The 72,089-nt window shown below is 39.6% G+C and overlaps 1 protein-coding gene and 1 long non-coding RNA gene across 3 annotated transcripts; both read left to right on the forward strand.

Moving 5' to 3' along the window:
- The first annotated feature begins 29,958 nt into the window (after positions 1-29,958).
- Positions 29,959-30,435, forward strand: LOC143593819 (putative mitochondrial protein AtMg01250). The gene has a single exon (XM_077073316.1). The coding sequence runs from the start codon at positions 29,959-29,961 to the stop codon at positions 30,433-30,435; it is 477 nt and encodes a 158-aa protein (XP_076929431.1).
- A 16,549-nt stretch (positions 30,436-46,984) lies between these two features.
- On the forward strand, positions 46,985-48,058 carry LOC143593820 (uncharacterized). 2 transcript variants are annotated; one of them, XR_013146202.1, is made up of 2 exons: positions 46,985-47,816; positions 47,939-48,058. It is a non-coding gene; the product is annotated as an uncharacterized LOC143593820 (long non-coding RNA). The 2 variants fall into 2 exon arrangements; XR_013146201.1 differs by having other exon boundaries at positions 46,985-47,783.
- Positions 48,059-72,089: the final 24,031 nt, after the last annotated feature.

Raw genomic sequence — 72,089 nt, forward strand, 5'->3', positions numbered from 1 at the left:
CATCTTCAACTTCTTTTTATTCGAGGTTAAATCATTGTCTTCGACTTTAATAATATGAATAATGTGTAATGAAGGATGATTGGGATAATATGAAACTATCTCCAATTTGGATTCTTCAGCGGGTGATATCTCTTCGGCTGAGTCTAGGCATTTAACTCTATGCTCCAACAGCTCTGAATCCTCTCCTACATCATCATCATTATCATCAAACAAAACATGGGTTACTTTCATCACCAGTTCTTTAAAGATTGACATGTCTTCAACGGGCTCTAAACTTACAATTCCATGCCCTAAAAGATCTGAACTTTGTCCCTCAGTATTACTATCTTCAACCACGACCGTAACATTCTTTGGCTAATCAGTAATTGACGGAGTTAGTGTGGTATTATTCTCCACAACCTCCTCCTCAACTTCGTACTCTGAAAGATCAAGATCTTTTTTTATTGCTTCATCATCAACCACAACATCACTAGCCAGCTTTTCCCTATCTCTTTTAATTTGAGCCACATCTTCAAATAGTTGACTTATCATCTTATCTTGGGCTGCAATTGATCTTTCTTGGCTTTCCTATACTCTTTTCTCTCCTCCATCACTTCTTTCATTAGCATCATCAATGCATTTAATTTAGTGCTTACATCATCATGATTATACGCTTCTTGATCCTCACATGATGGTTGAGAGTATTTATGGTGATAATAATCCTCTTGATAACCTACAAATATTGGTGTCTCAGGCCCGTCACTATCATACTCATCAGCTGACTCATAATAACCATGATCATCAGATGGAGGCGGTGAGTAATTTTGGTACTGCCTGTTGCGACCCTGTTGGTTGAAGTTCCTTTGGTTATCAAACTCGTAATAGCTTTGAGGTTTGTATGAAGGTGGTTCATGATATGAATGTGGATGGTACGAGTCATCATCCTTCACGACCTTATATCCTTCATGTGGGTCAAAACCCAACTCCAAGTTATCTTTAGTTACCTGCACACATGAGACACACAAATACCAAGCGTAAAACTGAAAAAAAAAAACTAAACTAAACTAGCACTTTGCGTGTTGATCCCCGGGAAACGGCGCCATTTTGATTTAGATGTCGTGCTCTAATTAAAAACAAGTATTTATGAGGCTTAAATACTTATAACAAACGATTCTTTAACCGAATTGCTGACACAACTGAACCCGGCTTACCCAATTACCAGTTTAATATATAAAAATCAATTATAAGCAATGACTAGCGATTATTGATTCAATGACATAAGAGCTAACCCTAAATGTTAATGAACACAACCAGAAAAGTGATGCAAAGTTTAATAGTCAAAATCATAAACAGTTTAAACAATCAACTTATAATGTAAAACAAGATTAAAGAAAATTTATTCAAGTTTATAAGAATTCAAAACATAGAATCTGATCAAAGTTGGATACACAAAACTCTAGCCTAAACTGAATGCAATGGTTTTAGTCTGACATCGGCATCACGAAAGATTATCTAATTTGATGAAAGGATGAAAGCATGCGATGAACTGACGAACCGTAGGCTTTAGAGTGGTGCAAAATCTTCCAAGGGATTCACTTTTTTTGTTGGAATGAAGGATAAGTCGAAATAGGTGCTCAAAACTAATTATCTCAAGTTAGGGTTCTTTTTCCTGTTTTTAAGCCCCTTCGCGTAGTGCGAAGGGTTCTTCACCATCACGTGCGAACTAACATAACCGTATATTCAGATTTATCTCGTTGAGAAACTGGAATTCATTTATTAAGGATTTCGTAACTCATTTTCTAGGCCGAGATATGCCCGTTTCACTAAAAGACACTTTCATGGTAACCCGTCTTGTTCAATTTTTGCTTCGGCTTCGAGGTACTCGTCCAAACCATTCCCGGATCCTTCTTAACCATCCATATATGTTTCCCTATTCTTCCGTCTTCTCGGACTCGCTTAATCTTCATTTGGGTGGCTCTGAATTAGCTCGTTTAAGCTCCGAACACCTGCAATCATAAAAGAATTCAAAGTACTCGCGTTCTCTATATATAAACAATTAAAATACATGAAATAACACATACATACAAATTATTTATAGCCGACCATCGACAACACATCATAATCCAAAACAATGTGTAATATTCAAGAAATCAAGCTTGTTTATATTTTTGTGATATGTTTGATCATAGTGATTGGATTTGTGTTGTAGATGGACTTGTGTATTGACATTAATTTAGTTAAGACATCAATTGTGATTTGTAAATTTTCGGTGGACTTGGGATTTTGGAAACAATCCTTATTAATATAAATACTACTCGTGCAAGATAATCAAGTTAACCTGATACCCGATTATTTCTATAAGACTGATCGTACTAATTATTCAGGTTAACCAAAATTACCCCGGTTAATACTTTTTGATTCGTTAATCGAACCCGAACTTAATTAGCTTATTTGGGTTGGGTTAATGTCGGGTTAATCGACTTCGGGAATTTTGGACACCCCAAATTACATGGGTGAATAAAAAAAATATTAAATTTATGAATTATAATTAAATTAATTAGGTTTTTTTAAAGACCGATAAAGAAATTATATTAAAGCTAGAAAGACTCTAGGAATTAACACAAACACCAAAGCTAAAACACCCAACTACGAGCTTTACACTCTAAACCGACATCAATCATCGCAAGTTAAAATCCTCATCCTTCCCCTATTTTTAACCCAAAAGAAGCCAATACTTTTATTTCTTCAACAAAGCCTAGGAGTTGAATCCGCACCCTACTATGAACAGGAGTGTTCCTCTTTTTCCACAAGCACCACGTTGCAATTAAATAAATCTCCTAAAAAACGTTGGCTTTGTCTCTTGAAAATGTCGACAACTTATTAATTTCCAACAAATTTCGAATACTAAAAAACAAAAATGTGGGCATTTTACACCATAGTGAAATCACACTCTATGATGATTGTGCAAGGCCACATGGAATAAAAATGTGCTCCACTTACTCCTCTATTTCACTACAAATCAGACGAAGACTCGGGCGTATCGGGATTTTCCTTTTTGCCAAAGCCACAAAAGTAGGTAACCGGCTAAAGGAAGCCCACACCAGTCGATTCCAATCAAACACAAATTCCGGATCTATATGGTTCCCAAGTAGAGGTGCACAAACCGGTTTTTTTAAAAAAACCGGTTCGGTTATTAACCGGACCGGTTTTTTTTTGGACCGGAAAAAAACCGGTTCGGTTAATAACCGGACCGGTTAATAACCGGTTTTTTTCTGTCAAAACCCTAACCGGTCTAACCGGTTAGGACCGGTTTAGAAACCGGTTAGAACCGGTTAATAAACCGGTTTTTTTATTAACCGGTTTTTTTTTTTTTTTTTTTTTTTTAAATTTCGCGGTTTCAAATACGAATATTTGTTTTTTATATTTTGTACTTAATGAAGACCATTATTTTTTCACAGTATAAACAAATCGGTAACTACAAGGCAAACCAGTAACTACAAGGCAAAACGGACTGACCGAAGCCATTCTTTGCTTTTGTTGTTAGGGTTCTTTGCTTGGAAGATGAGTATGAGTGTGTGTTGGTGAATGTGTTTTCAATAAACCAAAGATTAAAAACACATAACTTTCATTTATAGTTTTTACATTAAAAATACAAACATTAAATCGTTATCGCATATTCGTAACTCAAAAATACAAACATTAAATCATTAACACTGAAGAAATCTCTGCCAAGAACTGTTGTTCATGATTTAACTCAAAAATACAAACATTAAATCGTGAACAAGCAGATGCTCCTGTTGTTCCCAATCGCAGTTTGTTCATGATTTGTCTCCATGTTTGCTGTTTCTTTAACTAAATTAGAAAAATCCAAATCAACAAGTAAATAAGAGCACATATTAGGAAAAAGAATGCTTAGACACGATTACATGAACAACTTGCTGTTTCTTACTCATGATTTGCCTCCATGTTTACTGTTTCTTTAACTAATTTTCTTCGCTACCCGATCCCGAGCTATTTCTTAGGTAATCGTCGTACGCGGCTTCTTCATCGGTCATTGGTTGAGTGTGTCCTTCATTGACCTCGTCTTCATACAAGCCCGCTTCATACTCCATTTCCCCCTCGAGTGAGCGTTGATGTTGTGCCCTATCTAAAGAGTCCAAGTAATCCTTGTAGCAAATCGACATCTCTATAGCTGGTGCAGTGAGTCGAGTCCTCCTAATCGATATAACCCTGCTAGAAACCGAAAAAGCAGACTCCGAAGCTACCGTGGAAGCTTGGACCGTTAGTAAATCTTTGGCCATAGCGGCGAGGATCGGAAACTCATCCTCCTTACCTCTCCACCAAGCCAGCAAATCAAGACTTCTAAATTCATCCGGAGTCATGTGTTTCACAAAGTTGGTACCACCATACCTTCCAAGTTCACTGCCTGGGGTGTTTACCCTTTGACGTTTACCGGCGTCTTCCCAAATCATGTAGTACATCCCCATTTCAAGGTCGGTTTGGGATTGGGATTGGGCAACAGCTCTTAACGAGTCATGAATTTGGGAAGACGACCCGTATTTTGTAAGGTAGACATCATACATGTTTGACAAGGTGGTGTTGAAAGCATTCTTTAAAGTTTGGCTATAATAGGGGTTTTGATCGTCGTTTAACGCAAGCTCATCACAAATTTTTTCTATTAAAGCTTCAACACCACCAACATTGATGCAAGGGTTTAACGCAGCAGCACATGTCAAAACAGCGGGTAGTTGTTGAAAATATTTTCTAAATTTTTCTTTCATTTTTACACCCATATCAAAATAAGGTGCACCCCTACAATCAAGTTCACTCAACTTTGTGCACATGACAGCAATTTTTGGTAAAGCAATGGGGCTTGTTGGATAGTAAACCCCGGATAAACTAGTTGTGCAAGATTTAAAAATTTGAAGGACACCTCCGTAACGATCTCAATCAATAACCAGTTTCTAGGATCATATGGTGCACATTTACCCCTACTTGACAAAATTTGATGAAACGCAATTAATGATTCTTTTTGTTGGATGGCTTTCTCAAACATATTACAAGTCGAGTTCCATCTTGTTGGACAATCCCAATTTGGCCCCAACCATTGACAATTAGCTTCTACACAAAATTTTTTGTATCTTGAAAATGTTTTATTGTTGCTAAAAACATCTCGTAACATTCTTTTAAAACTGTTTCTTTGCGTTTCGATCACGTTTAACCCATCTTGCACGGCCAAGTTGATAATATGTGCAATGCATCGGCTATGAAAAAACGCTCCATCACAAATAGGTTTATACTTTAATTTTAAATGGCCAACCGCGGCCGTATTGTTGGACGCGTTATCAAACGAAATTGAAAAGATTTTATCTTCAATTTTGTATTGTCGAATGACTTTATCCAAGATTTGAAAAATATTTCTACCCGTGTGCGGGTAATCAAACAATTGAAACGCAACGGTTCGTTTCATCATTTGCCACGACTCGGGGTCAACCCAATGAGCCGTCACACAAATGTATGAGTCGGGCGAACCATGAGGTACCGACCAAACATCCGTTGTTAAGTTTACACCAGTTTGTAAGTTTGAAAAGTATGAAATTAGTTCGGATTTAGCGTTTTTCCATGCTTTAAGACAATCTCTTCTAAGGGTCGAACGACTTACGTGTTGGTAGCGTGGTTGAACATAGTTTTGCATCATCTCCGTGAATTGAGGGTTGTCGAAGTGGTTGAAAGGAAGTGTTTGTTGAATCACAAAGTTTGAAAACTGTTGACGTACCGCTTCAACGTCGTACGTAAACACCCCTCCTTGATTCGTCATCTCCGGCTGCGAACTACTTCCCGCTTCGTCCTTCAAGGCCTTGCAAAAGCGCTGTTGTATATGCGCTTTTAAAGTGGAGTTTGCATCTTTGGCATAGAACTTCAAACAGTGCTTGCATCGAGCTTTTTGGCGACCGTTAGACAGTTCGCATAGGTCGAAATGTTGCCACACATCTTGGTTTCGTTTCGTGGGGATGATCCGAACGACCGTTATGTCTGTGTTCGAGGCACCCATGTTGACGGATGAAGCAGCACTTTGGGAGGCCATGATAATAAGAGCGTATAATCGAGTATGAAATAAACGAGTACGAGTATGAAATAAACGACTACGAAATAAGAGTGTATGGAGTGGTAATGTGGTATAATTGAGTGTGAGATAACAAAATAATCGCGTATGAAATAAACGTTTAGAGCTAGTAGAGTTGTATAATCGAGTGTGAGCTAACCTACCCAACCTAAACTATATATAGTTGTTTGTGGGGGTAAAATGTTAAAAAAAACGGCTAAAAATCAAGAAAAAACGGGCAAAAAAGGACCCAAACGGTCATATGGCCGTTTTATAACGGTCAAAAACCGGTTAACCTAAAAACCGGTTAACCGGTTTTTAGGTTAACCGGTTTTTGACCGTTAACCGGTTTTTAGGTTAACCGGTTTTTTAATAACCGGTTTTTAAATTTAACCGGTTTTTTTACTAACCGGTTCAATAACCGGTTTTTGTCCACGAATGAGTAACCGAAGTACTAACCGGCGGTTCAATAACCGGTCTAACCGGTTTTTTAATAACCGGTTTTTCTATTAACCGGTTTTCGGTTAAACCGACCAAACCGGTTCTATAACCGGTTTTTTTGAACACCTCTACCCACAAGGAGCTTTTCTTTGATATTCCCTACTGAGAAGCAATCCACTACATCATCCAACCAAACCACTCTATTACCCCTGGCCTTGTAATAATTCCTTACCATAATTGAATAAATCTACACATCTCTTCAGTCTATACTCCTATCCGGCTTGCGAGACCAATTCCATTGCCCACAAATGAATCCGTCTATCATGAACAATTGAATAGCCACAGCACAATCCTTAGTCTTTTCTATTTAAAATAGCCTAGGAAAACATATAGTGGAGTCGGACCCAACCACCAATCCAACCAAAACCCCTACCATCTTTAACCTCATCCCGGAAGCAGTTCTTCAAATCAACTCCCATTTCCCCTAAGATAGAATGAATCTTAACAATACAGTTCCAAGGACACATGCTCGAAAGCTTAGCTAGAATGGCGGACCATGACCTCGACAAATTATGAGCAGCCCAAATAACCTTCCACCACAACCTACCTTTTTAATTTTCAAACCGCCACCAACTTTTAGCTAGTGGTGACACGTTTATATCTTGCAAACGACCGAGTCTGAGGCCACTATGTTCAATAGGAGCCATAACCTTATCCCACGCCACCCATCTTATTTTTTCCTTTTCCATCGACCTTCCCCAAATGAATAAACATCTCAATCTTTCGAGTTTATCCACGAAACCTTCGGGGGTCTTCAATAGCAAAAAGTAGTAGGTTGGCAAAGAGTTAAGAACCAAACTTGATAACCATGACTCATCCCCCAAAATAGAGTTGTTTTGTGGTGCATGGGCGGACATAGTGTAATACCATTGGTAGCTTTTTCTACCCCTCAACTTTTTATCGGTAGTGTATAAAATGTATTTTGGTCGGTTTTCATGTTTCGCTACCCCATAAAAATAATAATGTTACCCCTATGTATTTTAAGCACAACCAATTTGTCACACCCCAAAATCATTAACTTGGCAACGGAAGACTTAATTTAGTTAATGTGGGCGTTGACAGACGCTGTTCAGCCAATCATATTCAAAAATAATGAACCATAAGTTGGATTTTATTAAAAATCAGAGTTTTACACGTGTCATACATGCACGGTTCTATTTTAAATTACAAGTCCAACTATTATTCATTCAAACGTACAACACCATTTTCCCAAATCCTTCACGAAGCATCCATTTTCTTCATTCACCTGAAAAGTATGTTAAAATAATTTTGTCAACACGAATGTTGGTGAGTTTCTCAATTAATAAAAGAAAACCGGGAATGTAACAGTTCTCGACTTTTCTCCCATTTATTCATCATTCTTATCAATGATAAAAAAAAATCATTATTCACCATTCTCATCAATGGTAATATTAATTATTCATCATTCTTTTCAATGGGAATTTAATTTCCACTTTTCCAAACATAGTGATATATTTCTTAAACAAAACGTGTTAGTTGTAAACGAGCAAAGAGTACAACACATGTATGACTATCAATATGATAAACCTGATACATACCAAAATCAAAATATTCCCACCTTTTTAACCAGAGCGACTGGAAAAGTGAGGGGTGTCGCCCCGATAGATCTACCAATATTTTTAGGCCCTTTCTCTCTAGATTAACGGTTTTTCCTTTCATAATGACTCATCCCATTTAACACAATTTATAAAATATATATCCCTTTCTTTACATACTTTTCCCTAAAAAAACATTTATAAATCATTAAAACATTTAAAAGTGGGGATTCACGAGAAAACTCACCTTTGCCTCAGCCCAAATAACAATCAAGTGTGATAATATGCCAATCAACGTCAAGATCTTATTAATAGAATCCAAATGATAACCGGATTCCTATGTATAATACCAAGTATATTAACACATAAACATATATACAAATGGAATCCTATCATAACTTAATTTATTTATCCTCACGTGTCGTATTTATTATAATTTTAATAATTAAATTACAAACTTTTATTGTTTAGGAAAAATAATAACTGAATCGAATGTTTTAAAATATCTTATGAATATATTGGAACACCGTACTTTCAAATAATCGTTGTAAAACTAATATATGATTTCGAAACTACAGTTGGACATTATTTAAAAAAAGTATATAAATTTATTTCAAAATACAATTTTCTTTTATTAATAGACGCGTGTTTGAATTCTGACAAATATATTATATACCACTTTCTTAACAAAACATAACATAATCGTTATTATTATTTATACCGAAACATGTTATATTAATATTCTTAATATAAAAATTTTGTTTTCATATTGTATATAAAAGTTTACATTTTCTAAAAGTATATATTTATTTGTAATATTAATTGTGGTCACTATCCGGATAAACTATTTCAGTCCAAATATCGTGTGTATATTCTTATATCATAAATTTACACGAAATCGTCCAAGTCTCGATTGTACCGTATTTAACACTCGATATTAACTAACGGTTTTCTATTAATTATTAACAAGATTTTTATTGTCCAAGTTATTTCCGATAACAATTTTTATATCAATCTCTAGTTAGCTATCTTTTCCAACACTTAAATATATAAAAGATATACCTCCTCGTGTACGGTTCGAGTCTAGAAATCTACTCAAAACCCGCATGCAATGCGATCCGAATATATCAACGCGTTCGTTTTTGCGTCACGTATGTTTCTCCGGTCTCGGATCGTCCATACGACACCTCAAAACCTACATGCAACTCGTTTTAAGAAACTATTTTCGTTCTATAATCTGACCAGTAACTTACGAATCTTATAACTCACCATCTAACAATCTGATCATCTATCCCTTTGGTGGAATCAAAGATATATATGTTATAAAGGTTCACCAAAAATTTCACCTCGATCCGATGGTCAGATCTCCGGAAATCTACATTTCTTTATATCTGCGTTTTCAAAATCCGCCCAGCGAGCTGAACACTAAAACGGTTTTAGAAACCTAGCTTAAGCAACTCCGATCCTCATCTCCACTGTTCAAAATGATTATTTATGGTTTATGAGCCCTCTGTAAAAATATCAAGATGATTGGACCATTAGATATTTAGTTATAGACCGATCTTTGCGGATATGCTAAACTATTACAATCTGTCCAAATTTTAAAACGAGTTTTTAACGAACTTAAGCTAAAATTTAGGACAAATAGAGCTTACCATCGTGTTCGGGACGTTGAAAAATGGTTCCGGGTAGAAGACGGGCTTCGGCCGCCACCAGACCACCGCGTCAGACCACCACCGGCCACCGCGAACCACCACCGCCGGCCGCCGGCCACCTTGCCGGAATCCTCTAGCCTCTCTCTACTCTCTCTCTCTCTCTCTCTAATAATTCAGAATTTTTTTGTTAATAATGAGTGGATGTTGGGTAACCCGCCTTATATAGGTGCCGGTTTTAAACGAGTTTTTCGATCGCGTTTCGGTTTCTCTCTCTAACGATCCTGCTACTTCGAGTGACGTTGTATTTTCCCAATACATTTCGTCTAAATACTTAATCTTATTCCGTTCTCGACTTAAATTTGTCTCGTTAACTTATTATTTCCGTTAATAAGTTATTGACGATTGTTACCCAATGTCAGTTCAGTGTTATTCCGAACTTAGTAAAACTAGTGTTGTTTTTCCCAAAAACAACTCATCCAAACTTATGGTGTCTATTTGATTTATTTTATCTAAATGCTAAAACCTCAAATATGGAGACAATATAAACTTTTATAAGTTCATCGGTACATGTGCTTTAACGATCGTGTTCGAAAATATTAATTTGCGTTTCCCGTTTCGTTGTAACTCAGAATTGAGCCATGTTTTCGCATGCGTTCTCATTTTACGATCCTCTAAAATATTCAAATGGATTCACCCCTGGAAACTTTCTCGAATGTCGGGTTGGATTTTCACACGTTTAACCGAATACATTCGTTTCTCCGTCATTTATCACTGGAATATCTTTATTCCGTCTCACTTCTCACATGATTTACAATGTATATATTCCCTTCATTCTTAACTTAAAATACTATATTTAACTTATGGGTCTTAGTTTTCACTTAATCCAGCCTAAACATGTCTTAATCTCGTTTATGGAATATAATAATACCTTTTTATTTTACCGGGTATCACACAATTTATAAGTTCAACCCAACTAAAGCCTAAATAAATTAAACTCATTAACCCTTATAAAAAATAAGCTCATTTATTGTTAAGCAAATAAACAACGGCATACGGGAGTCACTCAACAACGGCACCACCAACCACGGCACTAGTCTAGCACTCCATTGGTCACCATCACCAGTTAATCTATTCCGTGAAGTCTGCCCTCATGCTCCTCTGGTCACCAGAACTCTAGTCACCACTCACCACCACGGTTCGATTTCTTACTTTCTTAATTTAGGTATTCTATTTTTAATAAAAATTATAATTGTTTGTATAAATTGTTAATGTGAAATTGTTTATGGAAAATTGAATGATTGATTATGGTTATTGGATTTTTGGATAATATAGAGTTGAAAATGGAATTGATTAGAATATAGGGCTTATGTCTATATCGGAATTGATTAAGGATTTAGGGTTAATGTGTAAATTGAAATTGAGTTATGGTTTAAATTTTGTTTAGCAAACTTGGAAAATGAGAAAATAAAGTCTTATTAGAAATATTTTTAAACAAAAAAGAAAAGAAAATGATGATATTTGTCTAACACCAAATATTCATACTTTAAGTTCAAATATTGTGGATGATATGTAAGAAAATGAAGATATCGGTCCAACTTCAAATTATAATATGCAAGTAAATGATAATGTTGTTCCAAATATTCCTTCGGCTTCAATTCCTTCAATACATTGAACAATCGATTTGAATATCTTTATTCGGATCCCTCTGATAGACCATCTATTGGCTATGGCTAATTATCATCCTAGCCAAATAAATGACATAAGAAGAGCGTATGTTGTTAAAAATGATTTTCAACCACGAGGTCATAACTTTAAATGGACAAATTATTCTCGTGGTCGGAGATGTTTTAATGTAAAATGGTTTGTTGAGTATTTTACTTATCAAGGCGAATTTGCGCAATAGAATGGGTGATGTGTATTTGGATAATGCTTTAAAGTGTGCGGTCGAAATTGAAGCTCTAGATAAAGTAAAAGAAGAGGATGTAATGTTTCGATTTCGAGCTTTCAAAAATCAAAGAGGAGAAATATGCAACCCATGTATTTAAATGTAATTATTATCGTGCTTCTATTTTTGTTTAGTTTACAATGTATGAAATACGGTAAATAATTTTTTTTGAACATTATCCCTAATATTTTGGTCTAGATCCGCCACTGTTGTGGTTCATGTGAAATGCATAAATAAATATCAATCTCAATTACAAGCTAAGATTGAAAATTTTGGAATCACGAATGTACGCTTTGCAGAACATCGGAAAGTGTACTGATTGAATAATAGCAAGGTATAGTAAGCCTGAATATAGAACTCAAGGACACACATTAACAGTTTAAACGAAATAAACCTAAAACAAAAATTCTAACTTAAATATATATTTTGTTTGTTTTTATAAACAATTTTAAATTTACAAATAAACTTAATTGACAAGGAGTTGTAAATAATAATAGCAAAGAGATTCACCTAGGTTGACAACTAATGGAGAAACGGATTAACAAGTTGCAAAACCGGTTTCAAAAAATAAATCAATTATAAGCAACTAGGGTTCACTAAATCACTTGATCAGTCTCAAACAAACACAATCCGACAAATAATTGATTATAAACAAACGAAAAAATTTATATGGTTCCTGAATGAGGAATATGATCAGTCTCACTAGCAAATTACCTTAAGGTCATGATCAACAATAAAGGCAATGGGGTAATAATTTGAATAAGATTTAATAGCTTGTTTTATAAGACAAAATAGCATGACAATGCTATGTGATCTCATATCAATTGCTAAAAAAAACTAAGCAAAGAGATAAACCAACTCCTACCATCATAACCCGACTAGCAAGAAATGTACTACTAATATGACATGAATCGATGTATAAATCCTTTGTGACATCTACTTTAATATGACAAGACACACAAAATATATGGCAAACATGAAATCATAACATCATAACACAAAGAGTGAAATCAAGATCACACGGGATGCATACACATGAAATCAACATTAAACCAATAGTTTAAATAAAAAAATCAATCCATTAACATGACAATAAAAACCATAGAAATCAAATACAACTCATATAAAACCTGAAAACTACCTTACGTAAACATTATTCAACCCACCCTAGGCAAATCCAAGTGTTTAGGCTCTCATGCTGGATATTTTTAGTCTTAACAGAAGAAGAAGAAGAAGATGTGGATGTATTTAACACTCGCATAAATTCTTCGTTCTTTGCTCGGATCAATCTTCTCTGCAACAAACTGCTCCTCCTCCTTCTTTAGGTTCCACTGTTGGGTTTCAACAGTGGTTCGGAGAAAAACGGTTAATCAAAACTAACCCGTTTTAACATATTCAATCGTTTAAGTAAATATTAATCAATATATATAAAAACGAACCGAATAAACGCAGCAGATATAATGAGTAAAAACGAATCCGAAACCCAAAACGAGTAACCGATTACAACTAATACGAGTACGATATATAAAACCAAACAATCAACCATAGATTAAAGTTAGTTTTATACCTTGGTTATGAAAACCGGGAAGAACACCGAGATCTAACCAACCGAGCTAGTGAAATGACACAATCAACAACCAACAACTAACAGTAATTCCGGTGATGGCAGCGGGTCCTGTCGGTTGTGATGCGACGGAGATAAACAGCGGCGCGGAAGATGCAGATAGCTGTGGTGACGGGATCCGGTGGCGGCGGCGGCAGCTGCTGGCGACGGCGCTGGAGCAGGTGGCGGCGGATGGAAGAGGTGGTGGTTGTCGGACGGCAACAAAAGGCGTCGGACAACAGCAACTCGTGTAGTACAGCAGATAAGCAACGGCAGCAGGGGGTAGCCGGAAAATGGCCGACGGCCTGAAAAACAAGTCACCGGAAAACCGCATCACCGGAAAACGGCGCCGGAAAAGTGGCTGGTAGTGTTGAGGATAGTTAGGGTTTTGGATATCTTAGGTTATTATAATATAATATCATTATACTATATATAAAATAATATCTAGGGTTTAACCAATTTAAACTCATTGGGCTTTAAACCCAATTACCAAACCAAAGCCTAATCCATCATCCAATCTTTCTAATTGATCGTGTCGGCCCAGTTCACGATTAAGTGAGCTTAAGGTTCGTTATTCTCGTTGTAACTCATACCGGGTCACAATTGGGTTGGCCCACGTTGACTTAACCCGAACCGACCATAAAATCCAACAGTCTCCCACTTGGACGGTTTAGGATCAAGTAGCACAACGCTGACAACTAGAGGCGTTCTAGTTACACATAGCTGTCCCCAACTAATTATGATTTTAAATCCATAACCAAAATATCTTGGAATACCTTACTACAAGATAATGAATTTATAGTAATCGTTGTTATCTATCCTTTCTGTATAAGACATCAATTGAACGATGAGACATGGATCAAATCAATCTATATAGTGTTCAATTATTGTAGTTCTCGATATAGAGTCAAAGTGGTCCAATCAAACACACAGTAAGTTTGGGTGAGGCCTCACACTTTACCAGTTTGAGTCAACGAGGGCGCCAAGATGTCTAACTGTTACATTTTCATGTAAGAGTACAAAATCCCATCTTGACTACATACAACTCCCACTGAACTTCAGAACATTCCCAATCAACACCTTTATGTATCAAAGAATATGATCAAAGAATATTCCTCAGTAAACGAAAGTTCCAATATGTATCTCAGGTCTAAGGATACTAAATGAGCATACTATTATCAAAACGTCTTATGATCAAGATCCATGAAGATGATTTGATGCGAGTTACATCCAACGTCATTCATAATGAGGTCTGTGAGTTTGGAAGTCAACTCCTTGAGTCCAAAGTCATAATAGTCTTAATTCAGAATCTTTCCCACGAATCTGACCGACTACGGATAATTTAGAATATAATATTCACGGATTAAACGTATTAAAAGAACACAGTTGTATCATTCAACGTTTGCATTTAATCATTAAATCAAAAGTGAATTTAAAAGTACAACTGTTTAAATGTTCATACATCCAAATACTAAATCAAAATAAATTACTCGCAAGTCTAAGCCCGATAGCATCTCTATGCTAATCATGTTTGTCCTGAGTCATCGTCTTAGTGAACGAGTAAGCTAGATTTTGATCTGTGTCTACTTTGCTTATTATAATGTCACCTCGTTCCGGTATTTCTCGTACATAGTGGAACAAAAAATGTGTTTGGCCATGTGATGATAATTTGGCTCTTTGGCTTGAGCAATAGCACCTGTGTTATCACATATTACATCGATTCTTTTCCTAAACTTGGAACCAGATCGAGGTTGGCTATGAATTTCTTCATCCAAGCAGATTTTGAGCGAGAAACATCTCGGTCATTGTGGAAGTTAGTGTCTGTGTAACACCTTACAGTAAGCTCCTCTTCCAATCCTCCAAACACGCATACGAGACCTTAGGTCTAGTGCATAATATAGAGTACATGATAGAGCAAATTGCAGAAGCATATGGAACTGCTTACATGTGTTTGTCTCAATGTCCGTTGCCGGAGATTGCAATTTGCTCAACACGGTTCCTTTAGCAATGAGAACATCTCCTTTCTTGGAGTTAATCATTGAGAAGCGTGCCATGACCTTGTCTATGTATGTACTTTGCCTAAGCCCTAGAAGCTGCACAGACCTATCTTGGTAAATCTTGATTCCTAGAATATAAGCAGCTTTTCCAAGATCTTTCATTGCAAAACAGGATTCCAACCAGTGCTTAACTCCCTTAAGCATAGAAATGTTGTTTCCAATTATCAGTATATCATCCACATATAAGATGAGAAATGATATAGTTCTCCCACTAGCCTTTCTATAAACACAGGGCTCATCTTCATTTTGGATAAAACCAAAATCTTTGATTTCCTTATCAAAATGTAGATTCCAGCTGCGAGATGCTTGTTTGAAAATCCAATTGCTCCCTATTGCCCGACCTTCAGGGGATAGCTTAATCAAGTTCTAGACTTTATTGTCATGAATCGATTGAATCTTGGCGTTCATAGCATCTCGCCATTTCTCAGATTCCAGATCCAAGATTGCAGATTTGTAGTTAGTAGGTTCGTCGCCAGACTCGGCTACTAATAAGACTTCGGGACCATCTAAATGCAATAGGTATTTAGAATTTTGTACGGAAGTCCTACTACTTCTGCAAACGCTCGTGTTCACGTCTGATGTATTAGCAACAACAACTTGTTGATCAGACGCTCCTGCTTCATCAGCGGTTGTTTGTTGTTCATGAATTTCTTCAAGATCGACAATGTAATATCCAGTTCCTCGATCGAGAAATTAATTCTCGAGGAAGTGGCATTTCCTCTTGATAGAAATCATATTTGTATCAGGATGAAAGAAGTAATAACCGCTTTGGTTGTAGTATTTGACGAATGCAGGAGGCGGTCATAAGGGCGAAACTCCAAAAGGAGTGAGGCAAGTTAGTTCTACACATCATCGTTCAAACCATGTTTAGCAAAGTTCGATTCCTCCTCTCAGTCACACAATTATGTTGGGGTGTGCCAAGTGGAGTGAGCTGTGAAACAATTCCACACTCTTTTAGATGACTGATGATCTGAGCTGAGATACTTTCCACCTCGATCTGATTGAAGTATCTTAATGGTTCCACCAAGTTGGTTTTCCACTTCGTTTTGAAACTCTTTGAACTTTTCAAAAGTTTCATGCTTGTGTTTCATAAGATACACATAAGCGTATCAACTATAATCGTCGATAAAAGAAACGAAGTATCTTTCATGGTTTCTAGACATGGTTCTAAAATGTCCACACACATCAGTATGAATGAGTCCTAACAGATCTCTTGCCCGTTCACTTTTATGAGTGAAGGAGTCCTTGGCGAGTTTTCCATCAGTATCCTTGGTTTCATATTCAGGAGTATAATAAGTCTAAGCAATATTCACAATCGTCAAAAGAGTCTGGTCCTGTGGATTCAAGAATCCCTTCGAATTGAATTCTTTTAACTCTTGCCTTGCTTATGTGGCCAAGTCGGCAATGCCATATAAATGTATCATTGATGCCAGATCGGATACGCTTTGAAAGATTATATATGTTATTGTTAGTTTGAACATCAATCTCATAAATACCATTTCGATGTTTAGCCTCAAAATAAAAGATATCATTCAAGAAAGCAGAAATAGCCATGCCATTAAAACATACTTAAAACATTGTTCAAACAACAATGGAACTGAAATGATATTTCTGGTCAAACCAGGAGCATACAAACAATTATTCAAAGGAAAACCTAGGCCAGATGGACAAGTAAAATGAAAAACTCCAGTTGCCAGAACTGGTACTCTCTTCTCATCTCTAACGATGAGTTCCATGCTGCCTTTATTCAGTTTCCTCCACTTCTCATGCTCCTGCAAGACATTAATGACGTGGAAACCACCTCCAGTATCAAACACCCATGTGTTGCTAGAGACAGTGAAAAGTTCAATAATGTAGATGGAAATACCTCGAGAAGAACCTTCACCATTCGCTCTCTTCATCTTGATCTCAGCAAGGAATTCGGGACAGTTTCGCATCCAGTGTCCCATTTGGCTGCGTTGGTAGCACTGGCGCTCCTTAGGGGGGCGGCAGTGGTATCTTTGGAACCCATTTGTTAGCATTGGTGGCACGAGGGGCAGCAATGGTAACATTCTTCTTGCCTTTACCCTTATAACCCCGGTTCTTGGGATTATCCTTCTTGACACCAGCAAATCGGATCATCAGAACTTGATTGGTCCTAGAAGGATTGTTCATCTCAGCCGTTTTGAGCATGTTGTGAAGCACCGACACTGTCTTCACCCAGGCATTCATGTTGAAATTCATTACGAACTGGTCGTAAGAGCTGGGGAGAGAGTTGAGGATGAAATCAGCTGCCATCTCATCGGGCAGGGGATAATCAAGTTTCTTGAGTTGATCGATGTGCCCCTTCATATTAAGAACATGCGCACAGATGGGAGACCCTTCTGCCATCTTGCAACTAATGATTTGTTTCATGGTGTTGAAACGCTCTTGACGGGCTTGTTTCTGAAACATGCCCTTGAGTTGCTCAAGCATCTCATAGGCACCAAAGTCTTCCAAGCCTTTAGCAAGCTCAGAAGTCATGGTGGCTAGCATAACGCAGGAGACATCAGCCGGTCATCCTTATGCTTCTCAAGAAATTTTCGAGCAGCGGCTGTATTGTTTTTAGGCTCGATCGGAACAGGTCCATCGAGAATATACAGGCGCTTTTCCATGGTGAGAACAAGTCTCAAGTTGCAGTGCCATTCGATGAAGTTTGTGCCGTTTAGTTTATCCTTCTCAAGGATAGACTTAAGGGCGTAGAGTGAGTTTTTGTTTGACGACATCTGATTAATTAAGCAAAAGTAAATTTAATTAGTATTTTCGACGTTGTAGTCCTATCATTAATGACCCAATAACATTAATAAAATAGGAGCATGAGAATCTGGCTTCCAGTTATTAAAGGCAGCTGTAGCACACAACATTAATAAGTGGTCAGGCAGACTGACAACGATTGCTAATTGTGAATAGAGCACAACTCTCGGTTATGAGGCCTATTGAAACAACAATTGTCTGAATAGATACGTTTAGCCTCATCTTTGTCCACTTTCAGTCTCCAGACAGCTGTAGCACGTAACAGGAGAGTAAAGTAATGGTTGTCCTAGTACAGTGATGTGTGAAAGGGTCGGATGTGTCAACGAAATGTTTTCACCTTGATGGAATAGGCTAGAAAACAAGTGCGGTGCTGTAGCTCCAACACTTGAAATTCGCAGTATGCCTCAAGTGTGACTTGTAGTAGGATTGGCATAAACTATTGGTTTTAAATTGGAATTAATTTTATAATTACCAAATAGAGTAAAAAGTCTAATTTTACTGTATTTATTATTGGGACAAATTGATGAACCTTTTCATCTCTCAGGACAATTAGTTTTAAATAACCTATTAAAAACTAAGTTTGTCGCGATACGCCTAACCAGTTTTAAGTTAATAGAAAATCTATTAAGTTATTACTTATGGAAATCAAAACGCTTTTAGTTTGCAAAACATAATTGGTCAATAAAAATGTTTATTTTCTAAATTTATTTGGTATTAGGTCGGTGATATTATAATTCTATTATAGACATCCAAGCAACCACAATAGCAAATAATAATATGTAAATCCTTATGGCCAAAAAGGTGATCGGTCTCGCTAGAGCCAATTAGTAAGACCGATTGGGTCAAGGGGTTCACAACACAAAAAAACCACAAGGATGGACTTCATGGTGCATCCCGTCATCTTGTCCGAACTCCTACTAACTCCAAGAAATCCTTGAGCTCATCCTCGGTTATCTTCGGGTCTTCTTTATTACAAATTTATAATACTAACATTAATTTCCCTATTACAAATTTGAACCATCCACATGGCCAAAAGAAAACCGAAAAATAAATATATAACCGTTTACAACTTGAACCATCCATATGGCCAAATAACAAGCTTAACAACCAAACAAACATAGGTCGGGGCCGAATTTACATATTCAAAATAAATAATATTTAGGTCGTTTTGACTTGGTCAAATAAAATAAACAAAACTTTGACCGAATCCAAAATTACCCGAAATTAAATCTAGATCAAGAAACTTTAAACGATTTAAAGTTTGTGATGTAGATCCGGTTAAACGAACCGATATCGACTCGTACGTTGTAACCGCGGCTCTGATACCACTGTTGGGTTTCAACGGTGGTTCGAAGAAATACGGTTAAATCAAAACTAACCCGTTTTAACATATTCAATCGTTTAAGTAAATATTAATAAATAAATATATAAAAACGAACTGAATAAACACAGCGGATATAACGAGTAAAAACGAACCCAAAACCCAAAACGAGAAACCGAGTACAACTAATACGAGTACGATATATAAAACCAAACAATCAACCAGAGATTAAAATAAGTTTTATACCTCGGTTATGAAAATCAGGAAGAACACCAAGATCTAAGGAACCGAGCTAGTGAAACGACACAATCAACAACCAACGGTAATTCCGGTGATGGCAGCGGGTCAGGACGGTGGTGACGCGACGGTGATAAACGGCGGTGCAGCAGCAGCAGTTCCGAACAGCAACAGCGGTCAGCTGCAGATGGCTGCGGTGACGGGATCCGGTGGCGGCTGCTGCTGGTGGCGACGGCGCCGGGGCAGGTGGCGGCGGATGGAAAAGGTGGTGGTTGTCGGACAGCAACAAAAGGCGACGGACATCAGCAACTCGTGTAGTACAGCAGATAAGAAACGGCAGCAGGGGTTAGCAGGAAAATAGCCGACGACCTGAAAAACAGGTCGCCGGAAAACCGTGTCGCCGGAAAACGGCGTCGGAAAAGTGGCTGGTTGTGTTGAGGATAGGGTTTTGGATATCTAGGTTATTATAATATAATATCATTATGTCACACCCCGAAAACCTCATAATAATAATTTCAGCGAAAGTCTTTACAACTAAACATATTTCCGGGCGGTGACAGTTCTTGTTAACCGATAGCCAATCATAATAACACAACGTTTAATATATAATATTAAACATATTTAATAAACATCAGAGTTTACACAGTTTTGATTATTAAAAACTAACATAATGGTCCCATACAATACTTCGCTCCACGCCTCCATGCGAAACCATCATTTACCTGTGAAAAATTTTTAAATAATATTTGGGTCAACACGAATGTTGGTGAGTTTTTCCCGAGAAAAACTTATTATATAAATATAGACAATTCATATATAAACAACACATGAATATAATAGTGTACGGCTGTTATACTCCCAACAGTACCGATCTATTCACGGTACAACACAATAACAAAACCCGCATTTTACCTTTAAGCACAAAAAGCGTTAGTTGTAAACTAGCTAAGAATACAACGCGTGTATGACTACCAATTTGATAACTTGAAACGTACCATACTCGAAATATTCCCACTTTTAACCCAACGCGAATGGAAGTGGGGGGCGTCACCCCGATAGATCTACCAACATTTCTGTGCCCTCAATTCGGTTAACAGTTATTTAACCAAATTGATTCATCCCACAATAACGACAATTTGTAAAGTATAATGTGCTTTCAAAACATATATATAAATACGAATATAGATATACAATATGCTATTCGAAGGAAGAACTCACCTTTGAATCCGGTGTTGGTATAAACGCTCGTATCCTATATTAGTACATGTTCGTTAATTTTAAGTTCGGGTTTGACCAAAAATGGTTTACTATATATTCATATATATATATATATATATATACAACCTTAGTCTAAAATTTACACAAGCACACAACACATAAAGTTACTAACTTATAATTATATAAATACACATTTAATATATAAACAAGTAATAATCAACCAGTAATCGTTTTATTTAAAAATTTTAATTAAATATTATAATTTATAAAAATTATTTCTTTTAGTTTCTGTAGTGTTTTGAAAAATTTATGTTCTTATTTTATTTAGAATTTTGACTCTATTTTAGTCGGTTTTATCGGTTTTGCCGGTTTCGTCGGTTTTGAACTTAAAAACGAACCGGTTGTCATTTTGTGACAACTTTTAGTTTTAAATTATCAAAAAACTTTTTATATAGTTTTTAATCATATATTATTAGTTTTTCAACAAAAATGATATGGTTTTCATTTTGTTACCAATTTCTTAAAAATGTCAATTTTATCGTTTTCGTGTCGGTTTTCGCGACACTAATCGGGTTGGTTTAGGTTTTGCTATACTTGACTTTTCTTATACTTTAACTTATGTTAAATATAATAATATTATGACTTTAGGAGCTGTTTTAATTTAGTTCCAAAAACTCATATCGGTTCACATTAAAAGTCGAACATACCGACCGATAATGTTACGGACAAGCTAATTAAGTCATAATGTCAAAACCAAATCATCTTGTACAGCAAATATACATCTAATAACAAGTAGTTTATCATCATATTCATATTTAGTCATATAGCACCAAGTATGCACAAAAGAACTAATTTTTACCATACATGCTCAAGCCTGAGCTTAAGCTTTCAACTACACAATGAACATGTCATTTCTATAATCTTAACAAGGTGTTTATGTAACAAAATTTCCAGATCTTAACAACCCATAATATAGTCTTATTCCATCCCATTATCATCCTTTAAACAAAAACATTCTTGGTTCTTTAACAACAAAGTTTCTATATTTAGCAAATCGGTCATTTTAACAACTTTCATTCAATTCAAGCTTTCAAGTATGATTAGGTATAACTTATGTCTATCTCATTCAACTAGTTTGATAGAAGACTCTTAACAATTTATTAAACACTTGTTTCTAGATTTTCCATTTACCCATTAACAAAGTTACTAGTAAGTAGTATTTTTAACAATCTTTTCACTATCCAACAATTTTCACAATAGAGTTTATTAAAATAATCCAAACCACAAGTCTTCAATTACTTATACAAGATTATGTTCACTTATCAAACAAATTACAAAACATTTTGTACAATTTGCAAAGTTTCTTCTATTAGCAAGTCTAACCAAAATTTTTTGTTTATCTAAGTTACCATGTTTCATGCATCCTAGTTCTTCTAGTAGATTTTATTCTTTTTCACAAGTCCCATTCAATCACTTAATTTGTCATTTTTAATCTATATAAAAATAAATATAAGACAAATATGAACTTTTATGATACAAATCAAATTTTTGTATTACTTGCATGTGTAAGTAACTTTCCAACATAATCAAATCTCTACATTTTTCTCAACCTTTTTCCAAGATCTTATTTACCTTTTCAAAATCATTATTATTGTTACTTACAACCTTTTTCAAGTAATCAACTATGTGGGTTTTCAAAATTTATCATTCTTTCTTTAACCATTTTACCATTTAACAAGCTTACAACTTCAATCCAACACCCAAACCAAAACCCACAGCTAAAGTGGGTGTTTTCACCCATAATCCATCTTTAATCTTTTGACCATTTTCACTATTTTATCAATACTTAACCCATTTTTTAAACAAGCTCAAGTGACATCAATATGGACAATCTATACAAGCTAATATGCATCCAATATAAGTCCTATAATCAACAAAACGCATCTTGTACATTCACATGCAAACTCACGGGTCACACACATGCATGCATACATCCATATTATACTTGCATGCACACTATCAAACACACTAAAATCAAGCTTTAAACATCATATAACAACTAATATACACAAATCTTGAAGTGGGTTACCTTTGATTTTCGGATTTGGTGCCTAAGGAGGTGATAATGTGGCCTTAAGTTAGTTTATGACTCCTTCTTTAGCTTCCTAAGCTCCTATTTTGCTTAATCCTCCATCAAAACTCCTAATCTTCAACAATGGTGTATGGTGATTTTTGAAATGGTGATGATGGTGAAATGGTGGTGGTAACCGGTTTTTTAGAGAGAGAAAGAGGTATAGGGTTGGTGATTAGGATTGTATAGGTTGTGTTGGCAAGGCTTTTATGTTTACAAGTAATCTCATAATCATTGTAATGTATGTATATATTTAATATAATAATGCAAGTGGGTGGATTGTTAGAAAATGGCGGCTGAACTAGGGGTGGGAAATAGGAAGAGTTGGTTTTTAAATAATAACATGTGGTATTATCTAGGTGTTAAGGTTTAACGTATCTCGTAGTATATCTAGCCAAACTACATCCGTTTCTAATAATTTTTATCAGACTTTGAGCGAAATTAGATTACAGTCAATGTCTGCCTAAAAACATAATTTTATGATAAACTTGATGTCGGGTCCTCACGGTGTCCTCTATTGACTTTCGGTTACTTATTTTCTAATTTTTCGATTCGAACCTTCTAAAATTAAGTTTATATACTATCTCTAATATCCTAATATAAAATTTAATTTTTCGAGGTCATCTTGACATGTTTAAGAATTTATCCATTTCGAGTCGTTACCCGGTGTCAATCTGCACCGTGCTTGCTACACGACAAAATTTAACTTTTTCAGGTTTCATATTTTAAAACTCAACCAAAATCAAAGACTTTAGGTAAAAATATTATTCCTATATATTTATCATACTTATTAATACGCGATTACGGTTAAGATAATTACCAGATTAGTCTAATTTTCGACAGCTGTCACACATTATACTATATATAGAATAATAATTAGGGTTTAACCAATTTAAACCCATTGGGCTTTAAGCCCAATTACCAAACCAAAGCATAATCCACCATCCAATCTTTCTAATTGATCGTGTCGGCCCAGTTAACGATTAAGTGAGCATAAGGTTCGTTATTCTCGGTGTAACTCATACCGAGTCACAATCGAGTCGGCCCGCGTTGACTTGACCCGAACTGGCCACAAAATCCAACATCCACTACTTTAATTTATGGTGAAAAATCATTTAAAAAGATCATGAATCAGATTACATTTAAAGACTTTCTAAAGTTGCTAGCTTGACAGGCTGGCGGCGGACCGTGGGAGATCTCTGGCAACCCGTCGTGGTGATGCAACCGACAGTGACATCAGCCCTCCTATATAAATTAGTCATGTCGGTGAAAGTGAAAGGGGGCGGACCATCGCGTAATACACGGTGGTCCGTATGGAAACTCGAAATTAGAATCTTCTCTAGAACGTTGGGTCACCATCATTCGTACCTCGAAATAAAAAAAAATACAAAACTATATATAATATACAATAATGTAATGAATATGGGTAAAGAACATGGGAAATTAGTGTTGAAAATATGTATAATTACATCACATCATTTTGTCTTTCAACAAGGCAACCGTTTACAAAACACTCCAACTACTAGATCCCATGCATTAATACCATTCATGTTGTTCTAACCTAATCACCAAGATGAGTAGAAGGAAATTGTCCAACCTTTCACTTCTGTCGCTCCGTCATTTGAGGCTTTGAGCATTCTCAAACCTGTTTACCTCAGTACCGAACACACAACATTTAGCTAAATTTATTCTCAGGCCTGAAACCAAGAAGAAGAACTTGTCTAATGCCTTATTCATCAAGCTCGAAGTGGTGGAAGGTTAGTAGGTTGTTCATCAATTCATCGAGGTTATATGGGTTGTTCAAACTGGGTTAAAGTGTTAACATGCTTTGAAATCCTTTACACTCACACCAAATAATTATTTTTAATTTATACTAATGGGCTTAAACCATTTCCTTCCTTTAGACGAGGAGTAAAAAAGGAATAGCTTGGGTGATATGACATCTATGATTAACATTATATATAAGTACTTTAAGTGATAAAATTATATATAAGTACCTTAAGTGATAAAATAGTAAACTTGAAAACTAGGGTATATGCTCGTGTTACACACGGGTGGAAAAATATGTCAACAAAAATAATAATTTTAAACAATAAAATGTTAACCATTTACAATGTCTAGATATTAAAAGTTTAAAGTTATAATAAGTTAGTGTACACCAAACCACCAAAAAACATCAATAGCTAATCCATAGCAAAATGGGTGTTTGCTACGAAAAGGTCTAATTTAACGAAAAACAAAAATCAAAATTAGACATATTCTCAATATTGACCCAACCTATGAGTTTGACTATTCAATATTAAACCAACATATGGGTCTGTTTAGTATGAGGTAATAGAATGGACGACGGAATGGAATGAACGTGGTAATGGAATGGACAAATGAATGGAATGGGTTATTACTATTTCAGTGAGATGTTTGGTTACCACTTACAACATGAGAACGGAATTAATGATTACTTTGCGTTATTTGGTAGGTAGAAAAAAAAAGAAAAAATAAAGTTAAAATTGTAGTGAGTGGCGGTGGTGGTGGGAGGCAGGTGGTGGTCGTGGCATTGGTGGGCGGTAACGGTAGTTGGCAGTGACGGGTGGTGGTGGGTGATGGTGGTCATGGTGGAGGGGCACGCGGTGGTGAGCAGCGGTGACGGTGGGCGGGGGCGCGTGTTGGTGGTGGGGGTGGGTGATGGCGGTACGGTGGATGTGGCAGCCGGTGGTGGGCAGTGGTAAATGTGTTACCTTATATTGCAAGGCATTATGGTAAATATGTGTATTCCGAGCCCTATAAGAGCGGTAGAAACTAACCCAAATCAACCAAATTTCAAGTAAACAGGTTGGGATTACCTTGTTTCCACTAATAACATGCTTAGACGATTATTGAAGATTTAATCATATAGATTTAACTTAAATTTGCTAGTTTAAAACTTAAAATTGAAAAACGTCTGAAAAGTTTTGATCGTGTTAATGTTAGACATGGTATTATTAAATTTTTAATAATTAATTTACAAAACTTCAAATTATATATATGTATTAAAAGTGAACTTCTTTACGCAATGCTGGTTGTACCTTCCGTATTGTTGGTTGTATCATCCCTTAGATCATCTCCGATAGAAGATTCTTGGGTGTTTGTGGAAGAGAGAGAAGATGATATGGAGGAGAGAATATGAAATGAGATTCTTCCACAAGAGACATTAACTTGAGAGAAAGAATTTTGGAGTACTTGAGAGAAAGAGTGGATGGAGAGAGAAAGGCGAAAGAGCAGGAGGGAGACAGGAAGACCCCAGCCGGTCCCAGAAGAACTAAGAAGGAAGAAGTCAGAAGAGCAAGCAAAGAACAACTCTCAGCACAAAGATACGGAAGATTGGCAACAGGCTAAAAGTAGGAATTCTACTAAGAAGGAAAGACGAGCAAAAGTGAACACAACATGGAGACCAAAACTTCCAACCACTTCTGTATTCATTTCAAATCTCCCGGAAGGGATTCAAGAAGGGGCGTTAATCAAGAAGTCCGGGGGATTTGGCGATCTCATTAACGTTTATTTGGCTCGTAAGAGGGATAAATTTAACAACATCTTTGGTTTTTTAAGGTTTGCAAATGTTAAGAATAAGGAGGATTTGGTTAGAAGTATGGAATCGGTTGCCATATACGGAGCTAAGATTGGGGTCAACATCGCCAAGTACGACAGATGGGCCTTCGAAGGCCAAATCAACGATGTTGATGATGTGGGCAGAGTCGGGGGTGTTTTTTCGAAGCCAGACTCAGACTCAAAAGAGCAAGCTTCGAATTTCCAAGGGAGGAAGATAAAAGAGCAGATGGGTAATTTTAGTTATAGAGATGTTCTTTTTAACAAATCTAGACAAGTCAAATCTGAGTCGGTTCCTTCAAAAAGTATTATCCTGGCACCAGAACCAAGTTTAGCGGAGAAGGAATGGTCGACTCTTTCGTTGTGTGGCGAAGCCCGGAGCTTAGGCGACTTATGTAATATGAGGAATTTGCTAAGGGACATGAAGATTTCATCGGTCTGTGTTAAATACTTGGGAGGCTTATCGGTGTTGCTCTCCTTCGAGAGTCCGGAAAAGGCGGAAGATTTTCTGGCGAACAAAAAGGACACTTGGTGTAAGTTTTTGAATTCTGTGGTTATTTGGGATTGCAAATATGTTCAAGAGGAGCGGTTGGCCTGGCTAAATGTCTTTGGTGTCCCAGCTTTACTTTGGGATGCCTCTACTTTCGACCTAATAGCTAATTCTTTCGGAAAGGTGGTTGCCCCTTCGAAAGCGTTAGTAACAGATGGGAACCTAACCTTTGATAGGGTTGGTATTATGGTCAGATCTCACATGGTTATCGATGAATGGGTTATTATCAAACAGAAGGAGAGATCGTGCAAAGTTCATGTTATCGAAGACTCTACCCCCTGGTCTCCTAACTTCCTCATCGACAATAGTGAGGATTCCGTCGGTAGCTTCCCATCAGATGGAGTCGGTAGCCGGAGTCCTTTTTCTGGTGGTTGTACTCCGCGTCCTCGAAATTCTAAAGGTCCTGCTACTAGAGCTACCGCCGTTGCAGATCATAGTTCCAAGGAAGTAGCTTTTAGGTTTTCGGTTTCCAAGACAAGCAATCAGAAAAGTTGGTCCAAGAAGTCAGCCAAGTTGACTACTAGGTCCCATTCCTGCGGTGGTTCTTCGAAAAAGAAAAGAAAGAGATCTTCCAAACCCGGGCCTTCGGTTTCCCCACCTCCTTTTGGGCCTTTGGGCTCTAATCCAAGTTTTTCTTCTGGGCCTAAAAGGAGGACTCCTAATATTGTTCCAGACATGAAGGCATTATTACGATCCAATGAGTTGGAGTCTAATTTGAACCATTTAGCCCTAGAAGGTACTATGGAGATGGAGTTTCAAGCCGAAGTTGTCCAAAAGGGGAATGGCGAGTTCATTAGTAATTGAGGCGTCGGTAGGCCAGACGGAAAAAAATTCGGGACTTCCCCGTCTTGTTCTGCCCAACCAATGGATGAAGATGTACTCTTAAACCAGGTTGTTGATAAGGATGAGGAGGTTCAAGAGACTGTAAAGTTCAGAAATAAATTAGGAGTTGATTTGTCAAAATTCAATGGCCAGGTGCAAGCTCTAATTCAAGGTGAGGTGTCTGAACAAATTACTTCATGAATTTTTTGGCCTATAATATCAGAGATGTTGGGGACGCGGCTAAAGCTCGTTGGGTTTGCAATCTTGTGGTTAAGCACAAAATTTCCTTTATGGCTATTCAAGAGACCCAGTTCTTGGATGGATCTCAGATTAAATCTGAGTCCTTTTGGGGAGCGGAAGCTTTTGAATCAGATTATGTTAACGCGTCGGGCAGATCGGGAGGTCTACTCAATATTTGGAATCCGATAATTTTTTCTAAGGAGAACGTTGTTAAAAATAAATTTTATATGCTTATTAGTGGTAAAATTAAAGGCATCCAGCAAGAGTTTCATGTACTGAACTTTTACGGTCCTCGTAATTTGTCTACGAGAAAGGCAGTTTGGGAAGAATTAGCCTCGTTACAGGCTTCTAAGCCGGGCATTTGGATTTTATTGGGGGATTTCAATGCCGTTAGATTTCCGGAAGAAAGGCTAAATTCTTCATTTGATCCAGCTTGTGCGAGAGCTTTGAACGATTTTGTGCAGAGTTCGGGCCTATTTGAATTCATGATAACTGGGCAAAAGTTTACTTTTTGTAAAAGCAAAGGTAGAAAATTTAGTAAGATTGACAGGAATTTTGTCAATCAAAACTTCATTGACCTGTGGTCAGATTCTTGCTTTATGGCACTTTCGAGATATCTCTCTTCCATTCCCCGATTCTGTTGATCTCGGATCCTCTTGACTATGGTCCCTATCCGTTTAGAATTTTTTACTCATGGTTCGATCACCCAGGTTTTGAAGAAGTGGTCAAGGAGGCTTGTCTTTCTTTTTCTTTCCTTGGTGAACCTGATTTATATTTGGCAGAAAAGTTTAAATTCATCAAAAACAAAATTAGGCAATGGTAAATGAAAGTGATAGGAAGATTAATGACCAATATAAATCGTCCTTAGAAAATTTGGTTAACTTGGATAACATTATGGTCGACAGACCGTTAGAGGAGGAAGAAGAATGGATCAGATTGGAGTGTTTAAAAGACTTGGATGAAATAGAGAGAGACCGCACAAAAGATATCTTTCAAAAGTCGAGGGTTAATTGGGCCTCAAGTGGTGATGAGAATTCTGCCTTTTTTCACCGAGTAATCAAAGGAAAAGGAGCTTCAAACAAGATTTATGGTCTCGAAATTAACGGGAGATGGTGTATGTATCCTAATAAAGTGAAAAAAGAGATTTTGGGTCACTTTAGAACGCGCTTTACTGAACCGAGTTTTTCTAGACCCGAGATCTCCGCTTCCGGGTTCTTAGCTCTCTCCTCAGATGAACCCATCTCGTTGGTGGCCCTTTTCTCGAATGAGGAAATAAAGGACGCCTTTTGGAGTTGCGGTGGGAACAAAGCCCCGGGCCCGGACGGTTTTAATTTCAATTTCATTAACAGATTTTAGAGTGTTTTAGAAAGTGATTTCTACATGTTAATGGAGTATTTTTATGATACTGGAAGTCTTCATAAGGGGTGTTGCTCCTCTTTCATTTCTTTGGTTCCTAAGACTAGAGATCCGTCAGGTCTAAATGAGTTTAGACCCATTAATCTTGTTGGGGCTATATCTAAAGTTGTCTCCAAAGTCTTTTCCAACAGACTCAGTCGGGTTATTTGCTCGGTGGTTTCGAACTCCCAATCGGCGTTTGTAATGGGTAGATCTATTTTGGACAGGCCTTTAATTGTGAATGAAATCATTTCGTGGTTTAAAAAGAAAAATAAGAGGGGCATGCTCTTCAAAATGGATTTCGAAAAGGCGTATGATCACCTCAATTGGAAGTTTCTTGACTCAGTCATGGCTCAAATGAAATTCCCGGATAAATGGAGATCATGGATTTACGGGATTGTCTCATCAGCTAAATCTTCAGTTCTAGTTAACGGATCTCCTACTTTTGAGTTTAAATGCTCTAGGGGGATTCGTCAGGGAGATCCTATTTCCCCGTTTCTTTTTATCTTGGCTATGGAAGCTTTTTCGTTTTTGTTGAATAAAGATCTAGCCGAAGGGCTTTTCATTGGTTTCTCTACTCCAAATAATGGTCCGAATATTTCTCACCTCTTGTATGCAGATGATGAAATGATTATTGGGGAGTGGTCTCGTGAAAATGCAAAAAATCTGGTCCGATTATTAAGATGCTTCAATCTACTGTCGGGGTTAAAAATCAACCTTCAAAAGTCTTCTTTTTATGGTGTGGGTGTGTCGGATGCGGCGGTAAAATAAATGGCGGATATTATGAATTGTAAAGTGGGCACAATTCTGTTTTTCTATTTGGGTCTTAAGGTGGGGGGCAAACATGAATCGTATTAATAACTGGCAACCGGTGATTGACGTATTCAACTGTAAACTCGCGAGTTGGAAAGCAAACTCTCTTTCTATGGGTGGTCGTCTCACTCTCTTGAAATCGGTCCTCGAAAGTCTCCCAAGCTACTATTTTTCTTTGTATAGAGCTCCTGTCAAAGTAATCAACACTTTGGAGTCGAAAAGAAAATAGTTTTTATGGGGAGGTAGTGAGCGTAATCGGAGACTGAATTGGGTGGCTTGGGACCGGGTCACCATGTCACACCCCCATCTTAGGCCTAAGAGTGCGACTCGTCAGTTGGTACCACATTTGTATATAAATCAGAGTTACGGGTTATTAGCGGAAGACTTTATAAAACATGTGGATTTAAAGTTAAATGTTTACATTACAAAAGATGGAATGAGAGTTCCATTTACTTGTTTTACAAAAACCACCATATTTAATATTTAAACAAAATTATCCGAGCCATCGGATTCTTGAGCCCTTCGTCTTTCAAGCCCTAATCTTGGTTACCTGCAAAATGTTATAAAAATACGTCAGCAAACATTTGCTGGTGAATATGCTGACGCAAAAATATTTTCTTTTACTTTGTTACCCCTCGAGGGTTACGCAAGCCTCGACCCATCTTGGCTTAGGAATAACAAAGTTAAAACAACATCATTATAAACTCGAGTCTCTACACTAGGTCACCCCAGCAATACACCGCAGCGTTTCGACGTACTTAGGTACCATAAATATACACAAGGTCATTCTCACTCGAACATACTTTGGTTCGGCCCATCGTGGCTGGAGGTCGTGACCAGACGTGGTGCGATGTGCCCACCGCATTTAACCACATATGTAAGGATCCAGACAAACGTATACTACAGCCTCAGGGCTAGGCTTTTCTCTTATTCATAATGTTTTTAGAGACATTTGGTCTCATGTAAAGTTTTACACATAACACATTTATTTGTTTGAAAACAAGTTTGGAAAAGTGGGGCGTATTCACCTTTGATCGGGATCGGTTTCCAACACCGTCCTTGCGTCTCTTTCTTGTTATCTCGCACCTATAGTACGAGTATAACTATTCGTTAGTCGGATATACAATCCGGCTTAAGACCTTTAGTCTTTATTTTACCTCGATGAACCTTTAGTTCATTTCTCAATTACATGAAAACCTTTAGTTTAAAAGTATTGTTTATAAACCTTTAGTTTATTATAAAAACCCTACGTTTCTTCTTCTTTAAGAAACGTATTCTTTTCTTTATTATTTAAGAATACTCATTATACTTAAATAATAATAATAATAACAAAGAATTTATATAACACATAAGTATATATATAGATTTCTTTTCTTTGTTATATCATTTATTCTCGAGGTATAGTATGATTTCGACATAGGGCTTAAGCCTTTAATATAATATTATATTATATTCATTTGACATTACGCCTAACCTTGTTGGCGTTTTGGACTTCCTAAGGATTCGAGCAGCACTTCCACGCCACTTAATCAACACTTCTTTACGTCAACAAACCTCTTGTCGGCACGCTTTTCGAGGCACCATCACTTCACGGTATGCACTCCAAAATGATCATCGGGACGTCGGTACGGGATCCTCTTCTTGTCATACACGTCGTCGGAAAATGGCACTCTTATCGAGGTAGGGCACGGAAAACGAGGATTTGGGCACGTTTATCGAGATGGATTGTAGGCACGATTTTCGAGGTGTAGTGAGAGAGTGGAGAGAAGATTGAGGGCTGTGTTTTGGTGTGAAATTGTGAATGCCCGAACCTGCTATTTATAGGCAAAATTTGGTGACCCATCGCGGTACGCGACGGGTACCAAGGACCTCGTCGCGTAGCGCGACGTAGCCCAAGTGAGTCACAACGTAGGTCTGCCACGTGTGGCAACGTGTCGGGACACGTGGCGACCGGTGTGCCACGTGTGGACACGTGGTGAAAAGGTGTCAGGCGTGTCAGGCCACGTCATTGCGGTACGTGATGACGTAGGCTCAACGGCAATCGCGTATCGCCGTTGACCTCTTCTAGAATCTTTGACCAAGCCCCATCGCGGTACGTGATAGGCTTGTCTTTTGTCCTGTCGCGTATCACGAGAGGACAAGAAAACAAAATTTTCATTTTAGCCTTTAGAGTTTGGAAATTGGCAGAATTAAACCCTTAACTTTGGTAACTTGACATTTTTGGCCCAAAATTCCGGTGATGTTACACACCACAAGTAAGAAGGAGGGGGGTTTAGGCTTGTGCCCTTTAAAAGTTTCTAATCTCGCCATGTTATCTCGTTGGTGGTGGAGATTTAGAACGGAAAAAGGAAGTATATGGAGAAATTTTATCATGGCCATACATCATACTTCTAGAACTTGGCCCACTTTGCCCCATAATAAAGTGTTAAATGGGACTTGGAGTTCTATTGCATAAATAGAAAAAAAATTGGAATCTAGTACTCTGTCTCTTTCCAAAGCTATGAAAAGTGAAGTGGGGGATGGCAATAATACCCGGTTCTGGCTCGATCCTTGGTTGTCAGATATTCCGCTTAGATTTGTCTTTCCCAACCTGTTCCGCGCAGAGTCAGACAAGAGATGCTGGGTGTCAGATCTTTGTCTAATTTCCAATGGAAATTTAACCTCTTACAATTGGAATTGGAAGGTTCGAACCTTAAGCGGGGTGGTAGATGAAGAGCTGAAAACTATGTTGGTTTCTTTTCAAGATTATTCCTTCAAGGCTGGTTTGGACAAATGGTGTTGGGTAGGAGACTCGGCGGGTACGTTCTCGATAGCCTTAGTTAAAAAATTGATCCATATGGTTGACCCGTTACCGGAGTATAAAATTCTGGATTGGAATTCTTGGTTGCTTTTGAAACTGAATATGTAGGATGGAGAGCAATTTTATCTAGATTACCCACTGTTAATTCCTTGATTAGTCGGAAGATTTTAAACGGACCCAACGTTTATTGCCTTTGTTGGTCTGCGCCGGAGTCAACTGATCACCTTTTCACGGGGTGCTTTGTGGCTTCGATTGTGTGGCAAGAAATTAGTAGGTGGTGTAACATTCCCCCTATCTTCACGTTTTCGATCGCCGACCTCCTTAAAATCCACAATCATGTTACGGGTCAGGACATTAAAAAAAGGTTGGTGCACTCAATTGTGTTGGTAGATTGTTGGAGATTATGGTGTGCCCGAAACAATTTCATCTTCTCCAATCACCCGGTCTTTATTGAAAAGATTATCGACGATATCAAATACATGTCGTATTTTTGGATCGCTAATAGAGCTAAGAGTGTGAACTTAAACTGGATAAAGTGAAGGAAATTTGATTTGTAATTCCTGTTTTGTTGTTGCTGTAGTGTCCCCTGCTAGCTGCTTGCTGGCAGTGTGGGTGGCCTTGTTTGTTTTATTGAAATTTGCTTTTCAAAAAAAAAAAGATAATTTCATAAGAATCTATAAGAATTTGTTTATGAGATGAAAAGAAGGAAAGAGAAAAGATAGGAAATGAGAGATAATGTATTTTGGGTGGGCCATATGTCATATGGCACACAAGAACAACCCATATAAATTTTTCTATTTGTGATGCTCTTGCACGTTCTATGAGTTACATGTAGGTATGTTCATTTACACATGTCGTCCGCAACATGATTTTGTCTTACATCACAAGCTGAGTCATATTAACTTCATCCTTTGCAACCGACGTTACCATCTCTCTCTCCTATTTCATCTGCCAATGCCAAAAACTCTGGCCTACAATGCTTTCTTTCTGTCTATGGCGAAGGCCGACTGAAGAGGTAGGTCCCAGCAAAGCCATGTTGGACCCGCAAGACTCACCTTGAAGAGGGACGTTTGGGCAAAGACCAACTGGATCCGCAGGACCCACCAAGCTCAGAGAGATGAAGACCTTACACGCAGTAAGCCAGCTGTTCCCGCAGGAAAGCCTCCCTTGGTAAAGTACCCTGCCTGTTCCCGCAGCTGCAGATACAAGCCAATGAGGGCTACCCGCACTAACAGTAAGGCTACATGCATAAGGCACTAACTCTTATACTTCAGTAATGTCACCTGAAGAAGGAATGAGCAGGGCGGGAACATTCCCGCCCAAAAGAGCCAGTCCGTACGCTTCTAGAAGATCTTTTGTACTATACCTACCAAGGTATGGACAAATAGACAAGATCTGGCAAAAGCAACCCATGAACCAATCACAGGGGGACAGCTCACCGACAATAGTACGAGGAGCAGCACGCTCCAGTACAAAATGTCACTATCAGCCGCTGCCTACCCACCAACTCCCATCGTGGCACGAACATAGCCCGTAGTTGGTGGAAAAGGAATATTATACAGCTGGCCGTACCTGCTTGGAAACTTACCTTCGGCTATAAATACTCCAACACCTTGGAACGGTATCATCGTCTTATCTTCTCTCTAGCTATTTCTCTTGATATACACTTATATTCAGAGCAATATAGTCTGATTCTCACGCCGGAGGGTGGTCACAAGGAGGAACCCCCCCCCCCCTTCTCAGTGACGAGCTCACAGTGTCTGTTTTGCAGGTCGAGAAGAATAACCATCTTTGCTGGACCTAACCCTCGTGGGAAACATCTACTTAACCCTAAGATTATCCTTAATCTGCCGGGGTCTTTTAGTGTTTCTTCATTGGCGTCATCCGTGCATTAAGCTAGAACTTATTCATCTTTTTTCTCAGTTTTTTCAAACTTCTGGAAAGATGGTTAGGGTTACTCCGATGCCAAAGCCACTGAGTGACCAAGAAACTCCGGTAACCACAACCCCAGCTACTGGGGGAAACACCGGTGAATACACGATTTTTACAAACACTACCCCGGTTACCCAAGCCGGGGCAAGTGCAGTAAATAATCCTCCCCTAGGATTCATTGATACCCAGTTGGAGAAACAGCAGACGAGGCTTCCCCGCCAAACACTAGAACAAGTTAAAGCTTGGGCGGAAGCACGTCAGAAAGAATTCCAAGCCGAGTTGGATGAACGTTTACGTTCACTCCAACAGGCCAATGACGAATTCGGAAGCATTCGACAACAGCTCAACATGAGCAATGATTGCGAGTATGTGGATGATGAAGATTGGGAAGAATCTGACAGTGACGCAAATCCTCGTCATAAGGCGAAAGGGAAGCGTAAAGAAGACTTCCACTCGAAGAGAAATTTCGAGGAAACCTTCAAACCAAAAAACACGGGGGGAAACCCATGTGACTTCTCCAAAACTTTCAGACCAACTGTTGCGAATGCGGGAACGTCCAAATTCGCAAGGGACATTGCGGAAGCAATCGCTCCAAAGAGTGCCAAACAGATGTCCAACATAGGCACTTACGATGGCATATCTGACCTGGACGATCACCTGAATAGATTTATTGCGGGGCAACCGTCAGCAATTGGACGGAACCCACGTGGTGTTACATGTTCCAAATGACGCTTGTCGGGGCAGCCAGAGCGTGGTTTGATCGTCTACCGGTCCACCACATCTATGATTGGGCAGACTTCCAGCACTTCAGTCAACAAAGAAATATACTGAAGAGCAGTGGACGATCCTCAACTGCGTCCGAGAGGAAGACGAATCTTTGCTAAACTTCATCACTCGCTTCAACTCAAAGAAGCTAAGTCTGGGCACCATTAGCGAAGATCTTGTTCGCGCCGCTTTCATCCAGGGCGCTGAGTACCCAGAGCTCATCCGCACGTTGACGGGTAAAGATGGCATGCCATCCACGTGGGATGCCATCATGACGGCAGCTAAACGCTTCGCCGAGACGGAGAAGCAACTGGGTAGAAATCTTCCCCAGAGCACAAACCTCTACACGCAGAGGACAAGAGAAAATAACGTCCGTACCGCCCGACAAAATAAAAAGAGGAAGCTTGGTATTTGGCAGTCAATGATAAACTTTGACACCTCATCCAGCTCTCGCCCTCTATTAGGCGGAAGGGACAACACGCACTCGTCAAACCGGAATCCCAGATGGACGCCACTCACCAAAAGCGTCACCGAGATATTTGCCACCGAGAAACTCCCATGGCCAAAGGCTCCGATAATCCGACAGCGTCATAACGCTGATCAGAGCAAATCCTGTGACTTCCACGGGACAAAAGGCCACACCTCGTGGCGTCAATCAAGAACGGAGGGATGAATGACAATCGGTACAAGGGCAATGGACGAAAGCCCGTCGACATCAGCATTCACATGGTTCATGGCAACGTCAGAGGAAGAAAACGACGAACAACAGAGCCAAGTGTGTGGAAGGAAGCTGAAGTGCGCTTCCCGCGTGTGCCAGGAGGACCCAACAAAGAAGGCCCCATAGTCATCAAAGGCCAGCTGGGACACTACATCACCTCCCGCACTCTTGCGGATAACGGCGCTTCGTCAACAGTTATGTACAGGCAGTTCTTCGACAAGCTAGACGACGAAGACAAAGAACGCCTAGAAACGGTTTACGCCTCGATGGAAGGGTTCGATGGCAGCACAAACACCCCCTTGGGTATCTTATCTTTCCCCGTCACTCTCACGGATGGGAAGTACTCCCGCACAGAAGACGTGGACTTCGTCGTAATGAGGAAGCCACACCACACATACGACATTCTCTTCAGGAGAGATGGGATGGCAAGATTTAATGTCGTGGTGTCTTCGGTCCATGGGATGATGGGATAGCCAACAGCTGAGGGTGTCGCGATGATCACGGGTATTCCCCAGGTATGCATCGCATCTGTCTCATCTAAACCCAAACCAAAGATGGCTAAACCAACCATTACCGAGCCGGAAGAATGGGCCTTCAATGGCAAGTACCCTGACCAGGCCATTACCATTGGCCCAACGATCACTAATCCCACGCGCACCTTACTCAAACGCTTATTGCAAAAAAATGCTGACATCTTCGCGTGGACACTAGCTGACATGACTGGTGCACCCCGAAGTAAGGCAGAATATAAGCTCAAGTGTGACCCGGCTTTTACGCCGGTCATACAAAAGCGTCGCGTAATGGGTGCGGAACAGGCTAACGCGTGTAGAACCCAAGTCAAGGAACTCCTTGACGCAGGCATCGTACGCGTTAGTAAATATCAAACATGGGTTGCAAATCCCGTCATGGTACCGAAATCCAACAAACATGGCGCATGTGCATAGATTTTAAAGACCTAAACAAAGCATGCCCCAAGGATTGTTACCCGTTACCCGAAATTGACCTTAAGGTAGATTCGTTAGCATCGTTTCGCCTTAAATGCTTCCTTGATGCGTATAAGGGATACCATCAAATCCACATGACCGTTGACGATCAGGACAAAACCGTATTTCGGACGCCCGATGGCACATTTTGTTACCAAATGATGCCATTCGGACTTAAGAATGCTGGGTCCACGTACCAACGCCTGATGGACAAAGAGTTCCATGCCCAAATCGGGAGGAACTTAGAAGTTTACATGGATGACTTGGTCATCAAAAGCCTTGAGCCAGAGGCGATGTTGACAGACATCGAAGAAACTTTCAACACGCTCAGAAAAATAAACATGAAGCTCAACCCGAGCAAGTGTTCCTTTGGGATGGAAGAAGGGAAGTTCTTAGGAGTCATCGTTACCAAAGATAGCTTCAGAGCGAACCCTGAAAAGGTCGAAGCAATTATGAAAATGGAATCACCTACTACCATCAAACAGGCTCAGACACTGAATGGACGACTAGTCGCACTTAACCGCTTTTTGGCAAACCATGCGGATAGGTCGTTCCCATTCGTGTCAACATTGAGAAATTGCTTGAAGAAAATGCACTTCTGCTGGACACCAGAAGCGGAAGCAGCTTTTCAAGAGATTCGGTCACGCTTGATCGAACTCCCAACGCTCACAGCACCAGAAGTGGGGGAGGAATTAATTCTCTACCTCTCCGCCACAGACAGAGCAACCGGGGCAGTTTTACTAGTAGAATGAAAAGGCATCCAGATGCCCATCTACTATGTAAGCCGCGTCTTAACGGACGTGGAAACCCGGTACTCTACCCTGGAAAAATTAGTCTTAGCACTTGTACAGGCTTCACGCAGGCTAAGACGATATTTCCAAGGTCACCCAATCACCATTCTCACCAACTTCAAACTTGCAAACGTTCTAGGCAAACCCGAGTTGTCGGGACGCCTAGCCAAATGGGCAATTGAGTTGGGGGAATACGCGATAAAGTACAAGCCAAGACCAGCCATAAAAGGCCAGGTCTTGGCCGACTTTATTGCGGAAGTCCCCGCATCGCGGGAAAAAGAGTGCCAGGAAGAGGCTCAACCCTCTCTGGCACAAGACATTAACGATGTCTGGCGACTCTATACTGATGGAGCAGCCAACAACGGAGGTTCAGGCGCAGGGTTGAAACTAATTAACCCGGCAGGCCAAGAATACACTTACGCTATTCGGCTTGATTTCCCAAGTACGAACAATGAAGCGGAGTACGAAGCATTCTTGGCCGGATTAAGAATTGCGCGTAAGATGGGAGTGAAAAACTTGGAAGCCCACGTGGACTCCATGCTAGTAGCCAACCAGATAAACGGGACGTACACGGCCGTGAATGACATAATGGCCCTGTACCTTGCGCAAGCCAAAACCCTTATGCGCGATTTTAACGATTGCAAAGTTGTGCACATCAAGCGAAGCGGAAACAAATCTGCGGATGCGTTAAGCAAGCTTGCATCGTTAGCCTTCACCCATTTGGAAAGGACATCCGCGTTGAACTTCTTGGAGCACCATCAGTCCCGCACAAGGAAATTTGTGTCATCCAAACCGGCACGGAAACATGGATGACACCAATCATAAATTACCTTGCAGCGGGTATACTACCAGAGTCGAAGACACAGGCAAGAAAGATACGCTGTAAATCACTGAACTATCAACTTGTTGATGTCATACTTTACAAGCGTAACTTTCTTGGCCCACTCCTCAGATGCGTTGACGACCAAGATGCCGACTACCTCCTAAGGGAAGTACACGAAGGCATCTGTGGAGTACACGCAGGTCCACGCGCAGTTGTAGCTAAGCTAAACAACGCGGGATACTTTTGGCCGGGGATGCACACAGATGCGCTGGCCTACATCAGAAAATGTAGGTCCTGCCAGCTTTACGCACCCAACACGCATCGCCCGAAGAACGAACTTGTTCCAGTCAGTTCTTCATGGCCATTCCAGAAGTGGGCCATCGATGTGACAGGCCCATTTCCCACAGCAGCAGGGAACGTTTAGTTCCTAGTGGTAGCCATCGACTACTTCACCAAGTGGATAGAAGCAAAAACCTTAGCCCAAACAACCGCAAAAAACATATCAAAAAATTTATTTGGAAATTTATTATTTGTCGTTTTGGACTTCCACGGAATTTGGTGAGCGATAACGGCACCAACTTTGCTGACCAGAAGCTACAAAAGTGGCTGAAAGAGCTTCAAATCACCCACACCTTTACCTCAGTGGCACACCCGCAGGGTAATGGTGAGGTGGAAAAAGCAAACAAGAGCATCGTCAACGGCATAAAGAAAAGACTCTTGGAGCATAGATCCGGCTGGGTGCACGAAGTTCCACATGTCCTTTGGGCAAACAGAACGCTGAAAAAAGCAAGCACGGGCAAGAATCCGTTCAGCCTCACCTATGGCACTGAAGACATGGTTCCAGTCGAGATTGGTCTACCCTCACCAAGAGTCATAACTCAACCAGAAGACAATGATGCGGAAAGACGGTTAGACCTTATGCTAACCGAAGAGCGCAGAGACCTAGCCGCAGCGCGTGAAGAGAACTACAAGCGACAAATGCAAAAGTACTACAACACGCGGGTGAAACTCTGCAACTTCAATGTCGGAGACTACATACTGCGTAACAACGAGGCTTCGAACCAAGAGCGCTCAGGAAAGCTGACCCCGGTCTGGGAAGGGCCATACATTATTAAAGAAGTTTTGGGAAAGGGCGCATACTGGCTCGAAAGGCTCGATGGCACCCCCATCCCAAGAACATGGAATGGAGCTCAATTACGCAGATGTTACATGTAGATCAATTCCAAACTTGAAAAGAAAAGGCCTAGAGCCACTTCTAATGGAAATGATTCTTCTTATCAAATTGTGTTGATAGCCTTACCTTTATACTTATGAACTGACCACACTGATATGCCGGTATTCACCGCATAAATAAGTGAGGGAGGAAGTAAGTCGTTGCGTGTGGAAAGCGGCACAACCCGCATAAACACAAAAACAGTAAATATTTCTAAGGGGAAGATGAGGAAAACCTTCACGCAGGTCAGATATAGATAAAGTTTGGTCATCCTACTAAGTGAAAGTGACGGTCCTACCCTCACAATCATGATAGAGGAAACAGAACATTAACCTATTATCTAACACACGTTGAAAGGTTAACTTATTCAAAACACTTAGAAAATTGCTAAGTTAAACTAAAATATGCATGAGCAAATCATATAATGTTTACAAGGCAAGGCGTTAACAAAACATTTATATTCACAATAAAAGTTGTTCAAACATTACACAATGGCTAGGTATCTACCGGCCTACAAAAAATACAAATCTATCCTAACGGTTGGAAGGAATCTCAAGATTCAAGCTTCGGGACCACTCCCTCCAAACCCACTTGAACCCGCACCATCAGTCGGCTGCGGCGGTTCGAGGAAAGCTTTGAGAACAGCTAGCCCGTCATCAGCAGCAGCAACTTCATTCACCTTCTCCACAACCGGATGCGGGAAGGCAGCATACTGGTTCACAGCTTGGTCATAGGCAGCTTCAGTATCAACATCGTGTAAAGGAAAATTAGAAGGCGGGATGCCTTTCTCTGCAAATCCTAGACCAAGCAATAAACCAGCCTTCTCCCCATCCTCATGAGAAGTGTTGAGGGTTGCGCTCATGGCATCATCATAGGATGTGTTCGCGAATATCCGATGCACAATCTACAATAAAAAATATATATAAAAAACTTCTAAGTATAAAGAAAAGCGCAAAGCAAAGAAATTATGGAGCTATGCGTACCTGTGGCAACGCTTCTCGTAGAAGCCAATCCTTATTGGATAGAGCTTCTTGAAGGGTAGCTTGAGCTTGATCGCGGGCGCGTTCTGCTTCATTCTTGTTGAGGTTGGCAAGCAACACGTCATTGGCAGCAGCCTCTTCAACGCCTTTAAGCTTGCGCTCAGTGCGATCAAGCACAGCCCTCTGATCCAAGAGCTCCTGTAGCTTCTTGGCATACTCTAAAGCCAAAGCCTCATGAGCCTGCTGAAGCTTCTCCAGTTTGGCTTTAAGCTCTTCATTCTCAGCGCGCAGAGGCTCAGCAACGGCTTCAGCTTTGGTGGCCCTTTCGGTCGCATTACACGCAGTTTCCTTGGCTAACCTAAGCTGTTCGTTAACAGCTTGAGTAGCCTTGGAACGGGCCTCATGCCTGGCTTGGATCTCGGCCTCAAGGTCCTTGAAGGCCTTTTCTTTTTCAGCAGCGGTGGCGGCAAGCTTCTTGTTCTCCTCCCGCGGCGATCGCACCTGAACCATCTCCAGGCTACGCGCAGTCTTTAACTTGTCGTTTTCACGACAAAGTAACTCGACACGCGGCTGCATCCGGGCGAGAAGAATTCGAAGCTCGTTGGACAACCTGCCCTCCTAGTAGCTAGCCATAGCCTCCCCCAGTGCACCGCTTGGAGCGGCATGGCGTGCCCAGTCGACGCAGTCTGCAGCCGTCCTGAGAGTTGTGCCTTGGCGGATATTCCACCTTAGCGCATAGACCTCATTGGAATCTGAAACTGCAACAAAAAACAGTTAAGAAAAAATGAATCAGGAGGAATAACAGGCCAAAGTAACCCCACGCACCTGTAGGGTCGATAACAGGCCGATAGCCGCTAAACCCATCACCTGAACCTAAAGGATATCCATCCAAGAATTCAAGGAGATGGGAAGGAGGCAAAGGTTGGACTCCCTCATCAACAGAGGTAAGTCTAGAGGTCCCAACTCTAAACATACCTGAAGAACTGGCCCCAACAGAGGTAGTCGCTGACGCCGAATGTGACAATGCAGAAGCCATTAAGGTAGAGACCATCGGAGATGAACTCATTTGAGATGAACTCATAACCGTGGTAGCCGCCGCAGATGAGCTCGCGGAAAAAGTCACCGCCGGTCCGGTGAAGGATGTAGTAAAGATGGCACTGACGGCCGGCGGAGATGACGTCATAACTGGAACAGTTGCTTCAACAGTATGAGCAACTGAACCAGCACCAGAAACAGGCGCAGCCACCTGGGTCATCGCCTCAGATAGGTTGACCAAACCTATCGTCGTGGGTCCTGAACCGCTTCCTCCCGCACCGCTCTCGAAAGCGGATAAGTCCACTCCTGCATGAAGAAAAACAAAAGATATTAAAAACAAAGGCGGAAGGAAATGCGGAAAGGTACACAAAAAATATACTTACTGGCTTTCTTGATCCTGAAAGACCTGACAGGCGGAGATAGACCCGATGAAACTGGCCTCTTCGCGCCAGTCACCTTCGCAACGCTTGGTGGCTCGGAAGTGACAGCCGTTGTCTCAACCTCTGAGATAATGGTCTCGTCACCACCACCAAGGTTCCCCGCCGCCTCCTCACTTTCAGTCTCGGAATCAGACTGATTCCCCAGGTCGACGACGGAAGCAACCTTCGCCTTGCCCTTCACGCCAGCAGCCTTCTTCTTCCTCACAAAGAAAGGCCCATCTGCGGATCCCTCATCAGAAGATGACAAAATCAGAGGAATTCTAGCAGAAGTTTGAGCATGGAGAGGATGAGGATTAAAGAACTCCTTACCTGGCCGAGTGGCGCTTAAAATTTCGTGGCCCGGCGGGTAGACCTCTACGAATCTATCCGCCGTCTGCTCCAAAATGGGCAACTCGTTCTCATCGAGATCACGAGTACCCAACCGTGCGGGACCACCAGTCTCCCGCGGATGCAAGAGCGATTGTAAGTCGTTCCCCTCTGAAATAAAAAAGATAATGTTAGAAGAAAATCCTAAACCAACACAAAAGACAAAGCATACCGTAAGGAATATAGTTCAAACCGTATTCAAGGACGATGGGTATTTGCGGCGTCCCAGAACCGGCATCCTTCCACACGCGGCTCATCCCAAGCATCACCATCCCAGACTCCGCGAAGCGATAAACTGGAGTCTGGATCTGGGAGATCTTGGCGAACCATTCCGTCTCCTGGTAATTGGAGGCGTGAAGGTTAGGGAGTGCCCTCCCATTCTTGAACGTCATCGCGATGGCGACGACGCGAGCGGAGAGGTAGAAAAACTCCCGCTTCCAAGAACGAAGACTACGCTCAGTAGCGCAGATTTTCAACCCATTGATCCGAGTAACAAGGGTATACCAGCCCTGGATGCACCTCCAGGTGTAGAAGGTCATCAGACGGTCGACGCGGGGCTCGATGTCCAAAATACGGCACACCCATTCGAAATGGCAAACTTTAGCAATCGCCATTGGGTGCACCTCCGTCAAATGAACACCGTGTTTCTCCATAACACGGTACACGAACTTCGTTAATGGGAATCTTAGATTCCTATATAGGAAGAACGAAGCGTAAACCCCTATCTTGCCCTTATGGGCATCGTACACCGTCTTGTTGGGCTCCGGAAACTCTGGCTCATACGGCTCCAGCATGAACTTCTTGACGATGTAATGGTATACATCGACAGAAAGAGTACACTGGCACTCGCCAGCAGTACTCTTATCATCCTTATCGGACGTAGACGTCGGGTTCTCGAGGTAAACGTTTACTCCTTGACGTTAACCTCAGGATCATGAGTAGAAGAAGACATTCTTTAAATGTTAAAGAAAGCGGTTTCAGGAGAATGCTCGCCGGAAAAGATGAGTATTCGCCGGAAATCGCTTAAAAGGAAAAGAAGAGTGAAGTGAAGGTATGGGATGAGATACACCCTCTCCCCCCTTATATACTCATCGCAATGAATGCGATGAATTTAATGCGGAGGAGAGAGAGAGCGCAGGTGCAATGAAACTGCGACACGTGTGGATAAAGCAAGCTGGCAACAGGTGTCGGAATGGCGCGTGACATGAAACTCGCGCCCACGCGCCTGAAAAAGCGTCCTGGTTGACCACTTGCTGTCACGTCGTCATAACTTCCTGCACGTCCTGAAACCGTCAGAAGACGCCAACGTCCCTTCAACCGTTTGGACTGCCCTTATCCTTTCACCAACTCTCCGAATTCCAAAAAGATTCAAAAATAAGAGGGAATATACCCCCCTTACCTTGGAAAACAAGAAACCGTAAGACAAGTGCGGGTACAGTGTCAAGGCGAAACCCTTCACATACTTAGCACCTGCAGGGAATTGAAACCAAGAAGGATCTTTTGGGCCATGCTTGCGGAAAGAGAAATAGCACCGCCGCATGGCGGGAACGTTGAGAACTAGATTGTTTGAAGCTTCAAGGTGGAATTGGTTGTTTAACATAACTGATCACTATGTCAAACTACCAAAACCTCGTGGAGAATCTACACAAGTGAAACTCAACGCTCCCGACTTGCGAGGAGGTTACACACCTACCCGCATCATACCCAAAGATCAGGCAGAAAAGTCGGGAATTTCTGCAAGTGACATTAGGAAAACTGCGGGAAGAATCCCCACGGAAAACCTTAAAAAACGAAAAACCCTTTTCAAAACCCCTTGCTTAAAGTCCAAAAGTTCCCCTCTAACAATTCATGAGAAAAACAATGGACTGGGGGGACTTGGAGAGGTAGGTCCCATCAAAGCCATGTTGGACCCGCAAGACTCACCTTGAAGAGGGACGTCTGCGCAAAGACCAACTGGATCCGCAGGACCCACCATGCTCAGAGAGATGAAGACCTTACACGCAGTAAGCCAGCTGTTCCCGCAGAAAGCCTCCCTCGGTAAAGTACCCTGCCTGTTCCCGCAGCTGCAGATACAAGCCAAGGAGGGCTACCCGCACTAACAGTATGGCTACACGCATAAGGCAATAACTCTTATACTTCAGTAATGTCACCTGAAGAAGGAATGAGCAGGGCGGGAACATTCCCGCCCAAAAGAGCCAGTCCGTACGCTTCTAGAAGATCTTTTGTACTATACCTACCAATGTATGGACAAATAGACAAGATCTGGCAAAAGCAACCCATGAACCAATCACAGGGTGACAGCTCACCGACAATAATACGAGGAGCAGCACGCTCCAGTACAAAATGTCACTATCAGCCGCTGCCTACCCACCAACTCCCATCGTGGTACGAACATTGCCCGTAGTTGGTGGAAAAGGATATTATACAGCTGGCCGTACCTACTTGGAAACCTATCTTCGGCTATAAATACTCCAACACCTTGGAACGGTATCATCATCTTATCTTCTCTCTAGCTATTTCTCTCGATATACACTTATATTCAGAGCAATCTAGTCTGATTCTCACGCCGGAGGGTGGTCACAAGGAGGAACCCCCCCCCCCCCTTCTCAGTGACGAGCTCACGGTGCCTGTTTTGCAGGTCGAGAAGAATAACCATCTTTGCTGGAGCTAACCCTCGTGGGAAACATCTACTTAACCCTAAGATTATCCTTAATCTTGCGGGGTCTTTTAGTGTTTCTTCACCGACGTTGGTACTGGCAAACCGTTGTTGCCGGCGGCCATTTTAGGCCGTCTAGGTAGCGGCGGTGGCAGTTGCCGGTTCCGTTTTGGAATCCTAGGCGGCGGAAGAGGTAAGACGGTGATTGCCCTTAACTTTACATCTCTTCTCCGGTATCATCGTCTTCAACCTAACCTACTGTTGCCGGTTTGTGTTACGAAACCCTAGGTAGCGGTGGTCAAGGTACGATCAACGCATACCACCGCTATGATTTCTTTATTTCACAATCTCACCGGCGGCTTCACTGTGTATTGTTCGAGAGATGTATGCTGGTGGCGGATGTAAGACGGTCATTGATTACGACTATCGCCGCTCCGATTCGTTTGTTGTCGGATTCAGTTTTGGAAACCCCGGCGATGGTGATGTTGTCACTGTTGCCGAGTTCCATTTTGAAATCCTAGGCGATGGCGATGATGGAGTCTCTACTGTAGATTTAGATCTGGACTTTTGTTTGGTGAGGTTGGATGCATAAATCTGACGAATTTTTGATTTGAATCTGATTAACGGTGAACTGATTTTCATGCTTGATAATAGTATAATCTCCTATCGTGTTTCCTTTATCTTTGATTTGGTGCAGTATTTATTGGTTGAGAGCTGCATAGAAACATTGTCCAAGCAATTTGTGAGCTGATTTAAGAAAGTGTATGATCTTTTGGAGATGTTTCATGCTTCTATAGCTTACTAACCCTGCAAACTGTAAGGTAACTTTATCATTTTCTAACTCGAAAAACTGCCGCCGGACGGTGATGGTGTCGTGGTTTCATGACCGTGGCCGGCTTTGTCTTTGTGGTAATGACCCCTAAGTGGCCTGTGTATTTTCCTTTTACGGACCCGCCTTGCCGGATTCCGATTCGGAGCCCTGGAGCCACCAGAGTGGTGGTTGGAGGTTGTATGGTTGTTCAGTGCTTAGGTAGTTGACTGCTGGTGCGGGGTGCCGGTCGAATTGATTGGTGATTGCATTTTTCTCATCGTGGTAGGATTAATTTTTCATGCCTAATTTGACCAAACATTTACACCTGTTTGAACCTTAGCCTACAATATAATGAGGTTTTAAGTTTGATTGTGCACAACCTCTGTCGCCTAAAATGGTGACATTTAATCGGACAACAGAAATTGAGTTGAACAAGGACGGAGAGGCAACCAATAGTTAACCCCTCACCTATCGTTGCCGGATTCCGCTTGGGAAACCTTGGTGGCGGTGGCGTCATGGTGGGAGTTGCCTTTTCCGTTGACTGGCCAAAGGCTTTAAGTTTGTTCGGTTTGGTTGCTATGTGGTCTATCGTTTAAACGGCTTAACAGTCACCGTTTGATTGGTTTGGTTGCTAGCGGCAATGATGATCATGTATTTAAGCCTACGATGATGACCATCTATTTTTGTCGGGTTTTGATCTGGAACCGGTAGCCAGGACATCGTGGTTGCTGTTTTAATTATATATTATCTGTTACAGTTTTAGCACACATTTGTTGTTTAAATCCTTTGTAAATGTTTCTATAGATTTTAAATATTTTTGTTAGTAGTGATGACTTATGAGTCGGTTTGGTTACAAGGACTATGATGATAGTGTATCTGAGTCTATGGATGATCTTCTGTTGTTGTTGTTGTTAATTGACCACTCGGTTTAATCGATTTGCTGGATTTAAATCGTTATTTTCATGCAAGTACACCTTCAACTAAACAGAGGCTGCACGTACTAATTGCTTTATGATACTACAACAAGTTAATTTCTTTGCTTTTTGATACTACAGCAAGTTAATTTCTTTGCTTTATGATACTGCAACAAGTTAATTTCTTTTTGCCATTGTCGTTATGTACTTATAATCTGACTTTTTGCTTGCAAGTCATCATTAGGATTCAAGAATGGATGACTATATGGATTCTCTTTATCTACTACCAAATTGGTTTGCCTGAATGTGTCTGATCTAAAATGGTTATCTTTATTTGATTGCCCCGACAACATGGAGGGTCAAAATACGTAGTATATATATAACTTTCAACTTAACACATATTTATACATATATTAAAAGACAACTTAAGCTATAACTATTGTACCCTGTGGCTGATTTTGTTGTACAACTTTCATGAACTTTAACACACAAAGCGGTAACTAAGTTCTACTGAAACTACTAGACGAATGATAACCTTAATAATTAACATAACTACTTCTTTAACATCATCCATACTAGAAAAGTTCAAAACAAAGGTTATTAATAACAACTCTAATCCCGTTTGGAATCATGCACTTGAGTTGATTGCACAGGATAAGGATACACAGATTGCTTTATTTGAGGTCGAAACTGTTCTGTTTTGGAATCAAGTACAATAAGTTATTAGTTATAATAATATGATTACATGTGTTGGGATACAAACAGGTTTTGGATCAAGACATCAGGCAAGACAAGCGTTTGGGGATAGCAAGTTGCTTTTCATTGATCTTGAACCGGAAGTTGAAAAATTTCAATTGAGATTGCAATCGTAACTTATATACGCTCAAGATAAAGGATAAGAAAGATAGAGGAACTCTTGCATTTAAGGTATGTAGTTAGTAACGGTTCTATATAGCTGCTTATTATAGGCTACGAGTGTGCACGAGTCGGTTTCGGACTCAAAACTGAACCAAAAAATGGAACACTGGGTTTGGAGTTTTGAAAACAGTTTTGTTTTGGTTTGTGTTTGGTACTTTGGTTCAGTTTCGCGTGTATTGGTTTGAATTTGAAATTTGTTGGTCGAAAATATAAAGTAACCCAAAATAATGGATTCGGGTTTTTTACCGAAACTATATATGTCCAATTCAAAAACATTGAACAACATACATAGCCCCTTTTTCGGTCTCACTTCGAATTCCACGCAACCGAGTTCTCAAGGAAAAGATTTACAATTGGAGTGGGAGTAAGGGTAAGATCCTTGGGTGTTTGAATAAAAAGAAATGGATTCCGCTAGATGTTTTGATACAAGGAATGGGAATGAGGTTCCAAGATTTTGAAAGGAAGGGGTAAAAATGATTTATTGATTGATGATGTTTTGAGTTCAGCAAGTGGTGGTGTTAATCGATGTTTGGTTCCACTTATCGACTACTAAAAGTAATGTTTTAATTATAGTTGTTGAAGTTACTAATGCTATATTATTCCATTGTAGGTTTACTATAACGGCAATGATGTGGCATGGCAAGGTTCAGATGGTTTTTTTGTCTCTCTTAGCTGGCGATGATGGTGGCCAACTACTTGGCATGGCAACTTTGGTTGCAGCTGTGGTGCCGCTGAGCCGTGCTTTGTTGGCGACGGCAATGATGAATTGCTTTGTTCTCACCGGTTGCAATGGAGCTTTTCCGGTTTCTTTCTTTTTTGTTAAGTCGGCGATGTGTGGTTTGTTGGCAATGGCCATGAGGAATTGTGTGTTTTGAGCCTCTTTGTTTTGTAACGATTATGTTGATATATAGATTAGAGTAAATTGGTTTTATTTTTCCTTTGTTCTCTCTTTTTTTTGGTCAATATGGTTCTTCTAACAATTTCGCGACCCATGAGATCGAAATATCTAGACTAACCCGCGCAACGCGCGGGTTATAGAACCTAGTTTAAGTTAAACTAGTATTTTGACCCCCCACGTGTGAAACCATAGCCGAACACAAAAACAAAAACGAATTTCATCAAACACATGACGTGCATCTATGTAGAAGTGACAATTAGATATATATGTCAAGACACACATTAGTAAATAAAAAGACCAAGAAAATTTGATTGATCATTCATAACATGCGAATTATTACAATCAACTCATGAGGTTACAACGAATCATCTACTTAATTTTACGAAGTCTGAGTAACTTTTCAGGTATAATCAAATTTTACTAAATCTGAGTAACTTTACTGGGAATCAATCCAAACATCCATAATTGTAGAAGAAAAAATCTTTTAGGATATAAACTTAAAGAAGAGTATGATCAAGCTGTAGAGCCTTATCAAAATCTTTAATCACATGTTTGTGAAACTTCAATTGACTATAGCATTAAGCCCAATTACTGCACGAAAAACCCGCAATTAACATCAGTTACAAAGAAGCTTAATAAGAGTCTTAAAACAAATTGAAAAGCTACGTATCAAATATTCTGAGCACATGATTGAGAGATTAGGGAATTGCAAATTTTGGCAAGTTCAGCTAGTATAGTAACTGGCAAAGACATCGGCGACAGATTAGAGTGAGGCGTTATTTGATCTGAGGCTAGCATTTACAAAAAATTAACTCATAGTCATCTGTAGACATGAAGCTAAAGATCTTATAAGTAAAAATGTAAAATACTTACATTTGACCTAGCTGCTTATTGGCTTCCTCAACCTCTTGCAAATCTGTAAGCGATAATTTCACTATTGTTCCGTAGTTCATACGTCATTGAACAACTCAGAGTTGTGCAAATGATCAAAATTAACAAATAATGAGCGAATTTGAAATTTAAATACGAATCAAGAACAAATTTGATATCATCTATATGATCAATTGATATATAAAGGTTACCAATCGGTCGACGTTGGCATCCCATGATCTTGGAACGACGGGATACTAAAAGTTACCACCTTGAGCGTTCCGACTTTTAGGTCAATCCAACATTTTCAACCCATACGAAGTATTGTCATAGTCATGCCTTGAAGATGTGCACAATTTGTTTTTCTAACTTTCACTTGAAAACCAAAAGATCACTATTTAAGAGCTGGACATTTTTATGATTACTTTTAGAACTTTTGCAGGCACTTAAATAACTTCTGTGGCGAAATAATAAACAACAGTAAGCTCTACAACTTTTAGAGCAAAAATTATTACACTTTATAGCTCAAAACCGTACAAAAGTCGCCACGCCAAAAACCGAATCATGGCTACAACAAAAGTCGCCACGCCAAAAACCGAATCATGGCTGCAACAAAAGCCGCCTCGCCAAAAACCGAATCATGGCTGCAACAAAAGTCACCTCGCCAAAAACCGAATCAACATCATAGCCATAAATCAATTTATCTGATTCAGTTAACCCCCCAATCTGTGTTTCGAAGGCTCACAAAAAAAATGGCCGCCGAGAACGTCAGACAACGTCATAGAACTAAAAATTAGGGTTTTTAGCAGACAACATATCGAGAATTAAAATTATTGTTTTCACCCATTAGCATCTTATCACAGTTCCAATGAACGCACACAAACCAAGGCATAATCATCATTTAAAATAGAGTCATAACATAGATGCTCAGGAGACTTTGATTGTCTAATGTCACAATCGCAGCCAAATCATACAGATAACATAACATCACATAAAGAACATGTTACCTTCCATCGTCAGAACAAAGCAGACGCAGGCAACAACACCAATCAGGGCGCCGAAAACGATGGAGATCGGTACACCACCGCCACATAGGGTTTAACACGCCCAACCCAAAGGCCCATATCTGGCCCGATAAAAGACCAGTCGCCGGAAAAAACAACCGCAGAAGACGGACGAGTGTATCAACACGTGGAAGAGTACAAAGACCATGATAGAACGTACCGCAGAAGGAGCGAAAGGTGCAATCTGTAAAGCACCAGTTACAATAAAAGAAACTAAAGTTACAACTGCTAAAGCGCGTATTTTGTTAACGTTTAAAATTAATATATACTATAATTTGGAAGTTTTAGCGTAATAAATATAAACACAATCAATTACTTGATCACCATGTAACTAGAAATACGGTATGCATTTAAATATATAAAGATAATAAAACATATTAAAACATATATGTTGACTATTGAAAATGGTGATACAAGGTTTATATGGAAAATCATATATATATATATATATATATAAATATAGGTGAGGGTTATACTAAAAAAAAGTAGTTTTCTAGGAAGACTAGCAATATTTCTCTACTGAATCAGCAACATAATCCGGTTTCATCTTCCAGATCTGATCACGATTTCAAACTGTAACATCTGGCCCCTCGCACCACCAATTTTGCCCATTCTGCCCACGAAGAGCTCACGGATTGGTTTTTGGTTGCCCAGACGGAGACTTCCCAGGAGGTCACCCATCCTAGTACTACTTCCACCTAAGCACGCTTAACCGTGGAGTTTTCATGTGCTTCACAGCCAACTAAGCCCAAAACGCGTTGGTGATTGAAGAGGCAGGACATTTACTTATGAACCAAGGATCTCTCTTGTCCACGGCCGATGTGGGATTTGCCTAAGAGTGGGGCAATGTTGTGTTTGCCAAGGGTGTTAAAAATAACCCCCATTTAGACTCATCGTCCTCGATGAGGCGTGTCATATCATCCCGAAAGGCACAAGAGTGGCTCTGCTACCAATCAATGTCGCGTCGTGGCATGTTCTGCCGTAGGTTGGGGTGTGACAGATTGGTATCAAAGCCGAAGGCTATAAGATAGGTGGTTAGACGTAACGACCTAGTAGCATGCTTAGGGTCCCTATACGTGCACCCTACTTGTTTAAATTTTTGTCCATAGCTTAGCAATTTATATTTTTCATCATATACAATTGTACACAAAAGCACACACCTATTCCGAGGCTATGCCTCACTCTCCAAATTGTTTTCAAAACTTTAGGATGAGTTTTAAAAAATGGGAAATTCCTTAAGAAATCCCGCCTTTTCACTCCCCTCTCCTTGAGGATGATTCGTGGGACGGATATGTAGTAACTGTAAGAGGGACACACTTGTTTACCGAACCCTTGACACCAAGGCTTGCGAGCCTAACGAAGTGCAATACGCATAAATATCAATCAACCGCAAGACCCGGTTGCCTTCCTGGAGTGTTCGGTAAGGATGTGGAACTTATTAGGCCACAGCATACCACACCAAACGTACCCGAATCTACTACCCTCATTGTATCAAACGTGGTCATGTGATGATTACATCCTTAATTTTATAACCGAATTCACGGTGATCAGTGGCTAAACTCGGTTTTTCCGTATTGTATTTTGTTGAACGGATGGATGAAGTATGTAAATACGGGTGGTTCCCGAATTACTTCAACCGTCTACCTCAACACCCCCTCAATTCGATTTTAAATGATTTTATTTGAGTTTTTAATGTTTTTCATTTTGTTGGAAGGACCCATGGTGGTTCATGAAGCCCTAACCAACAAATGAATCCATTTACATTTTAAAATATGTTTTCATAATATTAAAAAATGACAAGACTTGTATAAGCACAACTTCCCCTAAGTAGTGAAGTTCTCAACCTCAAACACAATCCCAACCTCAATGCACGATTACTATATTTCGTCAATTTCTACACTTGCAATATTTACCCGAGTCTTACGAATTCTACACCTACAGTATGTCTTCTTGCCTCATCAACCGTAGCCGTCGCACCAGCAACTCCGGCCGCCACATGTCGTCCCGCATTGCTAAGGGCATCGTGGAATCCCTCCCAACGATCATCTCTCAATTAAAAACTGTGAATGCTTATTCATCATCCACAACTCCGAACCCATTTGCTTACCCCCTCAAACAATTCAGGAGTGCCAACCCGCCCGAATACATCGGTATCGACGGTGCTACCATTCTCCTCCAATGGTTCGAAGAAATGGAGAGCATATTCCTCCATTTTGAATGTCCCGAGGACAAGAAAACCACTTACGCCTCAAGCATGCTTAAGAAGAATGCCCTCAATTGGTGGAAAGGTGAGAAGCGCACGCTTGGCGCTGAGGTTGCCATGGCCTTGCCATGGGATGACTTCAAGAAACTCATGCTTAAGAAGTTTTGCCCGAAACATGAGCTTCGGAAGTTGGAAGAGCAATTTTGGAATTTGAAACAAGAAAGTGGTAATGACACCATCTACAACGATCGTTTCCATGAACTGAGCCTTCTCATCCCTCACATGGTCACTCCCCTTGAACGTGCAATCGATAAGTACATCTCGGGTTTTTCTATGCAAATCCAAGATTCAGTCCTAAGTCGTGACCCTCAAACCCTCCATGATACCATCACCCTAGCCGGTACCCTCACCGAGAACCACGTTAAGGTCGGGACCTTGACACGGAAGAGTTCTAAGAAGCCCAATGATAAGCCCATACCTGAGCCCACTAAGGAATCTAATCCCAAAGCCTCCAAGAATAACAACCACAACAACTCATCCCGCTACCGCAAGAACAAGAGAAAACCCAACTCCCAAAACTATGTCTTAGCCCAACCACAAGCCCAACAAGCCCCTCCAAACAAGAAGCCCTACTCCGGTCCATGCCCGCAATGCAACACTTGCCAACGCCACCACCCGGCCCAAGCCACTTGTCGGGTGTGCACCAATTGCCACCGATTCGGCCACCTCACCCAATATTGTCGAGAAGCACCTCGTGTGCAAGCCGCTCCACCGCGGTTTGCACCGACAAACCAATCCAATCGAGCCATCCCTCATGCTCCAATCATTAACCCCGTTAGGGCTTTCTACAATTGCGGTGACCCAAATCACCTCCGCAATGCGTGTCCTCGACTCGCCCAAGTTCACCAAGACTATGTTACACCACAACCCTGCTACACCTCCCAAGCCTATCAAGTTCAAACTTATCAACCCCAAGTTCCCCAACTCATGGCTCCTCCAACTCTTCAAGCTCAACCCATGGTCATGCAAGCCTATCAAGCTCCAACACCTCAAGCTTCGACCTCTCAAACCTAAGCACCTCGAGGAACTCAAGGCCAAGCTTTCACCATAAACGCTCATCAAGCCCGAAACTCAAATGATGTGGTGAACGGTACGTTTCTAGTAAATAAGCATCATGCCTCGGTACTATTTGATTCGGGAGCCGATAGGATTTTTATTTCCTTTGATTTTGAATACATACTTGATGTGCCCCGTAGTAAATTATCTAAGCCCTTCACAGTAGAGATAGATAACTGTAGTTCGATCACTATTGACTCCGTCATTCGAAATTGCACGATTACTCTCAATGGGCAAAAGTTATCTATCGACCTTATCCTTATGCAAATGGGTAGCATCGACGATATCATTGGTATTGATTGGCTCTCTCTCCACCGTGCCGAAATTTTATGTCTCGAGAAACTCATTCGAATCCCTATCGATAGTGGTGTGATTCTAAATGTTCCCGGAGAAAGAACCTTCTCAAAACTAAACCTTATGTCGTGCCTTGAAGCCCAGCGTTACTTACGCAAGAAGTATGTCGCTTTCTTATCGCACATTACCACAAAATCCGGTAAAGAGAAGAAACTTTCCGACATCCTGATTGTCCGTGACTTACCCAAAGTCTCTCCCGATGACGTTTCCAGACTCCCTCCCATTCGTTAAGTGGAGTTCCGAATTGATCTTGTACCCGGATCAAACCCCGTAGCCAAGGCACCTTACCGTCTCGCGCCTTCCGAGATGCAAAAACTCTCTAAGAAAAGGGTTTTATTCGCCCGAGTTCATCTCCATGGGGCGCACCCGTCTTGTTTGTTAAGAAGAAAGACGATACTCTTCGTATGTGTATCGATTATCGTAAGCTCAACAAGCTTACTATCAAGAACCGTTATCTCCTTCCGCGTATCGATAATCTTTTCGATCAACTCCAAGGAGCCACATGTTTCTCACGGATTGACCTCCGTTCGGGTTATCACCAACTCCGTGTCCACGATGATGACATACCCATGACCGCCTTCCGTACTCGTTATGGTTACTTTGAGTTCCGAGTTATGCCTTTTGGGTTGACTAATGCTCCTGCTGTTTTCATGGACCTTATGAATCGTGTTTGTAAACCCTACCTCGACAAGTTCGTGATTGTTTTCATCGACGATATCTTGATATACTCTAAATCCGAGACCGAGCACAAAGACCATTTGCGTGCCATTCTCGACTTGTTACGAAAGGAACAACTTTACAACAGGTTCTCCAAATGTGAATTTTGGCTAAAGCAAGTTCAATTCTTGGGCCACATCGTTAACGATAATGGTATTAACGTTGATCCCGCTAAAATTGAGGCTGTTAAAAATTGGGTGACCCCGTCCTCTCCAACGGAGGTTCATTCATTGTTTAGCAGGGTATTACCGTCGTTTTATCTGCAACTTTTCGAAGATTGCTTCACCCCTTACCGCACTAACCCATAAAGGGAAAGTTTACGAATGGGGTTCTGATGAAGAGGAAGCATTTCAAACTCTTAAGGACATGCTTTGCAATGCTCCAATCCTTGCTCTTCCTGAGGGCAACGACGATTTTGTTGTCTTTTGTGACGCTTCTATTAAGGTCTTGGTTGTGTTCGTATGCAACAAGACAAGGTCATTTCTTACGCTTCGCGTCAACTCAAGGTGCATGAGAAAAATTACACGACACACGACCTCAAACTTGGTGCGGTCGTGTTCGCCTTGAAAATATGGAGACACTACCTTTATGGTACAAAATGTGTGGTCTTCACCGACCATAAAAGTTTACAACACATTTTCGACCAAATTTAAAGAAACACCAAAATCCAATTTTTTTGAAAACTCGCGTTTAAGATAGAAACAAGACTAAACATCACATACAAGATGGTTTTTAGAAAGAGAATTTTCAAATGAAATCTAACACTTCAGATGAATTTACATGAAAATCTATCGTGGTAGGTGAGGACTTTTACACGTGCCAGAATAGGATTGGAGGATGAAATGTGGCAGTGGGATTCCCAATCTCATGCCACCGATGGATTTGGATGGTGTCACACCCTGACCAAAGGCGGCGGAACATGCCGAGGTGTAACGATTTCCCATAAGCACATGACACTATTTATAGCGACAATATTCATTTCATTTCTCAACATCGAAATTGTCTCACAACAATATTCATAAGGCAAATACAACAAAACATAGCAAATCATATATTGTTCGTTTTGCTAATAACCTAAAGGTATTTGTGACGTTTTCTCAACAAGCTCGACTCAACCAAGATGCAAACCTGTAACATTTCATAAAATAAAGTTTATCAACACAAAGGTTGGTGAGCAATTCATAAGTTTGAGCATATAAATATATAGTAAGAATGATCCACAAAACTCGTATACGAAACAATAAATAAAAGCAATAATTTGGATAAAATCGTTAATATATTTATGTTAGTGACACCTAGCTATAAGGGGATGCCAAATAGTCTAGGATTTAATAGTTATCGTTAATTGCATTACGTTGACGACACCTTGCTACAAGGAGATGCCAAGTAGTCTAGGATTTATAGATCAACCAACCAAAAGCGATAAACACATAGGCATATAATAATAGAACACCAAATTGAGCAAGTATTTAAGTAAATATACAATAACGTTTGTGGTTTAAGACCCAAGAATAAAACAGTTAGTTTAGATAAGATGAAATGTCACCCCCAAAATAAAAGATAGAAAACAGGGTATGAAAGTACTCACGTTCAAGTATAAAACTTGATCGGCAAAAGATGAATAACCGGGTGGATGGAGTTTAACGAGCAAGGCCTAAATAAAAGTAAAATCCTTGAATTAGAAAGGTTGTTTTGGAAATTCTTTAAAATAAAAGACAAGGAGTGTAAATAATTAAAGTAAGGGTTTAAAACGTTACTATTAAAGAAATTATAATAATAACCCTTTAAAATGTAAGTTTGCTCAAAACCGGGTTAAAGTATCTAACCTTATTATTTACTTACCTTATGTTAACTAATAAGGTGGGTAAAATGCAAGAATGCAAGTTACTTTGGGACAAAGATACTAAAATGGGTTTTAACGAGTGTTTGGGTTGTTTGTTCGGGTGCTGACAATTGGGCAAACACAAAGTCAACTTTCCAAATATTAAATGTTATGAGGAAACTCATAAAAATTAAGTAAGACTTAACCAAGTATGTAGATCTATTGTTTTAGAACTAACAACGTACGTTAAGCCAGTGTTCTGATTTGTTGGTCCAAACTTTGTTATGAGATCAAGTTGGATCCAACATTTCCAAGTACTTAAGAAAATAATTAAAATCAGTTTGTAAACTATATTTAAAGAAATATACAAGTCTTGATAGCTAAAAACACACTTGTGTGTCTTAAGCGAGTAAGAATCGGTTTAGTTCGGTTTGGTTCGGTTTCCATCTCTCAAATAGTTCATTGATGGTCTCCACATGCCCAAATATCCAAGAACTTGTATAATAATTTATAAATGAAGAAACTTAAGTTTTACAACCAAAAGTTAACAATAAAGTCTTTAAACAGAAGTTCAGTTTTGGTTCGGTTTCCATCTCACAATAAGTCCATAGATGAATTCCACATGCCCAATAACAAAGAACTTGTATAAATGATTTTAGAAACTAAAATGTAACATAAAACATGTTTAAAACAATTATTTAACAAAACTAGTAAGCAAGTTCGGTCTACGGTTTGGACAATTTACGGTTAACCCGAGGTTAGTCTCTACAAACCCACACCATGGAACTTCATAAATATGACAAAAAAACTAAAAGAGTAGAAGTTAGTCAAGTATGTGCAACAAGTTATATAAGTGTAAATATATCAAGGACCACAAAATTTCTACATGAAGCCTTGTGTTACGAAGTCCAAAACTTAACCAACCGGAATCGGAGAAGTAACTACCAAAGGTAACAAGGGGTGTGTATAATATATATGTTTTACCAACATAATCAAGTGTTAGGAAATTGGCGAATGTCACAATATCCCCTACTTTAGGACATTTCGTCCCGAAATGAAGATGACGATGATGATGCAAACAAGTGTGGATACTTCTCCTTCATTGTGTCTTCTCATTCCCAAGTGAACTCTGCGTCACTCCATGATTCCCATCGAACTTTAACTAACCGAATACGACTACACTTGGTTTTCTTCTCGCTGCGATCCATGATCTCAACGGGTCGTTCAACCATAATCATCGAGTCATCGACATGTACTTCGTCGAGAGGTATATGTAGATTACCCTCAAATAAGCACTTTTTAAGATTTGAAACATGAAATGTCGGATGAACACCAGCAAGTTCTTGCGGTAGTTCGAGTCGATAAGCTACTTTCCCAACACGTTCAAGAATTTTAAAAGGGCCAATGAAACGAGGAGCTAGCTTACCCTTCTTTCCGAAATGGACTACCCCCTTCCAAGGAGATACTTTTAGAAGAACAAGGTCATCAACATTAAATCCGATCGGTTTTCGAAGTTTGTCGGCGTAACTCTTTTGACGACTTCTAGCGGCTAGGAGGTTCTTACGGATTTGATCGATCACATCGGTAGTTTCTTGGACCATTTCGGGTCCCGTGATTTGGGCTTCACCGATTTCGTTCCAACTAATAGGAGATCGACATTTACGACCGTAAAGAGCTTGAAATGGAGCCATATCAATGCTAGAATGGAAGCTATTGTTATAAGAGAACTCGATGAACGGAATGTGAGAATCCCAATTCCCACCGAAATCAAGAACACACGCTCGTAGCATATCCTCGAGTGTTTGTATTGTATGTTCGGATTGACCGTCCGTTTGAGGATGATAAGAGGTGCTAAGATCGAGACGAGTTCCCAAGGCTTCTTGAAGAGATCGCCAAAAATGAGAGGTAAAACGAGCATCGCGATCAGAAATGATAGTCAATGGTAAACCGTGTCGGCACATAATTTCCCGAAAATAGATTTGAGCAAGCTGCTGGACAGAATACTTTTTGCGGATCGGAATGAAATGAACAGATTTGGTTAAATTATCAATGATCACCCAAATACTATCGTTGCCTTTTTGGGTGTTGGGTAATTTAGTGATAAATTCCATAGCAATGTCTTGCCATTTCCAAACGGGAATCGGTGGTTGCTCGAGTAGACCAAAAGGTCTTTGATATTCGGCTTTGACTTTTGAGCAAGTAAGACATTTAGATACAAACAACGCTACAACCTTTTTCATACCCGGACACTAAAAGGTAGCACGAAGATCGAAATACATCTTATCCGCACCGAGATGAACGGAATATCGTGAACTGTGAGCTTCGTCGAGTATACAAGTACGAAGGTCATCGCGATTAAGAACCCACAAACGATTGAGAAAGTACAAAAGACCATTGGGTTTGGTTTCGAGTTGAAGTTCGGCACCACATGACATTTCGTCGTACATGTTACCTTCTTCAACGGAGGCACGTTGAGCTTGAAAGATACGAATTTGAATATCGGTTTGAACGACAACACTTAGAAGCATAATGGATTTAACATTAACATTTCGACTTAGGGCTTCGGCGACAACATTTGCTTTACCGGGGTGGTAGCGAATCTCGCAATCGTAATCACTAAGTAATTTGGCCCATCGTTGTTGTCTTATGTTGAGATCTTTTTAGTCAAAAATATGTTGAAGGATTTTATGATCGGTAAAAACCACATATTTCGTACCATAAAGGTAATGTCTCCAGATTTTGAGAGCGAAAATGACGGCACCAAGTTTGAGATCGTGAGTCGTATAGTTCTTCTCGTTGACCTTAAGTTTCCTTGATGCGTAAGCGATGACTTGTCCTCATTGCATGAGAACACAACCAAGTCCTTGATGAGAGGCATCGCAAAATACAACAAAATCGTCGTTTTCATCGGGAAGGGTTAGAACGGGAGCATTGCAAAGCATGTCCTTGAGAGTACAAAAGGCTTCTTCTTGCTTCGAACCCCAATCAAATGGTTTTCCTTTATGAGTGAGGGAGGTAAGAGGCAAAGAGATCTTGGAAAAATTTCAAATGAAACGCCGATAATATCCGGCTAAACGAAGGAAGGATCGAATTTCTGTGGGTGTCGTTGGAGTTTTCCAATCCTTAACGGCCTCAATTTTAGCGGGATCCACATGAATACCCTTGTCGTTTACGATATGTCCTAAATATTGAACTTCCTCTTGCCAAAATTGGCATTTGGAGAACTTGGCATAAAGTCGTTCGTTTCTAAGGAGCTTGAGAATGGAACACAAATGATGTTCATGTTCAGCTTTGGATTTAGAAAAGATAAGGATGTCATCAGTAAAGACAATAACGAATTTATCAAAGAATGGTTTGCAAACGCGGTTCATGAGGTCCATAAATACCGCGAGTGCATTTGTTAACCTAAAGGGCATGACCAAAAATTCGAAATGTCCATATCGAGTACGGATGCGGTTTTAGGAATGTCTTCTTCGTGATCACGCAATTGATGATAACCCGATCGAAGATTGATTTTAGAGAAACAAGTTGCGCCTTGAAGTTGGTCGAATAGCTCGTCAATTCATGGCATGGGATAACGATTCTTGATGGTGAGTTTGTTAAGCTCTCGGTAATTGATGCACATACGAAATTAACCATCCTTTTTTTTCACGAAGAGAGCAGGAGCGCCCCAAGGAGAAGAGCTTGGATGAGTGAAACCTTTATCGGAAAGTTCTTCGAGTTGGTTCGACAATTCTTGCATTTCTGAGGAGGCTAGACATTAAGGAGCCTTGGCCATGGGCATCACGCCGGGCACAAGATCAATTCAGAATTCAATCGGACGAACGGGTGGAAGACCGGTGACATCATCGGGAAAGACATAGGGTAAATCGCGAACAATGGAAATATCTAGGATTTTCGTTTTCTTTTTGTCTTTTGTCACCGAGAGAGCTTGAAATGGAACGTACTTTTGGCGTAAGTACTTTTGCGATTGGGAGCACCACATGAGATTAAGCCTTCTAGAAGTGGTGTTTCTAAAGACTTTAAGAATTTTGCCGTTGACGAGCGGAATGCGAATGAATTTATCGACGCAAACAACTTCGGCACGGTGCAAAGATAAGCAATCCATGCCTACTATAACATCGAAACTTCCCATTTGTATCAGGATGAGATCGATGGAGAATTTATGGTTAGAAAGAATGAGAGTACAATCGCGGACAACAGAATTGATGGTGATGGAGTTCCCATTGGCGACTTCAACAGAAAACGGTAGGGAAAGCTTGGTTCGAGGCATAGAAATTTTTGATTCAAATTTCAAAGAAATAAAACTTCTATCGGCACCAGTATCAAATAAAATAGAAGCCAAATGATGGTTCACCAAAAACATACCGTTCACGACATCGTTTGCCACTTGAGTTTGATTTGCATTCATCATAAAAGCTCGCCCTTGATTACGATGGTTGAGTTGAGGTGCTTGTTGTGGAGGAGGAGGTGGTGCTTGGAAAGCTTGGATGGGTTGGATGACTGGTGCATTGAGTTGGGGAAGTTAGGGTTGATAGGTTTGAACTTGGTAAGCTTGGGTTTGATAGTATGGTATAGTCACGGTTTGGGCTTGGTTGGCAAAGGTTAAGCGGGGACAATTATTTCGGAAATGGTTAGGATCACCGCAATTAAAGCAAGCTCGGGGTTGTTGGGTTTGGTTTGGTGGGTAGGGTGCATAACGGTTTTGAGAGTTTTGGGGAAAGGTTCTTGGTTGGTTTGGTTGGTTAGGTTGGGTTCGTTGGGCGGGTCGACAAGTGGTGCAAAGATGGCAAAGTCAGTTACAAATGGTGCAATGGCAACAAGGCATGTTTGGTGGGTGGTGGAGTTGGCAAGTGTTGCATAACGGGGCGGTACCGATATAGGGTCTTCGGTTTTGGTGTGGTGCTTGGGTTTGTTGTTGTGGTTGAGGTTGAGTGACGGCATAGTTTCGGTAGTTGGTTTTGGGTTTCTTGTTGTTGTTGTTGTGACGGGATGAGTTGGAGTAGTTGATGGCTTGTGGTGCGGGTTTAACCTTGGCTTGAGTTACGGGCTCGGGCTTGGCTTTCTCACTCGGTTTCTTGAGGGTTAGAGTACCCGCCTTCACATGGTTCTCCGATAGCGCACCGGCTAGAGTGATGGCATCCTCAATATTCACTGGTTTGCTCTCATAACAGAGTCTAGAACTTGCATCGGTAGACCCCCAATGTATTTGTCAAACTCGCGCTCGGTGGGGGTAACCAAGTGAGGGACAAGAATGCTCAACTCGTGAAATCGGAGTGAATAAGCGGCGTTATCACAACTTTTTTGCTTGAGGTTCCAAATCTCCTCCTCGAGCTTTTGAAGTTCGTGCTTAGGACAGAACTTCTTCATCATGAGTGCCTTTAGATCAAACCATGGAAGAGCCATAGCCGTTTCCGAACCTTGGAGGTGCATAACACTACCCCACCATGTTAGAGCGGTCTTTCTAAACATGCTTGAAGCGAAATTCATCTTTTTCGCTTCGGGGCATTCGCTATGTAGGAACACACTCTCGGTTTATTCGAGCTATTTCATCAAAGTAGTCGCACAGTTGGTTCCAAGGAATTCGGACGGGTTGGCACTAGTAAATTGCTTGTACAAGTAGTATGCGGGTTTGGGTTCAACGGGTGCAACAACGGGTGCGGGTTGGGTAGCTTGGATTTGGGTTACAAGTTCGGGAATCACAGCGGCCATTTACTTAACGATAAAAGCGGCCATACGTTGGTTGGAGTTCTTGCGTGGTCTTAGTAAAGGCATGCTAAAAGATTATAAAGAAAGAGAATATGTTTTGGGTAAAACGAAATGAATATGAAGGTGTATAAAAATAAAATAAGATAAGATAAAGTTTGAATAATTGATTGTGAATCCTAGAGTTAGTAAGGAGGAGATGTTAGTGTTAGATAAAAATGTAAATCTTTATATATAAACAACAAAACCGAAAACAATAGTAAATGGTTTTGAGAGGTTAAAGCTTGAAAATTTGAGATTTTGAGATTTATAGATCGAAAAATCGTGCATGAACAACCTGACTTGATATTTCAACACTAAAAAAAATATTTTATAAAACACCATATTGGAGTCTAAACATGTGCATGAAGCACCGCGACTTTTTCATGTCTTCGACTCAAATAACGATAATAACACAATAAATCGAGATACAACGTCATGCCAAAACACTAGTCCATGAACCACCATAGTTCTATTGTTTTGACACCGAAAATAAGGATGGCGACCGGAACATTCGTATTCGACTACTTAAAGTATTGACATTTATAACACGATTTATGGCCTAGAAAACGATCTATAATACAACCATCCCAAGTAAGTAAATCACCTTCGATTCTTGGAATATATTTGTCAAGTGGTCATTTTATAAAGTCTCGTTTACTATGATGGCTACAAACCCGATATAAACGCAACCTTTAAGGGATTTGAAACAACGGGATCCAAGTTAATCTTGTAATCCATAAAACACAATAAAAATCTACTTTTGCGTTTTAAGGTAAGGATACCTTGGAAATACTATGAAAGTGTATGTATGTGAACATTTAGGATATTGGTGAATTTTAAACAAGTTTATAAATAACATGCAATATGAACAATAAATTATAGAGTAAACACGTATAAGCACACTTATAGGACCCTATGCATAACAATTCTAGGTCGTTACGTCTAACCAACTATCTTATTGTCATGGCTCTGATACCAATCTATCACACCCCGACCAAAGGCGGCGGAACATGCTGAGGTATTTAAAGCGACAATATTTAATAAACTCATTTCATTTCTCAACATCGATAATGTCACATAACAATATTCATAAGACAAATACAACAAAACATAGCAAATCATATATTGTACGTTTTGCTAATAACCTAAAGGTATTTGTGACGTGTTCTTCACAAGCTCGACTCAACCAAGATGCAAACCTGTAACATTTCATAAAATAAAGTTTATCAACACAAAATTTAGTGAGCAATTCATAAGTTTGAGCATATAAATATATAGTAAGAAAGATCCACAAAACTCGTATACGAAACAATAAATAAAAGCAATAATTTGGATAAAATCGCTAATAGATTTACGTTAGCGACACTTACTATAAGGGGATGCCAAATAGTCTAGGATTTAATAGTTATCATTAATTGCATTACGTTAACGACACCTTGCTACAAGGGGATGCCAAGTAGTCTAGGATTTATAGATCAACCAACCAAAAGCGATAAACACATAGGCATATAATCATAGAACACCAAATCGAGCAAGTATTTAAGTAAAGTATACGATAACGTTTGTGGTTTAAGACCCAATTATAAAACATTTAGTTTAGATAAGATGAAATGTCACCCCAAAAATAAAAGATGGAAAACGGGGTATGAAAGTACTCACGTTCAAGTATAAAACTTGATCGGCAAAAGATGAATAACCAGGTGGATGGAGTTTAACGAGCAAAGCCTAAATAAAAAGTAAAGGCCTTGAATTAGAAAGGTTGTTTTGCAAATTCTTTAAAATAAAAGACAAGCAGTGTAAATAATTAAAGCAAAGGTTTAAAATGTAACTATTAAAGAATTTATAATAATAACCCTTTAAAAGTGTAAGTTTGCTCGAAACCGGGTTAAAGTATCTAACCTTATTATTTACTTAACCTATGTTAAGTAATAAGGTGGGTAAAATGCAAGAATGCAAGTTACTTTGGGACAAAGATACTAAAATAGGTTTTAACGAGTGTTCGGGTTGTTGGTTCGGGTCCTGACAATTTGTCAAACCCAAAGTCAACTTTCCAAAATATTAAATGTTATGATGTAACTCATAAAAATTAAGTAAGACTTAACCAAGTATATAGATCTATTGTTTTAGAACTAACAACGTACGTTAAGCGAGTGTTCTGCTTTGTTGGTCCAAACTTTGTTATGAGATCAAGTTGGATCCAACATTTCCAAGTACTTAAGAAAATAATTAAAATCAGTTTGTAAACTATATTTAAAGAAATATACAAGTCTTGATAGCTAAAAACACACTTGTGTGTCTTAAGCGAGTAAGAATCGGTTTAGTTCGGTTTGGTTCGGTTTCCATCTCTCAAATAGTTCATTGATGGTCTCCACATGCCCAAATATCCAAGAACTTGTATAATAATTTATAAATGAAGAAACTTAAGTTTTACAACCAAAAGTTAACAATAAAGTCTTTAAACAGAAGTTCAGTTTTGGTTCGGTTTCCATCTCACAATAAGTCCATAGATGAATTCCACATGCCCAATAACAAAGAACTTGTATAAATGATTTTAGAAACTTAAATATAACATAAAGCATGTTTAAAACAATTATTTAACAAAACTAGTAAGCAAGTTCGGTTTACGGTTTGGACAATTTACGGTTAAACTGAGGTTAGTCTCTACAAACCCACACCATGGAACTTCATAAATATGACAAACAAACTAAAAAGAGTAGAAGTTTGTCATGGTTAGTATGTGCAACAAGTTATATAAGTGTATATATATATCAAGGACCACGAAAGTCCTACATGAAGCCTTACCTTACGAAGTCCGAAACTTAACCAACCGGAGTTGGAGAAGTAACTACCAAAGGTAACAATGGATGTGAATTATATATATTGTACCACCATAATCAAGTGTTAGTAAGGTTAGATGAACAAGTTAGAATGAAAGATTAAACTCGGTTTGACATTTGGATGTCAAACCTTCAAGAACATAAAGAAAATAACAACCTTGAATCTATGGAGTTTTGAGAGAGAATATAAATATGAGCAAGTGAAAAATGAAGAAGATGGGTGTGTATATATAGGGTAAGGGTCAAGTTCCTTTGCAAGGTTCTCTTTCATGTTTGCATGTAAATGGGTATGTTTAAATGGTCAAACAATGCACACTAAAACAAATATAATATCCAATATTTTATATATTTTAAATTACCAAAAAATATCCAATATTTCATATATTTAGAAATGTTGAAATGTTCGGGTTACAAACGGGTCGGGTTTACATGATAAACGAATACAAAAACTAATACAAATAGGACCCGAAATTGGTGAATGTCACAGATGGGTTAGATTTGGAATTTTGAATTTCTTTGGATCATTCTGGTTACTTCTCTCATCAATTGGATAATTTTGGGAATTTTCCCTTGACAGTACACTTTACACATTACAACCCTTCAATATTATATATAAAATAATACTTTCCATAACCTTATAGTATACTCAAAAAGTTTTCAATCATTTACATTTAAACACTTAGCAATGGTTTTTGGTAAGAGAAGTACACACAAGTAACCCAAAATTCTGCAGAGCCAATTAATGTAAATGACAAAGAGCCAATTAATGTAAATGACAAAGAAATTGAAGACAATATATTAGTGACAACACCAACAGGTCTAAAAGCCACACCAAAAACTTCTTAAGTGCAGAGCAAACTGAAGGATGACAAGCCTTTGATGTAGAAAGTCGACTTTATAGGTCCCAGAAATAGCAAGAATGTCGGAGGTTCAAAATGTGGGTTTGCAAGCACTGCCATGTACAGTTTACGAGCTCATATACACGTATTCATGCTCTTCTTCGGTGCTCCGGGGACGAAAGTTAAAAAAATTGTTCTGCTCTACTCCAAAATCGTGAAAAGTATCAAAGATTATTGAAAAAACCAAAAGACGCGAAAAAGGTAGGTGTGTCCCGATCTTTAAAAAATTCAATAGTTAGTGGTAATTAAAAGCAGAAGTCCTGCTCTTCTAAAAACCCGATTGAAAAATATTTTGGTGTCATGGAGAAAATCCAAGTAGACTTGATGATTATGTGCAAATGGCATTCCGTTCAATGTCTTGTGCAATCCCCAATTTTTTGAGATTATTAGGGAAATCAATAAAGCACCACCAGATTATAAAACCAGGTATAGCAAAAAAGCAAGAACTGTTTTGCTAGATGAATGCGTTAGAGACGTTGAAAAGCCCTTGACTCCTATAAAGGACACATGGTATATACAAGGTGTTTCTATTGGATCTTATTGTTGGTAAAACGCTAAGCACAAGCTCTTAATTAATGTTATTGCAATTAGTAGTAGAGGTGCAATGTTTATGTATGCCGGTGATTTTTCTGGTTTGTAAAAAACCGGGGTGGAAATAGCTAACTAATTACTTAATGCTATTTAAACCATAGGAACGAGAAATGTCCTATAAGTAGTCACAGACAATGCAGCTAATTACAAGGCAGCCAGAAAAGAGATTGAAAAAAGGGAGGCAAACACATTTTTTGGTTTCCTTGTTGTGTTTACCCCCCTAAACTTGATTTTTAATGATCTTGCAAAAGAATTTGTTTGGTTGATGACCACATACAGAAGAGGCAAGGTGAGTGTGAATTACTTTATCATAATCAAGTTTTGTCAATGTTTAGAGATAATTTTGAGCTTGAGTTATTAAAAGTGGCGAAAACAAGTTTTGCCACTCATTCTACTCTATTGAGGAGACTAATGGACTATAGATACTCACTTGCAACAACCATATTTCTAAAGTCTTAGAGGGATTGTGTTAAATAAAGTGACGAAAGCACGAGGGTCACCAGTTCAATGGTTGTTGAAACAATTAGAAGTGATGAGTTTTTAAAGGATGTTGAGACTATTTTGTCTATTGATAAACCTATTTTCTTGATGATAAAGTTTTGTGACAGTGAAGGTTTAAAGATGGGTGAATTCTATGAAAAAATGGATAATATGTTAGGGAAAATTAAAGATGTAATGTTGAAAAGAACCTATGAATCTTATTTCCCTCAACTAACTTCCATCGTGCTCGCTAGGTGGGAGAAGATGACGATACCTTTACATTGTTTGGACTTCTCTTTGTCACCAGGGTTCTATGATACAAACTACCTTTGCACGTTAGCCTCGAGTGGAATTCCTAGGGAAGCTCCAAATCAAGACAAACAAATACTGGGGGGGGGGGTATGGGTGTCTTCAAAAGAATAGCCGAAAGTAAGCAAGAAGAAAGAGTTGTGAAACCAATACGCACGATTTTATATGAAAAAAAGACTTTATTCAATGGAAGCGGCTAAAGTGGATGCAGTCACCATGGACACTGTTGATTGGTGGTCAAGCTATGGATCAGAAACACCACAGTTGGCTGAAGTTGCTGTGAAGGTTCTTTCACAACCTATTAGCAGCTCATCGGCAGAACGAAACTGGAGCACTTACTCTTATATACATAATATAAATTGAAATCGTTTAAATTCTAAGCGAGCTGAGAAATTAGTGTTTGTACATTCCAACATCCGGCTCCAATATCGTTTCTTGGAAAGTTACAACACCGGGCCTACCAAAAAATTGGATATTAATCCCGAAAATGATTACTTGGAAGGGCCTAGTACCAAGTATGATGATATGCAACTGGAAACCTAGAAGGAGGTGAGAATGACAACCCAAATGGAAAAAAGGGCGAGGATCAATTAGTTTTTTGAAGTTCCTATTTTAGGCTTTTGGTTATAAAATGCTACTATTATCACTTATGACTTTTGATTATGAATTTTTTTGTAATGAATTATGAGTCTATGATGAATGATTATGAATTTTGTGTAATGAATTATGAGTCTATTATTATGAATGTTACTATGTTGATTATGAACCTTTTAGTTTTGATTATGAAATTTTTGTTTTGATTATGAATTTACACTATGTAGTTATGATTATGAATTTACTTATTTACACTTGGTTTTGTATATGGTACAGCGTACTGGAATATATGGTACACCGTATCGTGTACCGAATTGGTGTTCTGAATGAACCTATCTCTCGTACTGAAATTTAGAAATGCACGAAACGCGTACCATGTTCATACCACGTACGGGAACTATCGCGATCCATATAATTATGATAGAGATATACTAAGTTGTTTTATTATAGTATATTGTATATTGTATGTTTATTGTAATTAACTTTATAAACATACCAAACTAATAATAATCAAAAAATTGGATATAGTAATTCCATCTTTCATCAGTTCGCCAGAATATTTCTATCATAGTGTCTCTCTTCAAACGATTATTTTTACATTATGTGGACATGTGACGTGGAAAAAGTGTGGCAAAACTAATGACAGAGCATATCTTTTACTCCATTTTACCATTCTAACCCCTCTTTACTGATCAATTATCCCCAAACACGTATTCCAAATCCAAAGCCCTAAGTTTAACCTCTAAGGAAATCTCCCAAAATTAATAACTGAATTGAATTCATCTTCACCATACCTTGTTTTCAAGCCAGGAACCAACAGTTTTTAGAACCGGATCACTGAAAATGTGTATTTTAATCATGACATGGTTCTAGTCTAGTAACTAGTTGGAACTCAAATTATTAGACAAGGGCAAGTGTTTTATGGTTGTTATATATGGCCTGTAAGTTAATTTCTAATTCTTGTTGATACAGTAGGCCTGTAAACGAACCAAACATAGCGAACAGTTTGTGAACCATTTGGCAGGAAGCTCGTTTATGCTCGTTTGTTTAATAAATGAACGAACATGAACAAGAAATTTCCTTTGATTAGTTAAATAAAAGAACATGAACAGAGCCCTCGTTCATTGTGTTTGTGAACGTCCGGTCTTGTGGTCATGAACGTTCATTCATGTTCGTTTGTTATGTTGTTCTTGAAAGTTTTTTTGTACATTTATTTATTTTATCTAAACGTTTTATATTCTTTAATTTATTACCCCTAGCATAAAATAGGAAATCGTATTCTCACATTGTTTTTGCATTGTTCCTATTTCTTTCACATTATTCACATTGATGAATATATCAATCTCAATCTCTAGGCTCCACCGATTTTGTTTGTGTTCGTGAACCATTTATGAACACATTCATTTCCTTAATTAACGAACATAAAATCTCACTTGGTAAGTGTTCGTGAACCGTTTGTAAACACATTAATTTCTTAACAAAAGTTCATGAAAAAGATCTTATTCATGTTCGTTTTGTTTGTTTGCAGCCCTAGATGTAGGAGTTATATGGTTGCCCCAAATTTTCTGATCTCAGTTGTTAGAGGCTGGAATGTCAGTTCTTTATTTGAAAAAACAGGTTGATATAATGTTTTCTGATAGAGACAATTCTAATCTAGCTTGATCGAATAACAAGGAATTAGAGATGAAGATTTTAAATGGAGGTAGATAATATGATGCTACAGGAATCGAACAAAAGTTTGAAAAATAAGCTGACTTTTTCGAATCTTATGTCTAATAAATCGTTGTTGTTGAAGTAGTGGTATTGTTGGGTTTCAACGGTGGTTCGGAACAAAAACGGTTAAACAATAAAACCCGTTTTAACATATTAGATCCGTTTGAGTAAATATCAGTCATATTAATAGCTAAAAACGAACCAAAAACGCAGCGGATAATAACGACTAAAAACGAACCATCGAACCGAAACCCGAACTCGGATCCGGTTACAAAAAATACGAGCACAAATAATAAATCAATAATCATAACCGGGAAGAGCACCGAGGGATAACAAATCGAGCTAGGTGAACGACACAATCAATAACCGACAATGGTTCAGGCAATCACAGCAGCTCCTGACGGCGGCACCGGTGGCTAGCAGCGGCGGTACAGCGTCGGTGAAGGTGACTAAAGCGGAACAACAATGGTGGCGGCGTTCGGTGGTGAAGGAACAATAGTGAACAGCAGCATCAAGGTATTCGGCGGCTGCAGTTGGGCGGCGACAACTAAGATCCGGCGAGCGGAAAAACGGATCACCGGAAATACGGTAGCTGCGCTGGAAAAAGGGAAACGGCAGCTAATGAAGATGGTTGGCAAACAACGGCAGTGCAAGAGGCCGTGACAATAGTTGTCGAGCAATAAGGGTTAGCCGGAGAGGTCAGTTGGCTGGAATTGAGCTCGCCGGAAAACCGGGTCGCCGGAAAACGGCGCCGGAGGTGGCTGCTGGTAGAGAAGGTGATTAGGGTTTTAGATTAGGTATTAGGTTATCTATATATTAATATATATGATATTATATACAGAAAGCTAAATAGGGTTTTATCAAATTAAACCCATTGGGCTTGAGCCCAATTACCAATCTAAAGCCTAATCCACCATCCTATCTTTCTAATTGATTGTGTCGAGTCCAGTTAACGATTAAGTGAGCTTAAGGTTCGTTACCCTCATTGTAACTCATACCGGGTTATATTCGGATCGGTCCGCGTTGACTTGACCCGAACAACCACGTATTCCAACAGTCTCCCACTTGGACGGAATCGGATGAAGTAGCACAACGCTGATAGCTAGAGGCGTTCTAGCTACACATAGTTGTCCCCAACCAATTATGACATTTTTAAATCCATAACCAAAATCTCTGGGAATACCTTATTGCAAGATAATGAATTTATAGTAATCTTTGTCATCTATCCTTTCTGTATAAGACATCAATTGAA

The sequence above is a fragment of the Bidens hawaiensis genome, unplaced genomic scaffold, assembly GCF_021521415.1.
Source record: "Bidens hawaiensis isolate Kalapana, Puna unplaced genomic scaffold, B.hawaiensis_p1.1 tig00042835_1, whole genome shotgun sequence".
Taxonomy (NCBI): Eukaryota; Viridiplantae; Streptophyta; class Magnoliopsida; order Asterales; family Asteraceae; genus Bidens; species Bidens hawaiensis.

Coding starts and splice junctions, on each gene's coding strand:
- LOC143593819 (XM_077073316.1), top strand. CDS start 29,959: ATGGATTTCGAAAAGGCGTATGATCACCTCAATTGGAAGTTTCTTGAC.